This window comes from Ursus americanus, chromosome X (assembly GCF_024610735.1).
Source record: "Ursus americanus isolate L20-20 chromosome X, mUrsAme1.1.p, whole genome shotgun sequence".
Lineage (NCBI taxonomy): Eukaryota > Metazoa > Chordata > Mammalia > Carnivora > Ursidae > Ursus > Ursus americanus.
The window spans coordinates 42,365,852-42,437,940 of record NC_142164.1 but is presented as its reverse complement, the minus strand read 5'-3'; the positions used below and the strand labels follow the sequence as shown (position 1 = coordinate 42,437,940).

The following is a 72,089-nucleotide window of genomic DNA, read 5'->3' as shown; positions in this document are numbered from 1 at the left end:
GTAACCAAAATAAAACCCCTGAAAACACTCGTGGTTGTAATTCCTTAATTGCTCATGTTTTGCTTCTCTAACACTTATTTGTTACATATGTGGGGTACCACTCACATCTCCCTTCTAGCCTTCTGATGGTACATACACGCAAGGATCTGGTTTAATAATTTTAATGATAATAATGACAGATGTAATAATACTTAACAATAATTTTTAAAAAAGATTTTATTTATTTGACAGAGAGAGAGAGAGAGAGAGAGGGAGCACAAGCAGGGGAAGCGGCAGAGGGAGAGGGAGAGGGAGAGGGAGAAGCAGGCTCCCCACTGAGCAGGGAGCCTGACGTGGGGCTGGGCCTGAGCCAAAGGCAGATGCTGAACCAACTGAGCCACCCAGGGGCCCCAATACCTAACATTTAAACAGCATTTACTATTTACCAAGCACCATCCTAAGTGCTTTACCCATATTAACTCTGCAAATCCTCCTAAGAACCCTCTCCTCTATTTTACAGGTGAGGAAGCTGCAGCATAGATAGATTAAACAACTTGCCCTGGGTCATCAAAGCCTGTAGAGTATGGAGCTCAGATTCCAACACAGGAAGTCTTGCTCCAGAATCTGTGCTCTTAATCTGGGCAAGCCCCCTTAACTCCTCAGATGGAGTGGTTCTTATAAACCATGTGGCTTAGGACTAGACTGAGGCCAAAGTAGGATTCTTACTCCCACTCCCTCTGCCACATGTTTTATTTTTTAAACAGTATTTTATTATTTTTTAAGTAATCTCTCTGCCCAACATGGGGCTCAAATTCATGACTCTGAGATCAAGAGTCATGTAGTCTACCAACTGAGCCGGCTGGTCACCCCAGCCCTAGGTTTTAAATATTAGAAACTGTATCTTCAGGCACCACAGACAACAGAGGGGATCATTTTCCTATATAAATTTGTTTAAATCACTTCGGCCCTGGGGCACCGGCAGGAGTCAGAAAGAGGAAAGATTAGAGTAGAGCTAAGGAAAGAATATCTTCGTCTCAGCCCAGTAAGCAAAGGCAAGAATACTTTTTGTTATCAGAACACTAATGCAAGAGTTCAGTGGAAGCTGCCTCATGGGCCTCACAATTGCAATCCAGGGAAAGACAAGGGGGTACGAGAGAGCAGTGAAAAAATCCAAGCGCAGGAAAAGCTTGGGTTTTCTGGGTATGAGTTTCTCCTTTCTTTCTGCAACAAGGCAATGCAGGAGAAAAAACTTGTGATAAGTAAACAATACCCACACCCCTAAAGACTGTTGTTATCATCCGGGTACATGAATGCCTGCTTACATCCATCACTTATTATTTCAGTAAATACATATCGAGTGCCTATTATGTGCCAGGCACTGTTCCAGGCACTGGGGATGCAGCAGTGAACAAAACGGACACAAAGTTTTGCCCTCATGAAGCATACTACTTCCTCCTGCTTTTCTTCTTCCCCTTTTTGCTCCTTTTTCTCCTTCATCTAGTGGAGAACATCGGGCTGTGAATTCAGAGATCTGAGTTCTGGTACCTAGCTCTGCCACTAATGTGAAGATCATGTATCTTCACAAGCATCTCCAGGCTTAGGTGCCCTCTCTACAGATCCTGAAGATAAAAACACCCATTATGGAGATATGGTGAACCCACAGATCAATCAAATACAGATTCTGTTTTCCAAGAGTTCACAGACCAGCAGAAAGGCCAGACATGGACCCAGATAATGATTATGCAAAACTAAAGATTGAAGGTGACAGAAAAGAGAAACAGAGGAAGAGAATGAAGAGAGGAACAAGAGATTTAGGTTTCCAAAGAAGTGCTGCTGACTTTGGGTCTTGAGGGTTAGATAAGATTCAGGTACGTGTGAATGGACAGAAGTACTTTTCAAGGTAGAATGCACAGAGGGCATAAGCAGATCCAGTAGCAGGAAACGGACAATCAAGGCTCCCATGGGGGAGCGGAGAGTAGTCCAGCGTGTCTAGGACACACTGAAAGAGCCAAACACCAAGTTCACAAGCATTTTTACAATGAAACAAGAGGCTGCGATGTTTTGTATTTGGCCTATAACCATGAGGTCAGTTGATGACTGTATTCAACATTTATAACCGGTATCTTTGAGTGCTCACTGATTACATAATTCTAGTATAGTACTAGGACTTCTATTCTAACTTACAGATAGACTGACTTACCCAGCAAGAGCTATTCGTGTGTGTAGCATATAGACACATATGGAGGCTTTAAAAGTGAACCAGATTCTACCAGATTAAAAGAATAAAACTCCTATATATATCACTGGAAACAATATCGTGTTTTCATCTGACCTCACACAATGAGATAGAGAAGAGCAAATGTCCCTTACCCCTTGGTTACTACGTACTGTTACCAAGGAAGATTAAAGAGCTAACAGTCTTCATGGACAGTTTCAACATTAATGCCATCAAATTGTCTTACATAAATACCTCAAATAAAGTATACTGAGGCAAACCTTCATACAACCGCAGTCAAGTTGAAATTATTTTTATAAATAACTCATGACTGACTGAAAATGATTAGTAGGGTTTTCTCAAAGGATTGTTACCACGGGAAACTACAATACTAAATTTTGCTATTCATTGAATAACATTGCTAGTGTTAATATTACTGCTTTTAATTCCTTAGGGAAAAAACCCACACACACTTTGTTAATTTTAGTCAAAATTTTCGGTTAAATAAATAGTTCAAGATCTTTAAGGGATGCCTGGGTGGCTCAGTCAGTTAAGCATCTGCCTTCGGCTCAGGTCATGATCCCAGGGTCCTGGGATAAGTCCCGCATCGGGCTTGTTGCTCAGCGGGGAGCCTGCTTCTCCCTCTCCCTCTTCCTGCTGCTCCCTCTGCTTGCGTGCTCTCTGTCTCTCTCTGACAGATAAATAAATAAATAAATAAATAATCTTTTAAAAAAAAATCTTATTTTAAAAGAAGGTACAAATTATCTGCAGAAGTTTCTTTTAGCATACTGGATAACTTCTCTTTCCACGCTTCCTTCTGTCTACCTCTGTCCACTCCTGGTCTCCGGGACCAAAGAGCCCAGTAGCAGAAGCAAAGCTAAATGCTTTGTTACTAGCCTGGGTTTCCTCTACCAACTACCTTCTTTGCTCTTTTTACTCCATCCCTTTTGTTTTAACCAAATTTTCTACCTCTGATTGGATTACTATTGCTTTGCGATAAACCAATTCAAAACAGTGGCATTAAAACAATCTGCTCCATGATTCTGTGGTTCAGGAACTCAGACAGAGTGCAGCAGGCATAGCTTGATTCTGCTCCATGATGTCTGGGGCCTCAGCTGGGAGACTCAATTGCTGGGAGCTTTAATCATCTAGGGGTATCTTTATTCACAGGTCTCCTGGTGAATGTTGGCTATGAGGTGGAACATGAGCTGGGCCTGCTGACTGGGGGACCTACAGGTGGCCCCAACACGGGCCTGGACTTTCTCACAGCATGGCAGCCTCGGGGTAGTCAGACTTCTTCATCAAACCTAGCATAAAATACTTCGATCTGCTTCTTAGGGTCTTCATTTCCTAATAAAGGCTCCTGTGCCATGTAAAACTTATATTAAATACATTTGTATGCTTCTCTCCTGTTAATCTATCTGTATCAGTTTAATTTTAAGACCCAATCAGGAACCCTAAGAGGGTTGAGGAAAGTTTTTTCCTCCCATACAATGTCCAGCTGACTCCCTTAGGATACGGCTAGGACAGATCCTTAAATCTCGGAAACATCCAGAGAACTGATCATCCTAGCATCTTGCTGGTCCCTACAAAGATTCATAATAGACTCAGGCCAGTGTGTTTGGACGTTTTTTGTGTTTTATGTGTGCGTGTTTGGTTTCGCAGGTTTCATAACTGGCCTGGGGAGAGATTTGGGATCCAACATCGATAGGGGTCTAGAATGATTACTGTCATTCCTAAAAATGTGTCTTAGCCTTTTGTTAGGCTCGTGGGAGAGGTTTGGAGATTAGGTAGAAATGTGGACTCTCTCCCTCCAAGACACTGTCTAGGCCACTCCCTAAAAGAAAGTTTCAGATTAAGCTTTGGCACAGTAAGATTTCTGGTTCCACCGGTGCTCTACAGTGAATAAAGTGATTGTTTCTTCTGAGAATGGTGGGGTTTCATTGAGGATGAAAACAAAAAACTATTCATCATACCTCAATTCTAGCTCCTTATACTAATTGCTGTTGATTAGATTGTCACTTTTTTTACCTTTAAACTCAAACATAATTTATTATGAGAAATTAGGAATACCAGTTTTTTTGGGGGATGATACAAGTTGGGGTGTGAGTTCCATTGTAAATACCTAGCTACTTGAATATGACTGAGCAAGGCATCTGAAAAGGAAATAGCTACTTTGTTTTTTGAACAATTTATGGTACGAGGAAATCTGATACTTATTTGGGAAGAAAAAACTGGGAAGAAAATTTATTTGGGAAGAAAAAACAAAACCTTGCTTTGTTTAGTTCAGGAAGATTCATTTGTTCTTCTATTCAAAGTATACAAATGAACAAGAACAAATCCATTTCATATCTACTGTGAGTTAACTCAGACACGTCTAACCGTTAGGTATCTGGTTTTCCCTAGAGATGTCCTTTACAGTTTAATGGCTGTTCCGTTTAGACCACTAGTTCTTCAAGTGTGGTCCCAGAACTAGTAGCATCAGCATCTCCTGGGATTTTTGTTAGAAATGTAAATTTGGGGGCCCAACCCAAGACCCACTGAATCAGCAACTCTGTGGGTAGGACACAGCAATCTGTGTTTTAACAAGCCCTCCAGCTGATTCGGATGCACAGGGAAAGTTTGGGAACCATTGACTTAGACTGTCCGCTACACTTTTTGTTTCTCTGGTAAAAAAGCCGCAGGTTTAATGATTTGGAAGTCTTAAAACATTGCTTAGGATTGCAGGCAGATGCACAATTCTGTGAACTGAATTTGCTGGAAAACCAAAGAACTGGCACAGAGATGTTTCAAAGACTTAGGGCAGAGAGGTCTTGTGTCCTGCACTGTAGTTCTACCCAGAGCTTGCAGGCTACATGTGCAAAGGGAAGCCTTGTTCTCAGGTAAGACTGATTCTCCAGCAGGGGCCCTGGAAATGCCATTGTGATGGACAACTGCTTTCACCAGGAAGGAACTAGTTTGGGCCTTAAGTGCTCCTCAGTTCTCCAGGTAGCTACTGCTCCTGAACTAAACAGGCCTGGAAAATTTTATATTTTTGCCCTACCTATATTATCTTCCAAGTATATGTCAAATCATCACATCCAAGACTGTCCCAGATTGCTCCCTCAGGTAAGTTTGGTGGCCCCCAGTAGGTTTTCAAAACACTTGATGCATCTATCTCTGTCTTCTCATATTTTAATTGACCATCTCCAAATGCATGTCGTAACTAGCAGACTTTAAATGTCGAAAATAATGGCTAACTCCTTTCCTCATCCAGAGCCTTTATTTAGTACAGGACCCAGCACAGACTGGGTACTTGGTAATTTGTTAAAGGGAATCAACCCATCAAAAGTAGAATCTGAAATCAGGGATCCATTAAAATCACGCCATAAAATCATCCCGTATAGGTACGATTCATAGATGCTGGTGCCCAGCTTTTACGCTCCATTCCTCTGTTCGCCGCCTCCCCCTTCTCCAAGTAACCAGAATATTCACGCGTCTCAACAACAGCACCTACGCGACACATTACACTCCCCTCTGCGACAGCAACGCAATCAATTCTCGCCGCTGGTCCGTCAGTCTGTCAGTTCCCCTTACTCCTCATCCCCTCACTTCCGTTCCCATCTCCCTGCGCGGCTGGAGGCAGGATGTGCCTATGCCTTCAGCCCAAAAGAAATGCTTACAAACCTCCGCCTCATCCACTCTCCAGACAGCGGCCGACGGCCCCTGCCTTGCGGTTCCGGAGAGCAACTGCGGCGACATTGACCTGACCCCAGCTTGCCGTGGCCTTCACTAAGAGTCGGTCATAATAGAGAAACACACACAGGATATTTCCCAGGTGCCCACGGGGCGACGTAAAACGGGGTTCCCACAATCCTCTTCGCCTTCCTCCCCCATCATCCGCTCTTCCCCCTTCATTCGCCCCCCCGTGCGCAAAAAGGGACATTAACCCTTTCGTGTCTGAGCGCATTGTCCCATGGATGCCTTCTTGTGCGCGGATTGCTTTATTGGGAGATACAGGTAACTTATCAGGTAAAAGAAATAAAAGAACAGGCCTGTCCTCTTAGTCATAGTCATCTATTGAACGTTTTCTCAATTTGCTTGTAAATTGACCTGTAAGTTTACCAATCATTTTTAAATAGGAGCTTAACTTACTTGTTCACAACCTGAATAGTTAGTTCATAATGACTCCTTTAAGCTTCCGGACCAACCCAAACTGTAACCTTGTAGTTTATGATTGTTCACCTTGAATCTGTGCCCTTTCTAATCCTACATTCCCCATCGCCTTTTGGTTTGACTATTTAACTGCTTATCTCAATGGTTAAGAGCAGGTACTTTCTAAACCTGGCTTTCTTGGTTTGAATCTCTGCACTCTACCACTATACAACCGCAGAATCTTGGGCAAGCGATTTAAGCACGCTATTCCTTGGCTTCCGAATCTGTAGAATTGGTATAAGAGTAGTACCTACCTCTAGAGTTGTAGTGACAATTTTATTTTATTTTTTATTTTTTTAAAGATTTTATTTATTTATTTATTTGAGAGAGAGAGACAGCCAGCGAGACAGGGAACACAAGCAGGGGGAGTGGGAGAGGAAGAAGCAGGCTCCCAGCAGAGGAGCCTGATATGGGGCTCGATCGCAGAACCGGGGATCACGCCCTGAGCCGAAGGCAGACACTTAACGACTGAGCCACCCAGGCGCCCCTGTAGTGACAATTTTATAAGTTCACATGTGAGTAGCATCTAGAACATTGCCTGGCACAGAATTAAGCGTGTATTGGAATAGAAATGTTAATGATTGACTTTGAGGGTGATGTCTTCTCAGCTAAGGCCTTATAGCTAATAAATAAAAAATGATAATAATGGTTAACATGTGGGTATCTATGGACCAAGTACTATATTAATTGCTTTAAACCCATTTTGTTGGGGTTTTGTGTTGTTGTTGTTTAATCCTCAAAATTATTGGTGGTAGTTACACAAAATTATTGGTAGGTAGTTACACTTCCCTTTCCTCCTCTTTGTTTTTCTAAAGCAGCTAAGAAAATTCAGGTCAGTGAATTTTTGATAACTCTATAACTTTTTGATGGTCACAGAGTCGGTAACAAATAGAGCCAAGACTTAAACTCAGATAAACTCAAATATATCTTTGTCCCTCTCAAATATCACTGAGAAAATGGCAATAAATTATTTTTGAGTGCCCTTCCCCCCCCAAGAGTTGCCTCAATATGTGTGCAGGTGAGGAAGGCTATGTTCTCTTCAGAGATAGAAGGGCAGCAGGCAATAAAGCAAGGGTCTCGCTCTTGAAGGCTGGCAGCAAAGGAGATGAGCAAAATAGCAATGGTCATAATCAGCTCATTTATCGTGCCCCACTGTGCTACACAGGCCCCATTGCTGCCTAAGGCCACCAGAGATAAAGATGCAGGATCCCCACCTCACCTGATCATCCTGTAAAGCTTGGATATTATCAAAGTGGTAGTAATTTTCACATTTGCAGTTCATAGAATCAGGTATTTCTACCTCAGCCCAAGAGCACAGAGAAATTTCCTCCCCCCCCCAAGATTAAAACAAAAAAAGGAATTCGCCCTTTCTTTCAGAGCCTACAGTACTCAGGGTCTTGTTATTCTTGCTTCACACCCACCTACTACCACTTCCCAATGTATCTTCAGACAGTTTGTAATGGTTTTTCCAGCAGAAGGACTGGTGATGGTAAAGAGACTGGGGAAGGAGAAGGTAAATCCCCGATTTTGCTGAAGGTAAACCAAACACTGCCTTGTCCCCACCCTCTACCACCTCTGCAGATCCCCAACCTTCTTCACTCCCTCTTGGCGCTTTGGAATCCGTTATTCTGCACACCCAGAAAACGTCTGGGCTTGAATTGTAGAAGAATCAACTTTTTGGTTTTTTTTTCCCCCCAATGCCCATAATAGCATACATGATCAGGCTTGGTCTTCTACTTAAAGAGGCTAAATTTAAAAAGAAAAAGAAGAGAGCTAACAGGGGAAGGCATTTTACTTAATCTTCATTATTTCTAGCTATCAAACTATTAGAAAATGTCAGCGTATGGGTAAAGCTGCCAGAAGTTCAGTTCCAGAGGCTAGGAAAGGTAGACGTCTTTGTGCAAGGCAAAAGTGTTGACAGAAGACAGACAAGCAAACAAAGGTGTCTCTAGGGCCAGTAGCAATAAAGAAAGGGGAGATGTTGGGGTACAGATATCAGATACAGACAAGAGACTTTGCCTTTACAGCTCCTTTCACCCTAGACTCCATATCACCATTCCAGAGACTTCATCTGCATTAAATCCTAACCACCCTGGTGCTTTCACTGCTGGGCATCTTGCTCTGATCACTGAAGCCACCACCAGCTGCGACTGCTTAGCAAAGAGAATAGGTGAGGGGGGAGGATATTCCTAAACCCAGTACTAGAAAGGGAGATGTGTTCCCAGCATCCCTAGTTGTTCTCATAACATATTTTTAGAAACACCATCATACATAGTTTAAGTGTGCAAGTTCTGTAATGCTTTCCGTAGTATGTTTCGGTTACATGTTTCTTAAGGGCCAATCTGGGGTCCTAACACACAAATGACAGTGTTTCTGTATTGTAGTGCATGTACACTGCTGGTGACCAGTTCAGGCCCCCTTTATAGGGCAGGTGGACCCATCCCCTGCAGCTCTGCGTTTTAGCTGCTAACTCCAGCTGCTTCCTTCTCTGGAAAATTGCAGTCTGCAAAATAAGAGCTTCAGTACTCTGCAACACCTCCTCTCCTTACACACCCCTGCAACCTGCAGTCAATGACTGAATGACGATGAGGGTACATAATGCCAGCCACGTTGCCTCAAGGTAAACCAATTCTGTGGGGGCAAATCCTACTCCAGTGTTCCTTGTGGGGTTAGGCTAAAGCTAGTCTCCAGTTGGCTTAGTTGTTTTCCCCCTTGCCCTGTCCTGCTTCCTTTTTACCTGAGAGCACTTCCTCAATAAATGACTTGCATAAGAACCACCTCCTCTCAGGCTGTGCTTCAAACAACACTCCCTAAGATTCATTCTTATCTTAGGTTTATCAGAGGACTAAGTAAAGAAGGCCCTCTATAGTCTTCCCTTCCTTCCCCCATTATTGGCATCCGTCTCTGGGGAAGCCAGTGGTGAGTTAAGATGCAGGGCCTCTCAAATCAAACTTGGACCTATGACCTAATTCAGATGAAAACGAGGTCCAGCCTATTCCTAATATCTTTTTTAAAGATTTTATTTATTTGAGAGAGAGAAAGAACAGGAGAGAAGGAGAGGGGGGAGGGGCAGAGGGAGAGGGACAAGCAGACTCCGCGCTGAGCAGCGAGCACCAGGCGGGGTTGGATTCAAGGACCTGGAGATCGTGACCTAAGCGGAAATCAAGAGTTGGATGCTTAAACCACTGAGCCACCCAGGCGCCCCCCTTAATATCTTTTGTCTTGCTGACATGAACAGACCACATTCTATCAAATCAGAAATAAAGGTACATTCATTCATGCTTCATTGTAATTATTTCTCACTACAGAATATGAAAATTTCTTATAATTATTAGAGCTATATAGCATTGCTTAAAAATGTAGTTAGATTATAATTCTCTTGTGATAGATATTCTTGCTGTAATAGCGTGAATCTTAAATATATTTATCAGCTGTTGGCTGTTTTATTTCTGTTAACTATAAACTGTTATAGAAGATGGCCAAAGAATGAGCCCAAGCTTGGATACCAGATAAAGATGCGCTGATTAATGTAGAAGTGTTAAAAGACAAACCAGATTACCAGTTTGCAAATAATAAAGATATGTCCTAATTTAATAATTCTGCTGTGATTCAGAAGACATACCGGGTCATCATTATAAACCTCAATATTGTAGAAGTGTACAGGTATTACTTAAGAGTAATGTTCAGGTTGAAAAACTGTTCAGATCGAAAATGACCAGATTTTTAAAATTTGCATTTGCAAAGATACAAATTCTATAGCATCTGGCATCTTGTTCAGTTTTTTCCTCCAGTATATATATCCTATTATATATCCCTTGTCTAGCCGCCAATACCCATCTCAGTTGACTAAATCCACTCTACTGGCTTAAAACAAAAGTGCCAAGACAATAATTTTCACTGGGATTATCTTAATTAACTTCCACCTAAAATTAGGACCCAAATGTATCTGAAAACCTATTTCTGTGTATATTTGAATATATTCCTTTTGGTGTGACTTCTCATAATTAGTTTCCTTTTTATTTATTATTTTTATTTACATGTATCTATATATAATTTATTATTTTAATTCTTTTTCATTTGTTATTTAGCAAAATATATTGATCATCTCTCCTCTCTAAAAAATTTAAATTATGGAGGTTCTTTTAAATGGTTTCTTTTGATTTAGTAACTGAAATAAACATTCTCTATTTCATAAGAATAAAATATCATTAATTAAAAATTTCTGCTGATCTGAAAAATGTTTGTTGTTTCTGAAAAGCACTTTCTGCTTAGTCAAATAAATCTTGGTATTTATAGGTCTTGTATAGTATTTTAGTTTTGTGCAAGATTTGCAATATAGCATAGGAAAGAGTGCTATACTTGCTTAACACAGACATATACTGAAGAGATATGACTTTCCTAACTTATCTGTAACAGTGGTTAAATGAAGCCTTGGTAAGAGCAATTGAGGAATGGAGAATTATCCACTCATTAAAACTTTTAAAGTACTTGAACATTAGGATGGACAGAATTATATAGAAGATCATATCTTATTTCCTTTTCAAAAGTAAGGAGAAAATTATATGAGGGCAACTATGTAAATTTTATTATAATATTCCCCTTTGTTGGTATTTCTCAAAGTATTTCTAGCCAGCAACCCTTAAGGGTTTCCATGATTGTATATGATTAATATTACATCATCCATTTTTTTTAAGAATTATTTATTTGAGAGAGAGAGAGAGAGTGCGTGGGGAGTGGGAAGAGCCAGAGAATCTCAAGCAGACTCCTCGCTGAGCACAGAGCCCAATGTGGGGGCTTAATCTCACGACCCTGAGATCATGACCTGAGCGGAAACCAAGAGTTGGATGCTCAACCAACTGAGCCACCCAAGTGCCCCTTACATGATCCATTTTTAATAAAAAATGTTTTCTAAGTCTATGATCTATCTTTCAAATTCACCAGTTTCACCACAGAAATGATAGTGAATTTCATTGTCACACTGTTTTATCTAAAATGCCCACGTTGGGGTGTCTTGGTGGCTCGGTTGGGCATCTGACTCTTGGTTTCGGCTCAGGTCATGATCTCAGGGTCGTGGGATCGAGCCCCATGTCGGGCTCTGCTCTTAACACAGATTCTACCTGAGATTCTCTCTCTCTCCCTCTCCCTCTGCTCCTCTCCCTGCTTGCAGACTCTTTCTCTCTCTCTGAATGAATGAATGAATAAATAAATAAATAAAATCCTTTTTTTAAAAAAGTAAATGTCCATCTTTTGTAGCCTAGCGGACAGCTATTCATATTCTTTTTTTATTATTATGTTAAGTTAGCTGCCATACAGTACATCATTAGTTTTTGATGTAGTGTTCAAAGATTCATTAGTTGCATATAACACCCAGTGCTCATCACAACACACGCCCTCCTTAATACCCATCACCCGGCTACCCCATTTCCCCACTCCCCTCTCCTCTGAAACCCTCAGGTTTTTTTACTGAGTCCATAGTCTCTCATGGTTTGTCTCCTGCTCTGATTTCCTCCCCTTCAGTTTTCCCTTCCTTCCCCCTTTGTCCTCCTTGCAATTCCATATGTTACACATGTGAGTGAAACCATATGATAATTGTCTTTCTCTGCTTGACTTATTTCACTTAGCATAATCCCCTCCAGTTCCATCCAAACTACTCATATTCAAAAAGCCCAAGCCAAATGTTACTCCCTCTGCGAAGCCGTTCCCAATCTCCTTTCTCCCAGACAGAATTCATCCTTTCCTTAAATGTGCACTCATAGGTCTTTACAGATACAGACTTGCATCCCAAGGTATTATATATTGCATCAGTTAGGAATTGTGTTTGGCTGTCATTAAGAAACACATTATTTTTCTATCCCATAAAAGAAATCCAAAGATAGGCAGTTCAATATTGTTATGGTGGCTGCTTTCATCTTTCTGCTCTATTTTCCAAGCTCAAGGTTTGCTTTCATAGCTTGAGGTTTCCTCAATGTAACAAAATAATTGCTGTATCTCCAGCCATCACATCCATGTCCTAGGGAAGGATGAGTAAGAAAGTGATACAAAATGGCCTCCCACCTTAGCAGCCTCATAAGCACTATCTCTCTTCCTCCCCTACCCCAGTCCATGCATGCACACATACACATACACAAGGACAAAATTATGAATCTTTCTAGAATGCCCCAATAGACATCTTCAACCTCCATACCATTCTCCTATATATAGTCACCTGGCCATCCCTGTCTGAAAGGAAGGCTGAGAAATTACATTTTTCCCCATTTGAGTACATAGCCAGCCCCAACAAAATCAGGTTTTGTCACTTGGAATGAAGAGATAGGTTATGTGATAGACAACTAGCAATCTCTGCTACATTTCCCCACTTTTTTTAAAACCATATCTGTTTCTTTACCTAGATTGTAAAATCTTGGAATGTTTAGAATATGTCACATTCATTTTGTATTTCTAGAGCCTAGCACAGTACAAGACACTCAGTGGTTTACTGTTTATTTCCTTCACCTACAATATGAAGGGTTTTCTGTGTAATCTGCCAAGATAGAAAAGATTCCATTTTTTACCAGAATAATTTTTTGTTCTTTATATTGACTTTATGTCCTCAATTCTTTAAGAAAACAAATCTTTCTTATTTATGTAAGGGCCAAGATTCTTGACAATCATGTTACCTTCTATACTTACCTTTAAATATCTTATTGTTCCCTTCATATGAATAGCCAAATATTGTTTCTTAGTACCAACTATCCTATTTTAAGTGTTCAAATCTCCTGATAACTTTAGATTTTTTCCTTCCTAAAATTGAATCCTAAATGTAAAATGAAATAAAATTTAACTTTCAGGATATCTTTTGCACCTATAGTTATCTTCAACATTTTCAAGAGGGTCCCTGGACAATCAAAAACTTGTTCTTTCACCTTATAAAAAGAGAGACTCTAGAAACTGTTATGGTTATTCAATGGTACTATTGATGAGTTGCATGGGAAGAGTTTTCCAATCAAAAGAGATGCTCAGACTTCCCCAAGTTAAATTCGTATGGAGAAAATGTTATTAATATAAAAATTTCAGAAATTATATGCTATATGGGAAGTACCTAGAGATTTTTCAATGCCCTCAGTCTCCATGATGTTTCTATTTATCAGAGTCCTGGTAGTGCTTTGCCTGAGAATATTAGGTAACAGCAATGTAGTGTTATCAGTTATAATTTCAGTAATATTATACACTTTTACTTGGCCTCATCTTATGAATTTGAATCTAGCATCTCAAGGCGAGTGTTTTTTTAAAGATTTTATTTATTTATTTGAGAGAGAGAGTGTGAGACAGAGCACGAGTAGGGGGATGGGCACAGGGAGAGAGAGAAGCAGGCTCCCCGCTGAGCAGGGAACCCAACAACGTGAGGTCCCATCCCAGGACCCTGGAATCATGACCTGAGCTGAAGGCAGATGCTTCACCGACTGAGCCACTTAGGCACGTTTCAAGGCCAGTTGTTTTTAATTGGGCATGCACATTGGACTTAATTATGGAGTTCCATTAAAATATAGATTTTTGTACCTACTCCAGACTTACTGAAGCTCTTTATTTGATATTGTTCGTATTCTACCAATATGTATTCTCCTGTATGTTTGGTATATTCATAGTATAGAATGTACATTATATCTCTGTATTATTATATGTTGTATCTTAAGTTTTTTCTTTTTTAAAAAATATTTATTTATTTATTTTAATGAGAGAGAGCATGAGTGGGAGAGACAGAGGGAGAGGGAGAGAGAATTTGAAGCAAACTCTACGCTGAGTGTGGAGCCCAATGCAGGGGCTCAATCCCACAGCCCGGAGATTACAACCTGAGCCAAAACCAAGAGTCAGATCCTTAACCAACTGTGCCACCCAGGAGCCTCAAGTTTTTTCCTTTATAAAAGTTATTTTCATTAGTTTTTCGTAAGAGGTAATATTCACTATCTTTGCTGAAAATAGACTCAGTAATTATCCTTACAGATATTTTGTCTAAAACTTTGGGAATTGGCTTTATTATTGGGATTGTCTCTGATATCATACATTTGGGCCCATTGGTTTGTCCTCTAGCAAAAAGGATCAGCAGATAATTTAATTCAAGAAAGAAAGAAGTTAGGGGTCTCTGATTTGAGAACTGAAACCCTAACTAGAGGAATTCTGGATTTCTTTTTTCTCTCCTCAGCCCTCTTGATTTCATGTTTTTTAAAAGTGCAGAAAGTAGAGCAAATCTTACATGCTGTGATTCAGAGCGTAGCAAGCAGTTTAGACAATGCCACAGCAACAGGCTGAATGGCAGTCCCCTATTGATATTTCCACTTCCTCATCCCTGGAACATGTGACTATTACTTAACATGGCAAAGAGTGAGTGTTACTATATATGGCAAACAGAAAAATGTGAATAAATTAAGGATTTTGAGAGAAGGACCTTATCCTGGATTATCTGGGTGGGCCCTAAGTCCAAAGACAAGTATCCTTATAAATCAGAGACTGGGTAATTTGGAGAACAACCTCATACCTGGTCTGACAGACTCTTTGGATTAGGGCTGAGATCTATTCCCTTAATATGGGCACTTGGATCCTGGCTGAGAAGTGGACCACAAACTGTGATAAGTAATATACTCAAGCTTTGTTTTATCAGTAGGTTGTGTTGGTGATCTTTGGTGAGCTCAATATATATATATATATGTATGTATTTTATATATATCAGTAGGTTGGACATATTATATCAGTAGGTTGTGTTGGTGATCTGTATGTATTTTATATATATCAGTAGGTTGGACATATTATATCAGTAGGTTGTGTTGGTGATATGTATGTATTTTATATATATCAGTAGGTTGGACATATTATATCAGTAGGTTGTGTTGGTGATCTTTGGTGAGCTCAATATATATATATATATATATATATATATATGTATGTATTTTATATGTAAAATTTCATATATCTAGATGTAGATATAGACAGATATAGATACATACACACACATACACATACATATACATCAATCACATAAAAAATTAACAGGAGTTAGATCTTTGGGTCAAGTCTAATCTATTTCTATCCAATAGTAACCCACATGATAAAGACTGCTTGACAATTCTCAATCTTGTTCAGTCTCTCCACAACCCCCTTGCAGCCCATCAGCTCCCTGGGAGGTAAATTATACATCTGAAGAAGGCAGATCACCCCAGGGGTTCTTTCCAGGCCCAGACCCTCAGAGAAGGCAAGGAACTACTATATCCGTGTTTTCAGAGAAATAGAAATTAGGAAAGATCTTGGTGGAGAATGGAAGGGAGGGATGAACTGGCTAATGCATTCAGACTAGGTACACCCAAGGGACAAATCAAACAAATTAAAGTGGGGCAAGGAGGAAGGATGCACAGCAGTTATCAACTCCTAGTGGCTAAGAGCTTGGTAAAGATGTATTAGTATGTTATTACCTTATATTTAAGTAAACGTTCTACACACAGTGCACATACCCTGTTTCCTGCTCTCAGTATCTAATTAGTGTTTCTCAATTGAGGTATATATTGGAGGGACCTCTTTTTTTATAATAATTTTTATTATATTATGTTAGTCACCATACAGTACATCCCTAGTTTCTGATGTAATGTTCCATGATTCACTACTTGCGTATAATACCCAGTGCACGTGCAATATGTGCCCTCCTTAATACCCATCACTGGCCTATCCCAATCCCCCACCCCCTCCCCTCTGAAGCCCTCAGTTTGTTTCCCAGAAAGAGGGACCTCTTTTAAAGGAAAAACATTCTATTAGACTCAAGCATGTAAATTCTTTTTATAATAGTTCTTAAATGTAAATAAACATAAAACTAAATGGAAACCCTGCTGTTCATAAAGTTCTTATACAAATTTAACATCAAAGTAAATTTACCAATTGTGCACAAATAAAAAAATGTTAATTTAATGTGATATATGGTGTTTGCTGAGACAAAACTGCTCTTAGAAACCTGAACAAACTGCTCGGGGCACCTGGGTGGCTTAGTCGATAAGCGTCTGCCTTCAGCTCAGGGCGTGATCCTGGCGTTCTGGGATCGAGCCCCACGTCAGGCTCCTCCACTGGGAGCCTGCTTCTTCCTCTCCCACTCCCCCTGCTTGTGTTCCCTCTCTCGCTGGCTGTCTCTCTCTCTGTTGAATGAATAAATAAAATCTTTAAAAAAAAAAAGTAGAAACCTGAACAACCTACTGACTGGCCAGTGTGTGTTCTTGGCTTTCAACATGCTTGTATGTGAGTCTTGTGAGGACCCTGCTTTCCCATCACTTTCCTTTTCCAAACTACAAGACAATCTTCATCTGTATAGTAAGCCATGAAGTAGGAGGTACATCTAATTTATTTTCTTACTAGCTCATGACAATTAAAGTAGTATTGCTGCCAACTTGTCAAATACATATCCTAATTACGTGGCAGCTGTTAGTTACCACTGCCATCCAGATACTCCAGGATATGCTTAAAATTAAATGCTAAAGTAAAACATACTTGTAAAAAACTCACAGACTCTGAGTACCTACATTATTATGCAGCACTTGACTCTCGTTAGTGGGGACTAAGGCATTGCCCATTCAGGCTCACTGGGAATGGTGCATTGGGGACCACAAGTCAAACCATCATCACCCTCACAATCCATGATTTTTAAATTAAATGAAAGAAGCCAGGCACGCTCAACAGTCAGGTAACCAAATAACTGAAGCAAGACCATATATACATTTCAAAGAAGTGGTTGTGTTGTTTTCATTATAAGTTGCATTGGTAGGACATGGCACAGAGATTAAGACTGTTTGGGGCTTGTGTGTGACAACTACCCATTTCTCCCAGCCTCCTTTCTCCTTCCCTTCCTCCTGGGTTCTTTTATCTTTCCTCTTTTTTGCACCTACTTTAGTTTTATGTTTCTTTCAAAGTTCAGTGTAATGAGTTTTTCCATACAGCTAAAAATATTTAATGTCTTATTAAGAGATTATGCCCTTATTATTTTATATGAAAATGTGCTTCCTTTTATAAAGTAGTAGCAGTTTAAAAATTGTCTTCATTTGGCAAAATAAGAAATTGGAAATCTTGTGTTTTCCTCCAAATATTAAAATTTTTACACATCCAAGATCTGCAACCACTTGTCTGAAAAAGCAGAGAAAAGAGAGAAACAGGAGGATAGAATGGTATGTGACACCTAGTAAGTTGACTTAAGGTGAACAAGTTAAGCGCCATGATATACTTTCTACTGGAGCACTGGCAGGAATACGTAAGACTCGTTTGGGAGTCAGGGAAGGCTTCACAGAGGAGGTAACATTTGAGCTGGGGCTTTAAGGATTAGCAGGGAGGAACCGGCAGGGCATTCCAAGCGGAATGCATAATGTGAGCAAGAGCACAGAGCACAAAAGAGCACTACGTGTCCAGCAGCTCTGAGTAGCCTGGTGGCTGTTATGTAGAGTTCTCAGGGTTAGAAGATCAAGGGTGAGGCAGGGACTATTTTTTTTCTTACTTGGCCCGTTTCCCCCACAGCTCATTGCACAGTGCTGGGCACACACACTGCAGGGGCTCAATATAAATACTCAGTGAACTGGGACGGGGTGGTCGAGTACGCTGGGAACCAGGGCATCTGGATTCTTTCTCACGCACTCGCAGTGTGACCTTGGCCAAGTCCCTTTTCTCAGGGCTGCCTCTTGCTGCTTATTAATCAGCGGTGGGTAAAAAAACAGAGGTGGTTGGCCTGAAGCGCAGGGCCTTTGCAGCGCCAGGAATCCCAAATCCGACGCGTGGAGGGCGGGCGGGCGGAGGTTCAGTTCCTCCTCCGCTCCAGCAGGGGGCACAGGGAGCGGCTTCCCACTGCCTTTCTCCTCCCGGCGGGCGCCGGCGGATTGCAGCAGTCGCGAGTGGCGAGCGCGGTGGGCTGGCCGAGTGGCGAGCTCGGTGGGCGGGCCGGGCGGCGGCGGCGGCGGCGGCGGCGGCGGCGCTGCGGTGCGCCGACTGGGCTGGGCCGGGCAGCGGCGGCGACGGAGACGGCTGCGGAGGCCAGCGAGGCGCTGACCGGGTGGTCAGTCCGCTGCTGTGGCCTCTAGCAGCCTCTTGGCGCGGCCGGCATTCCCTGGGCGGAATCTGGCCGCGGCGCTCAGCCTGCTCGTGAGCTGCTGTGGGCACACCCCGGCTCAGCGGCGGCGGCGGCGGCGGACAGGTTAGAGTGGGGGAAGGGGCAGGCGCGGAAGCAGCCCGGGGCCAGAGAGGGAGCCCAAAGCCAGGCCGTCTCCAGCCATGTCCGACGAGACATCGGCCACCACTTCGTACGAGAAGTTTCTAACCCCCGAGGAGCCCTTCCCGCTTCTGGGACCCCCTCGCGGGGTGGGCACCTGCCCCAGCGAGGAGCCAGGCTGCCTGGACATCAGCGACTTCGGCTGCCAGCTGTCCTCTTGTCATCGCACGGATCCACTCCACCGCTTCCACACCAACAGGTATGAACCGCCGCTGAGGGCAGGGGCGAGCTGCCCACACCCCTGCCTCAAACGGGAGAACGCTGGGTCGCTCCCGAACCTGGCGCTCCGCCTCAGGTCTGCGCTTCCATTCGTCCCCTCCCCCACCTTCCTCCGACCAGCCCTCCTTCCCTGGCTCCTTCCCTGTCCCCCTCCCTGTTTTCACCCCTGCGTTCCGATTTTCTTTTCGGCCGGCATTTTACTTGCTCCCTTTTCCCCATTCATCTTCTGACCATAGCGACGCCTCCCTTTCCCCTCCTGCCTCATCTGTGCACGGAGAATCCCAGATCCTCACCCTCAATTTTAAGATGCATCCCTGTTTCCATCCACCCGAAAAAGTTTAACCCCTTCCATTTTCCATACGCTCTAGAGTAGATTTCGTATGACTCAAACCAATCTATGGTTCTTTTGAAAGATGGCACTTACAAAGCTAGAATCTGCCTTTCCCCATTTTCCATACGCTCTGAAGTAGATTTCGGATGACTCAAAACCAATGTATGGTTCTTTTGAAAGATGGCACTTTTAAAGCTAGAATCTATCTCCTTTTCCCCGATTTTTAATCTGCCTCACAATCCAATTTCCACTCCCACCGCAATTTTTTTTTTTTTTGGTGAAGCTCTAGGAAACCAAACGGTCCCTCCCCCTCCCCCCCCCCGCCCTTATGAACTCTTTGCTTTACTGCTTTAGGCCCTGCCAAAATGTATAAGCTTAGATCTGGAAGGTTCCTTCATGTAGCTTATCCCTTGGTTTGCTCCCCCAGTGGAGGGATGGAGCTAAGCTTAGGATGGGCTTGCTTATACAAATTTACTCAGAGGGTGCATCTCCTAACTGATTTTATTGGAAGCTAGAGTGTTCTGGAGAATTCTTTCATGCAAGTATTTGAGTGTTCTACCAAGTGCAGGGGATGTGAAGATGTTGTAGACATAGCCCCAACCTATAATATAGGTGGCTATTTGAGAGATATATATTAGGGCCTGGGAGGGTGTGTGGAGAACAAGGGAGGAGATGGGTTCAGCAATGGAAAATATTGGCATTGAATTAAGGAGTCTAGTTCTGATTTCTGGTCCACAATATGAGCATGAACAAATCCTTCCATATATTAATGTCTTTTGCATGCCCTCCCCTACCTCTTAAATCAGTCTATAGATTTACTGAGCTTCTACCAGTTACAAGGAGTGTATAAAACAGGATTTTTACCTAAAAGAAAAAGTCTGGAAAGGAGGTGTTATAGTTAAACAGACAGAACGTCAGTATAACACATTTGAAAAGGAAGCAGTAGTAAATTTGTTACGACTTTTCCAAATCTTCATTGCAAAAATGAGGAAACTGAGGCCTAGAGAGGAAAGACTAAGTTCAAGGTCATAAAACTGAGTTAGGCAAAGCCAAGATTACTTCTTTGGAACCAGTGATGAAACTTGGAACAGAACTAATGGCTCAAATGTTATAAATGGTTGTTATAGTTTCTTAGACTGACTCACAGAAGCTTACTTAACCCATGATGTGATTATAACATGAGTGTAATATATTTATGAAATCAAGTGTGCTTAGGATTGTTTGCATTGGAAAAGAATATAAAAGAATACTTTTGCACATGTTTGGTATTTAAGTTTTGCAGCATTGGAGCAAGTCCTATACACAGGAAAGTGAAATGATTTCAGAATTAGCCTGCTCTGATGATGAGGGCAAGGGAGTGGGGAAAGAGGCTAAGGGTAAGCACTGCCAGAACTGGTGAGGTGATGAAGAGTGAAGCAAAAGGAGAAGAATACATTTCTTACAGCTTGTTCTGTTCTTTTTTCTCCTTCCCATTTTTTTCTTGTGTTTTTCTATTCCTTTTCTTAGAGACTGAGGTAAGGCCAAGGTTGTTTTCCACAATGGGGCAGTTAAGATAGAGGAAGAAGTTCCTGTTCAGCTCCAGTTTTCCCAAGTCAAACATTTTGCCTGCTTTTTAAAAACCTCCATCTCCTACTCTAGTTTTCTGAAGGCTTGGAATGGCACTAGGAGGTCTAATGTATTTTGCTTTGTACCCTGTTTTCAACAGAGGTTAGGGCAAGCAGAAGTAGCAATATTTACATCAGATGATGTTTCTGTCCTAGGCTACCTTGCTTTTTAAATTTTTTCTCATTCTAGAATGTTCTTCCTACCCCTCCTCAAGATGGCATTTGAGAGGACCATATACTTCCAGTCAGTTCTTTTCAGGGAGAAGCAAACAGCAAAGTCATGTATGTGGTCAAAGTTTAGTTTACAGAATTCTCTTACTTTGGATTTACCTGTGTCACATCTTTTCTTCACATCACCAGTTCAAGCAGCAGTTCAAAAATCAGATCTCCATAGTTGAGTTTTGATGTTCTGCTTTGGGTTTAGTCATTATAAAACACATTTTATTGGAAATAAAAAGCTTGTAGTTGGTAGAGACTTGGTTTACCTTTATTTTGCTTCTTCCTTGTTGCCTGATAATATGAAAACTATGGAGATTATTTAATGCCATTGATAAGAGGCTTATGATGATGGCAGTTTTGTGCCTGCTCAATTACTGGACTCTGGGCTATATTTGTAATCTTCATTAAGCAAGGTCTTCAGGGCACTATTAATTTATGATCCCTAAGTTTGAATGTTTATAGTGTTCATATTAAAGTCACCCGTGACTTAGGTTGGCATGTTACTACTCTAGGTTCCGTGGAAAATTACATGAACACAGCCACTTTCCTAAGAATTCACACATTCCTAGGAGTATCTTTTAGGATTTTATGACCGAGTTCAGTTTGTCTGGAAGTTTGGTAGAATAAAATAAATTTCGATAAACCAAGAAACTTAATTATTTTTTTTAAAGATGTATTTATTTGAGAAAGCGCGTGCATGTGCGAGAGGGGGAAGGGGCAGAAGGAGAGAGAAGAGAGAGAATCTCAAGCAGACTGTGCGCTGAACCCTATGCGGGACTTGATCTCAACCTGAGATCATGATCTGAGCCAAAACCAAGAGTCGGACACTAAACTGACTGAGCCACCCAGGTGCCCCAATTATTTTTTAATTTAAATGTTAATACGGAATATATGTGGTGTTTAAGACATTTTTCTTTGATTTTGGGACAGGATGTTTCTGATGTAATTGTGGGTTTTCTTTTAGCATTTGTCCATGGCACCCTCCACCATTATCAAAAAGGGAAGTCATTTACCAAATTGAAAAAATTATAATGATATTGGTAAGTTCTGTAATTGTGAAATGAAGGAGGTTAATATGAACTACTTGATGTATTATTCTCTTCATCTTTTAGTAATGCATTAGTAATTTGACACTGAACAATTATGAAAAGTATGTGAGAGGAGAGTGCCTCACTTTTGTACACCCTATTGGCAGGATAGAAAATGAACTCTTGTATAAAGCAGTGACTTGGTTATGTGATTTTAGAACCCTATTTCAATCATTGTTAACTAGAAGAACCCTAAGACTATTGTGAAGAACCTCAAGACTACTGTGTACCTTTTGTACTACCCACAGTTTTCCTATCTCAGTATAGAATTAACAGTTGTAGCAGAGCTGTGAGTTGCAGGTGGGAGAACCATGCTCCAGGAAGTAACAGATTATAGAGGCAGGAGGAATTTGGTTTGGGGACTTGTTGAGACAAATTGAGAATGGGGATCAGGCTTGGGAGAGATATCCAGGCTAGAAATGTGGATTTGGGAGCATTCAGAATAGAAAGAACAGTAGAACAATAATGTGTTAGGAGTAGAACTGTGGGTTACAAGAGTTGAGAGAAGAAACTTTTCAATAAATTTAGCAGGGAAAGGAAGGAGGTAATAGTGTGGTAATAATTTGAAAAAAAAGGTGAAGGTTTTATTGTTGTTGTTTGTTTGTTTGCCTTGTTTAATTTTTCTTTTCCAAGAATATTTTTAGCTCCTTAGAAGCAGCCCACAGGAAAGGGAGAAATTGAAAATATGAGAGAGTGTGGGATGACAGGAGATAGCTGGGATGAACTCAGAGCACGAATGGAATATTTATTCTTAGAAATGAGATGGAATGTTTTTTACTTCCAAGACTATAGAGAGGGTAAGAAGGATAGATAATGATACCAAGAGAATTGAGATCGCTAGGAAGAGGTTTGGGAATTGGAGTAGAGTTGGGTGGGGGGTTGTGTCGTCTGCTCTAACTTGGGACCTTGATGGCCTGCTGTGCTCCAAAGTTGTAGCAGAGGTCAGGGGTGGCTATATGGGTGTTCTGGCAGATAAGCTTTGCAGATAAATGTTCTTGGCTTTACTTTTTTTTAATTAAAATTTGGGCAGCAAGCCTAGATATTGCATTAAACTCCATTTCATTAGGATTCTTTTCAACATTTTTCTTTTAAGGTAGAAAGTCTCTTTTGTGAATAATTTTATGGTTGTAGCTAGGATCTAACTTGGCATTAGGTAGCTTTCTCCTGCTGGAATAAGATGTAAGGGCTTCGCAGATTTGAATAGTTCAGTGCTGAGCACATGTACACAGTGGTCATTCATGACATATTTGAAACCAACAGAACAGTCTAAAAGAATCACACTCAAATTTTTTTTTTAAAGATTTTATTTATTTATTTATTTGACAGAGATAGAGACAGCCAGTGAGAGAGGGAACACAAGCAGGGGGAGTGGGAGAGGAAGAAGCAGGCTCATAGCGGAGGAGCCTGATGTGGGACTCGATCCCATAACGCCGGGATCACGCCCTGAGCCGAAGGCAGACGCTTAACCGCTGTGCCACCCAGGCGCCCCGTCACACTCAAATTTTTATTACAAAAGCTCATTTTAGAAAATTGGCATATACAAAACTGTAAAGATCGCTCGTGATCCCTTTTAGTAAAGATAACAACTGTCAGCATTTTGATGTTGTTACTGTTAATGTTCTTTTTATGTTCATATATATAATTTTAAAATTCAGGATCAGGTTATATATAATTTGTGACCAGGTTTTTACACTTACATTATGAGTGTTTCTGTTTTCAAAAAATAGTCTGAAAATAATTATTTTTTATTTTTTTTCATTTTTTAAAAAATTTTAAAGATTTTATTTATTTATTTGTAAGAGAAAGAGAGAGAATGAGTGGGGGTGGGAGAGAGGGAGAAGCAGGCTCCTCAACAAACAGGTCTCCTGATGCGGGGCTTGATCCCAGGACCCTGGGATCATGACCTGAGCTGAAGGCAGATACTTAACTGAGCCACCCAGGCGCCCCTGAAAATACAATTTTTTTAAAAAAAGATTTTATTTATGAGAGAGAGAGAGAGAATGTGAGAGATGCGCGAGTGGAGGGAGGGGCAGAGGGAGAGAGAGAAAATCTCAAGCAGATACCACAGGGAGTGACTGCACAGAGCCCCATGGGATCGGGGGGCATCCTCCATCTCACAACCCTGAGATCATGGCCTGAGCCGAAATCAAGAGTCAAGCGCCCAACCCACTGAGCCACGCAGGTGCCCCCTGAAAATATAATTTTTAATGATTAAAAAACACCATTATTTAGATATGTTATTTAATTATTCCCCATATTTGGGGGGCATTTCTTTGCCCTTTGTTGGCTATTATAAATGATGTTGTTTGGACATGCATCTTTTTCCCAATTTCTATTTGGGGAAGTGATGGATTCCTGAAAGGGCAATTATTGAGTCCAAAGGAATGAACTCTTTTGAAACTCTTACAGTACCAAATTACTTTTCAGGAAGATTATGCCAATTTAACACTCTCACCAGCAGTGGATAAAAGTACTGCCTACTTTGTTTTTGTTCACACTGCCTGAAAGTAATAATAATAATATTTGGAAATTAGAACATAATAGAATTTTAAAAAAAATCTCTAGTAGTAAAAATATTATTTTTCTATTTTGTAAATGATTGTTTTCAAGTATGAACCCAGTATTTTTACCACTGTTAATTTTTTAAAAAAGGAAAAAAGAGCAAAAGCTTCTAAGAATACCCAGAATCCTGTTAAATCTGTTATAAAGTCATGGACCTAGAAAACTGAGAAACATACTGATTTTGCCATACATTAAGAGCACAAAACCAAGCAAATTCATGTCTTGTCAGTGATCTAACCATTAGGTTATTACATCTAGCATAGTTTTTTGAAAAGGAAAGTCATTATTATTCACTGAAGGAAACACATTTCTACTGAATTTTTGCAAGCTCGGAAAAAAAATTCTCATTTAAAAAAAAATTACCTAACAGCTTTTCCTACCACTTAACACAGTACTTGGCCCATAGAAGATACTAACCAAATGTTTGTTGAGTGGGTGAATGAATAAAGATTGAAAAAGCTCACATGCAATTTGAAGACAGAAAAGAAAATTTTCCCAGAATACGCATAGATAATGGTTTACTAGGTCTAGGAGAGTGATTGCCATTTTTTTAGCTTTTATATTGTCTTATTGTACACCCTGAACAATTTGGCTAATTCTACTAGGTTTGTTGATTTTTTAAAAAATGAGGATACTGCCTGCCTAGGAAGCATGTGATGAAACTAGGTAGTATTACAAGGTATTCTAAGATGTTAGATGAATTTTACATTTTTGCCTATTTATAAAAGCTTGTTGACGTCCATATTGATAGTTACTGAATGATAATAGTTTAGAGGGTGTGTGTCTGTGTATGTTTTGACCCTTTAAAATATTCTGCATTTGCCTCAAAGAAAAAGTGCCATAAAATTGTCAGATTGCCCAAATTTTATAAATGTAGAACTTGGAAATTAAGATTAATAATACAAAATAAGGGGGGAGTTAAAAAATGAAAAACACAGTTCAAGAAACAAATGAATTTACTGAAGGATGAGAAACAACCTAATTAATAGGTAAGTAACAGGCTCTTCTTCAGGAATTCATTATTGCAGTATCTTATTAGTATCGGATATACTAAATCATTATTTGAAGGATTAATTCCCTAAGCTACTGCCTAAGCAATGAAGCTTATCTTGTTAATATTATGAAGCAAGTGGAAATTTACAAAAGAAAATAGATTTGTAGATAAAAGTAACCCTGCAACGAATACCACAGGCAAAATGTTAATAGTCTTAATGCATCAAGAACTCATAAAATCAGTAAGGAAAACATTAACACATAGAAAATCACTAGAGCAAAATAGCTAATACATATTTTAAAATTTGATCTTGCCAGTAATTGAAGAAATAAAAATTGATATAAAAATTTTTTTTTTCCAGACGCCTGGGTGGCTCAGTCGGTTAAGCATCTGCCTTCAGCTCAAGTCATGATCCAGGGTCCTGGGATCAAGTCCTGCCTTGGGCTCCTTGCTCAGCAGAGAGCCTGCTTCTCCCTCTGTCTGCCGCTCCCCCTGCTTGTGCTCACTCTCTCTCTGACAAAAAGATAAATCTTTTTTAAAAATGTGGTTTTTCCCCCATCAGATGGGTAAAACTTTAAAAATGAAAATTCCAGTGCTGTTAAGGTTGTGGTGAAATGAGCATGTTTTATAGACTGCTTTGGGGAGTGTAAATTGGTACAGCCTTTCAGAAAGGCATTTGACCAAGTATGATATGACCTTTAGAAGTGTTCATATTCTTTGACTCAGTACTTTCCTTTCAAGTAATCTATCCTGAAAGATTATATATTTTGATGAATAATTATAAACAAAAAGGTTCATCTCAGTATTATTTGTAATACCAAAAAAAAAATTGGAATCAGCCTAAGTATTATTGAAGGACTAAGGTTAAATAGATCATGAGACCTTTTAATTAGTATATTATTATATAGGCATCAAAATGTTTTCAAGTAATATTCATAGGGAAATGTTTAATATATAATGTTAAGTGAAGAAGGCAGGTTACTAACATGTATACATATGTGTGTGTGTGCATGTGCAGAATGCTGAGTCTGTAAAAAAATATATATGCATGTACCAAAATATTATGGATTAGTTATTGTTGGGTAATGGAATTATTGGTCATTTTAATGTTCTTTATCACACCTTTCTTATTCCAATATCTTTGCAATGATCTTGTATAGCATTGATAATAAAAGTTATTTAACACTTTTTGAACTTCTGTATACTTTTTGCTTTTCTCTGCCCTGCAATAGCTACCCTTTTCCTTTAATAATAATAATAATAATAATAGCTACCATGTATTGAGCACTTTTTATGTCTAAGAGTTCTATATGCATTCTTGTGTAATCTTCATAATAACTCCTTGAATATGAGAACACAGGCTTGAAGAGGGTGTGTTTTGCTTAAGATCAAGCAGCAGTCAAATGACAGAGCAAGAATTTGAAATCAGTCTGACTTCAGTGTATTCATAATCACTATGCTATATGATTTGTTTATAGATGAAGGTTTTAATTTATTCTTAATTTAGATACAATTTTCTTTTTTTAAGATTTTATTTATTTGTCAGAGAGAGAGAGCACAAGCAGGGGGGAGAGGCAGGCAGAGGGAGAAGCAGACTCCCCACTGAGCAGGGAGCCCGATGCGGGACTCGATCCTAGGATCCTGTGATCATGACCTGAGCCAAAGGCAGATGCTTAACCGACTGAGCCACCCAGGCATCCCTAGATACAATTTTCTTTTAAAATATTTTATTATAAAAATTTTCAGACAAATACAAGAGTAAAGGGAATGGTGTAATGAACCTCATATATCCATCACGCAGCTTCAACAATTATTCACATATGGCAATGTGTTTTATAGCACTAATGATTCCTCAAACCCTTATTGTTTTGTGAAAAACCCAAATGTATTTCATTCATAAATGTTTTAGTATACATCTTTATGAAAATAATCAAAATATCAATTGTCATACCTAAAAATATATTTACATTCTTCATAAGTGTCTTGAATGTATCTCCTATTAATATCTTAAAATTGTGTGGATTCTGGAGTTCCTGTTGTGATTTCTTTTGTGTTGTATTTTTAAGGTGGAATTTAACGTCTTGTGGAACAAGTGTTGCCAGCTCAGAATGCAGTGAGGAGCTATTTTCATCAGTTTCTGTTGGAGATCAAGATGATTGCTATTCACTGTTAGATGATCAAGACTTCACTTCTTTTGATTTATTCCCTGAGGGGAGTGTCTGCAGTGATGTCTCTTCTTCTATTAGCACATACTGGGATTGGTCAGATAGTGAGTTTGAATGGCAGGTAGGTTTGTTTTTTTTCCCTTTGTATTACCATCATTACTCCATAAATAGAATAATGAATTTCTATTTTGATATTTTCATCTCTGACAATATTAAGAATTAGATAGAATATGTCTCTTTATTTTTGCTAATGTAGCATTTAGGCTTCTGATGCTACAGATACCCTTTTGTGGATTTTCACGTAATTTAATACTTGTGTAATGTTCCCATTATTATATATCATCGGTACTTTTCTACGCATGAATCCAAGCAAATGTATTCTTCCTACATTATAGTAAATAGCTTTTGTGTCCTTATAGGCCCAATATCCTTACATCAGGGTTATGTTCTATATATTTAAGATCACAAACCACTGTTATAAAAACATAATTGTTGGTTCTGTTGTCAGAAATACAATTTCTCATTTTGTAATCTCTTTATATGTAGAGATGTTGTTTGCCCTACAGTGGTTTTGTGTGTGTGTGTGTGTGTGTGGCATATATACCATGTAAAATGGTTTTGTGGCAAATTGTTTGGAAATTCTGCCTTATAATGAGTGCAGTCTATCAGAAAATGTAAATCATGTTATTGCAACATCCATTTTCTGATTGTAAAAGATAGTAACATTTGAGGAAGCTTTCTTTGCATATAGCAAATGTTAATATTCAACAGATACTTGAATGCCTGCTATGTTTGAAAGCCATCCAAAGCTTTGAAGTTATATTCCAAAAGAGGAATCAAATATTATTTTATTTCAAACATTTTCTTATTAAAATAAGAAAACAGACTGGCATGAAGTTAAAAATAATTCTCCAAGTCCCACTCTGCTGTGATTACCACTGTTATGAGCTTGTGCAGATACAAGTATGTTTGCACAGTGTTAAAAACACACAAATGGGATCGTACTTCAGCCACTATTTGGTCCTTTTTTTTTTTTTCAACTAATATCTCATTCTTTTTGATAGCTGTATCATAATTTATTTAATCTATTCCCTAATACTGGATATTTAGATTGGTTTCAGTTTTTTCTTGTTATAAAAATGTGACACTGAAAATTAAGAGTTTTTAAAGAGGAAAAAATCTAAAACCCCTCTATTTTTATATTTTATATTATTTCAGATGTTTCTATTTTATGTGCAGTTATAAATATGATTGCATAAAATTATAAAATATTTTTAGCTTTTAAAAAATTGAGATTAAATTCACCATTTTAATAATTTTTAAGTGTATAATTCAGTGATTTTTAATATATTCGCAGTGTCGTACAGCCATCACAACTATCTAATTCAGGGACATTCCCATCACTAAAAAGAAATCCATACCTGTTAGCAGATACTCCCAATTCCTCCCTGCCCCCATCACCTGGCATCCACTAATCTACTTTCTGTATGGATGTGCCTTCCTGGACATTTCATATATGTGTACTCCTATAATATGTGGCCTTTGTATCTGGCTTCTTTAACTTGGAATGTTTTCAAGGTTCATCCATGTTGTGGTGTGTGACAGTACTTTATTCCTATCTTAGCTCAAATTGCTGTAACAGATACCATAGACAGGGTGGCTTAAACAACAAACATTTATTTCTCACAGTTCTGGAGGCTGAAAGTCCCAAGGTCAGAATGCCATCATGGTCGGGTTCTGGTGAGGATCCTCTTCGTGGTTTGCATATTGTTGCCTTTTGCTTTATCTTCACATGGGGAGGGGAGAGAGAGCGAGCTGTGGTCTCTTCATCCCCTTAGAATTATGGTCACCAGTCCCATCATGGGGGCTCTACCCTCATGTAAATGTAATTATCACCCAAAGCCCTACCTCCAAATATCACACTGGGGATTAGGGCTTCAAGATAAGGATTTGGTGGTGGTGGTGAAGGGAGGGTGCACACATTTAGTCCACACCAATTCCTTTTTGTTGCTGAATAGATATGGACACCTCACATTTTGTTTATCCATTCATCTGCTTATGGGTGGTTTCCAGTTTGGGGCTATTATGAATATACTGCTGTGAACATTCAGATGTAAGTTTTTATATAGATGTATCTTTTCTATTATTGAAATATAGTTGACATACTATGGATGTATATTTGTAATTCTCTTGGACATACACTTAGGAGTGGAATTGCTGGGTCATGTGATAACTTTGTGTTTAACTTTTTGAGGAACTGCCAAAATGTTTTCCAAAGTGGGTGTACCATTTTACATTTCCACCAGCAATATATGAAACTTCTAATTTCTCCTTATCCTTGCCAAAACTTGGTATTGTCTGTCTTTTTGATTACAACCATCCTCCTGTGTGTAAAGGGGTATTTCATTTTGGTTGTAATTTGCATTTCCCTAATGACTAATGATGTTGAACGTCTTTTCATGTGCTTACTTTTCATGTGCTTACTGGCGATTGGTATTCTTGTTTGGAAAAATGTCTGTTCAAATCCTTTGCCCATTTTTAAATTGTGTTGTCTTTTATTGTTGAATTGTAAGAGTTCTTTATATGTTATGGCTACTAGACCTTTATAGATGATTTACCAAAGATCTTTCCCTTCCTGTGGGTTGTCTTTTTATTTGATACTGTCCTTTGACACACAAAAGGTTTTAATTTTAGTAAAGTTCTATTTATTTTTTCTTTGAATTCTGTGCTTATGATGTCATATTTTAAAAAACCATTGCTTAATCCAAGGTCATACAGATTTTCACCTGTTTCCTTCTTAGAGTTTTACAGTTTTAGTTTTTACATCTAGGTCTTTGATCCATTTAGAGTTACTTTTGTATATGGGATAAGATAGGGGTACAGATTCATTCTTTTGCATGTAGATAGATATTCAGTTGTCCCAACACCATTTGTTGAGAAGACTATATTCTTTGCTTATCGTATGGCCTTGGTACGCTCGGGGAAATGAATTGGTCATAGGTGTGTAGGTTTATTTCTGGACTGTCGATTCTATTGCATTAATATGTATGTCTATCCTTATGCCAGTAACACACTGTTTTAATTGCTCTAGCTTTGTAGTAAAGTTTGAAATCAGGAAGCTTGAGGTTCTTTGTTCTTCTTTTTAAGGTTGTTTTGGCTATTGGGGATCCCTTCTGCAATTCGACATGAATTTTAGGATCAGGTTGTCCATTTCTGCAAAAAGGGCAGTTGGAATTTTGGTAGGGATTGCATTGAATCTGTTATTTTTAGTGTCCAAACCTTGTACTTCCTTGGTTCAGTTTATTCCTACATATTTTATTCCTTTGATCCTGTTGTAAATGGAATTGTTTTCTTAATTTTCTTAATTTCATTTGTGCATTGTTCGTTGCTAGTGTATAGAAATAAAACTGATTTTTTATATTGATTTTGTATCCTACCACTTTGCTGAACTCATTTGTTAGGTTAAATGATTTTTTTTCTCTGTGTGGATTCTTTTGAGTTTCTATGTTTAAAATCTTGTCATCTGTGAATGGAGATATGTTTTCTTCTTCCTTTCTAGTCTGGGTAGCTCTTTTTATTCTTCTTAATTGCCCTGGCTAGATCACCAGTGCAATGTTGAAGAGAAGTTGCAAAAATGGGCATCCTTGTCTTTCACCATTGAGTATAATGATAGCTGTAGGTTTTTCATAAATGCCCTTTATCATATTGAGGAATTTCTCTCCTATTCCTAGTTTGTTCAGTGTTTTTTTCTGAAAGAACGATTTAGATTTTGTCAAAATGCTTTTTCTGCATTTATTGAGATGATAATGCAGTTTTTTTCGCCTTCATTCTATGAGTATGATGTACTAAATTCATTTTTGTGTGTTGACCCACCCTTGCGTTCCTGGAATAAATCTGAATTGGTCATGGTATATATTCCTTTTAATATGCTGCTGGATTTAATTTGTTAGTATTTTGTTGAGAATTTTTGCATCTGCATTCATAAGGGATATTGGTCTGTAGTTTTCTTGTGATATCTTTGTATTGCTTTGGCCTCATAGAATGGGTTAGGAAGTATTCCCTTCTCTTCTGGAATACGTACTGTGATGCAATTTTCTCATTTAACATACAAACTTTTTGATGATCTTTAATACTATATAATATTCCTTTTTTTTTTTTTAATTTGGCAGAGAGAGAGACAGCCAGTGAGAGAGGGAACACAAGCAGGGGGAGTGGGAGAGGAAGAAGCAGGCTCCCAGCAGAGCAGGGAGCCTGATGCGGGGCTTGATCCCAGGACCCTGGGATCACGCCCTGAGCTGAAGGCAGACGCTTAACGACTGAGCCACCCAGGTGCCCCTATAATATTTCTGGTACTATTGCTGGTACTATAATATTCCTGGTGCCAGTACTTGTGAGACCATTCCCCTTTTACATCTGTTTCAAAATTTTGTCTACTATTGGTAGCACAGCAGTAAACATCTTTGTGTGGGTACCTTTTTATTCTGTGCCTCATTTTTTACATGCACACTGTGTATTTAAAATCAGACTATTACAAGGATTCTTAAGGTATAATTGGGTGGAGTTCTGATAGTTCTGGGAATTATTTTTTTCTGGTTATTTTATTTGATTTAGAGTTCTTATCATAATGTTGCAAAGTGGAAGGCATTTTTTAATTTTAATTGCTGACTTCTTTACTCATTTCATGAGTAGAGTGGAGAACTATCCACAGCCACTCACTATTAATGTACATGGCTGACTAGAACACTGGAACAAAAATAAGGCCTGCCTTAGTAATGTGTTTCCCCACTTCTGAAATAGGAGTGTGAGTACTCTGTTACCATGGATATTTGCTATTTAAATATTCTGAAAGGTTTAAAATTCTCTCTTTTCTTTGTGGGACCTTATAATGAGCAGTAAGCTATCCAAGAAGATAATTACAAATTATGTGTTAGGATTAATATAGATTAAAATCGTTAACTATAACTTAAAAATTCCTATTACCTCTGTTGTTATTAAAAACTATATCTAAACTATATCTGTTTAAATCTTTTTAACAGATGTTTCAGTTACTACTGAAGTAAATGTAAAGGATTCATAGATTCTCTGGGAAGAGAAATACTAACTACTTGATAAGGCAGGGTTTTAACCTGATAATGAAGTAGCATCAAAGCATTTTGCTTTTCTCATAGTCATCTTTGCTTGCAGTCCTTTTATTATTAAAGCTATATTTGATTAGTGTTAGGGCTTGAGAAATTATTTTACTGTTGAGCAGGGAACCATGGAAGATTTAAAGAGTGAGTAATTCAGCTGTCACACTTGAAACCTAAAGGTGCAATTTGAAATTACACATCAGTTGTTAACAGAAATGAGCTTACTCATAAAATTTTGCTGCATCCTGCAGAAAATATGGCAGAGGTTTGATTTAATTCTCCCTTCTTGTCACAATTACTGATTATAATATAAATATACTAAATATTGTTGTCTATGAAAAACATGGACTAAGAATTATTAAGCATTTTTAGCTTGAGATATAAAACGGAAAATTGCTCATCTAATAAATATACAGGAGCTCATACAGTTAATCCTGATGTACATCTGTAGCTCTAATTCCATATCTCCAATTGACTACTTGATATTTCCACTTGGATGACCTTATTATTTAATGTACCTATTATCTGATGCCGAGTCCTTGATCAGTAATGTAACTTCCAATTACAGTGTTTCCATGGAAAAAAAAATAGACTCCACTTTGTGACATGCCTTATAGTGTAGTGAAAAATGACATTTGTCATTCGAAGGACATTTGTACTTGCTTCTTTCATTGTCACTACAAACTTTACATTTTCCACATTGCATTCTTCTCTCATTCCTGACTACCTGCAAGGCAAGACATCCCAGCATAGTTGAAAGCACTGGACTTATGTCCCACTTTGGATACTGGCACTAGCCATATGACCCTCCCTAGACATCATTTTTCCTTATTTGTAAAATGAGGGTGTTGGACTAGAAGATCTATAACATTGCCTCAGATCTCTTGCTCTAAAAATTGACGTCTTTTAAGTGCATTACCCTGGATGGTTTGTATGACTGTGAAATGCGGCCAGTTTTCTTCTGGTTTCAACAAATGGTCATCTGACTATCATCCATGCAGTTATCAAACCGCCTTGTAGGGGCATCTGGCTGTCTCAGTCAGAAGAGCATGAGACTCTTTTTTTTTTTTTAAAAAGATTTTATTTATTTATTCGACAGAGACAGAGACAGCCAGCGAGAGAGGCAACACAAGCAGGGGGAGTGGGAGAGGAAGAAGCAGGCTCATAGCGGAGGAGCCTGATGTGGGGCTTGATCCCATAACGCCGGGATCACGCCCTGAGCCGAAGGCAGATGCTTAACCGCTGTGCCACCCAGGCGCCCCAGAAGAGCATGAGACTCTTGATCTCAGGGTTGTGAGTTTGAGCACCATGTTGTGTGTAGAGATAACTTAAAAATAAAATCTTTAAAAAAAAGCCTTGTAAATTGTTTTTACTTGAAATTCTCCCTATTTATTCCTATTTTTCTTTGCATTTTTATCTTAGTCCAAGCCTAGATCAAGTAAGAACTTCCTGTCTGATTCCAGTCTTTCCTCACTCTATTTTGTCTTTTTTTTTAAAGATTTATTTATTTATTTGACGGAAAGAGAGACAGCCAGCGAGAGAGGGAACACAAGCAGGGGGAGTGGGAGAGGAAGAAGCAGGCTTCCAGTGGAGGAGCCTGATGTGGGGCTCGATCCCAGAACGCCGGGATCACGCCTTGAGCCAAAGGCAGACACCTAATGACTGAGCCACCCAGGCGCCCCATGGATTCAACTTTTCTATACATTATGCTGCACTCACCGCAAGTGTAGCTACCGTCTGTCACCAGATAATACTTAACAACTGCGCCACCCAGGCACCCCTATTTTGTCCTTTTTAAGGCATCTTCCCTCAAGACTAGTTTCATCAAGTTCTACTTAGAAAATGTTACTCGCCTACTTCTGCATATAACAGCTTGTTCATCCATTGAGCTTTCAAATCCCTAGCACTGATTTTCTGTTTTAATTATATTTGGTCTCCTTATCCTCATCCTGTTTTTTTAAAATCTTTAGTTTTACCAAGTTCCTCTCCTTACTTGAATGCCTTCCCCTTTTCCCCATTCTGTGATTCTGAGAGTACCTTGTGAAACTTTACCCACTTTAGCAACATGTGGCGTTCTCTGATGACTTATGCTACCTTTTATAAGGGTACAAAACCATGGAAAGAGATGGAAAAAGGAAGACACATATGTTTATTGAGTGTTGCCTTGTGCCAGGCCTATCATCTCATTTAAATTTCTCAACAGTCCTTTGAGATGGGTGGCATTAACCATAACTCTGGGGCTCAAAGAAGCAAACTAACCTCCACAAGATCACATGGCTAGTGATCAGCAGAACTGGGATTTGAACTCTGACATCTTTTTACTTCTCCCTGAAAAAAAATAGCCAGAGAACCACTAGTTGACTTCTTTACTCCACCCCCCACCCTCAGCAAACACATAAACAGATCCAGAGGTACAGATTTAAGCGCTTAACATATAGTCTGTTACCTAGCAGATGTTCACTAAAGATTTAGATGGAAATTGTTCTTAAATTTTGAGAGTATATGTATTTTGATAGTTCCTTTACCTAATATATATCAAAGGAGCTTGAAGTAGGTGAGGCCTTTCATCTGGTAAGGGCTGTTTCATTTTGTTTTAGGAACCCCAGGGAGATCTTTAATGTAGTAGTGTTGTGATTTGAAGTCTTTCAAAGGGAAAATAGCAAAACATTTTATTTTTTGATGTTAAAAACAGAAAGATGGCCTTCATCTGTGCATTCAGCGATCATTCTTTCATGACACTGACTAGATAACATCAAGGCTAAGGGTGAATGAACAATTCAAGTTGCGTTAGTTAATGAGGTTTTAATGGAAATCATACAATTGTTGGTAGTCATTCATGTACTTGGATTCATCAGTGACTGTTAAAATGAAAATGTGGTTTTTAACCAGTTAAAGTTAAGCTAACTTAGACAATTTCATTCTAAGCATCATGGTCACCTTGCATGGTGATTAACCCCATTTTTGTATCTTCATTAGTCTCTTCTATGCAATTGATTCCCCATTGCCTGTTCACTTGTAGCTCTCCTAAGCTTTAATCCTGAAGCTTTAACTCACTGCTAGATATTTCTATCGATGACCTGTCGTTTCACACCTAGCATTTGTCATTTGCTATTTTGTATAATTGTATGTTTGTATTATAGTATTATCTTCCTCAGTAGAGTATAAAGTTTTTGTATAAGGACCAGGACTTAAAATCCTTTGAATCCTCTGTACCTATTAGAGTGCTGCAGGTATAGTAGGAGGCCAGATGTGTGTGATTACAGTAATCTTCATGGCTAAAGTAGCTTTTCTCTTTTGGTAACTTGACAAGCCTAGTAATCATCCAGAGTTCATATGCAATTGCAAAGGACAACAACAACAAAAAGGTGGTATTTTGTACCTTGTAAAAATGAAAGCATTATCTTTGAAAATTATGTATTCCTTGTAGAAGAAATTATCTTTCTCATGAATGACTTAAACTTATTTATTTTTAAAAGTTTATTTATTTAAAAGTTTATTTATTTACTCTACACCCAGTGTGGGGCTCAGACTCACGACCCCTAGATCAAGTATTGCATGTTCCTCCAACTGAGACATCCAGGTGTCCCTAAACACATTTATTTAAAATTAAATCCATTCTGACTTTTGGAGGTGATAGATACGTTTATTACCCTGATTGTGGTGATGATTTCATGGGTACATGCATATGTCCAAAGTCCTCAGATTATATACATTAGATATGTACTATTTTTTGTAACACATATGACTCAAGATAGCTGTTAAAAAATGAAATCCATTCTAACTGATTTTTATTAGACAATATAAAATTATAGCACATTTTTTGGTGTGCGTCTCACTTTAAATTGATTTTCTGTGTATTAGGCTTGCTTTTCTCCTTTGTACATTGTCTCGGCGTTTTTCTAATTTTTATAATACTTCTGATGTCTAAAGTGTTTTGCTCTGTGGTAACACTGTATTTTAAATTATTTTAATTCCTTGAGGTTAATACTGACTTGAGCACAAGGACTGTGGCTTATTTGTCTTTATATTGACATATGTCCAGCATAGTGTTGGGCAAAGAGCCAGGTCATGGTAGATCACTCCCGTCTCCTGAGATGGAGACCAGTGTTCCTTATTCTGTGTGAGCCCTAGCCTACATTCACACTGTGAATTAAAAACCCATGATGATTGACTCTTAAGTTAGCATTTTATTAACAAGTCTTGATTATGATTTTCAGCTTTTGAAACGTATCTCATTCAATAAGTAACTGTATACAAGGAATATGTTGATGTTGCTGCTTTGTCTAAAACAGGAGTGAATCAATTCATGTCTTCTCATTCTGTATTTGTCATTAAAAAGTAATTTTCAATATGAAATATGTTGTGGTATTTAAAATGTATTTTTGAAAAAATTTGCTTTTCCTACCCCCTTCTTATTTTTATAAAGTTACCAGGCAGTGACATTGCCAGTGGGAGTGATGTGCTTTCTGATGTCATACCCAGTATTCCGAGTTCACCGTGCCTGCTTCCTAAAAAGAAAAATAAGCACCGGAATTTAGATGAACTTCCTTGGAGTGCAATGACAAACGATGAACAGGTAGGGATCTTGACGTTCTTAATTGAAAGCACATGTAGAGACTATGTAAAGCTCAGTGTATTACCTATTTAAGGCTACTGGGTAAATGTGGATTGCTTAGTAAAATCTGAGTGGGGGCTTTAACTTTTGCAGGGAACAAATATGTTAAGTGCTTTTGATATTTGAGACGTATTATAAATGACACACTAAAATATCAGAGGTTTTGGCATTGATCTTGTTTATTATAATTTTTCATCACATAGGTAGAATATATTGAGTATCTGAGTCGTAAAGTCAGTACGGAGATGGGTCTTCGGGAGCAACTTGATATTATAAAAATAATTGATCCTTCTGCTCAAATTTCCCCGACAGACAGTGAGTTTATTATTGAACTTAACTGTCTCACAGATGAAAAACTGAAGCAGGTATGTAAAGAAAATACAGATTGTACAGCTATTAAGAAAACCATTATTTTATAATATGTAGACTTGAATAATCATGTTTTAAAATACACAGGTAATTAAGGTCCAAATCAGTGCTGTGAAATGTAATATTAGAAAAAATGATGGCAGGGGCGCCTGGGTGGCACAGCGGTTAAGCGTCTGCCTTCGGCTCAGGGCGTGATCCCGGCGTTATGGGATCGAGCCCCACATCAGGCTCCTATGCTATGGGCCTGCTTCTTCCTCTCCCACTCCCCCTGCTTGTGTTCCCTCTCTCACTGACTGTCTCTATCTCTGTCAAATAAATAAATAAAATCTTAAAAAAAAAAAGAAAAAATGATGGCAGTATTTGAGAGCACATGGTTGTAAGGTTTTAGGTGCGTCTCACCTGGCACTGCCTTTCTGGGATCATGTGGATCTAGAACCTCCTGCTTAGTTGTGTAGGCTTTGCAACTTTATTTTACCACTTAAGGGGTGGTTATGCTGTTTATTTATTCTAACCCACCTTAAAAAAGAATGATCGACAGAATCAAAATAATGATTATTGAGGGCTATCTATATTTGAGTGAACATCTGAATTGGGGGATTTGAGTAGTCTTGTGGAGTAATTGAGCCTGGCTAGGGTAAAATGTAATTTTCCTTCTATTCTGAAATACACATTTCTAGTACCTTTTAAAGAGTCCATACTGCTCTTTTTTTGGGGTACATATTTGAATGAATACTTATGTTCTCTTTTCATTTTTTAAAAGTTTTTTTTGCATTTATCATCTCTTATAAAATTTTTTTAATTTCAGTATTTCTCTCAACAGACATACTATAATTTTCTACATTCCAGCTCATTTTTCATTAGTAATGAAATTGTACCTTGCATTTGAAAACAGGTACCATGGGTCCCTAGCTAAGATTTAAGAAACACCCTAATCTTAGATAGAATCAGCAATTTACTTAAATCCTATGGAGACCTTTAAAAAATGCCTATCTGATTTATTTTATTGTTAATTTCTCTGAGTGTTTTCTTTTTTATTTAAGATTTATTTATTTGTTTGAGAGAGAGAGAGAGCAATCAGTGGGAGGGGCAGTGGAAGAAGGAGAAAGAGAAACCAGCAGACTGCACACTCAGTGCAGAGCCCAGCTTGGGGCTCGATCTCATGACCCTGAGATTGATACGAACTGAGCTGAAACCAAGAGTTGGACATTTAACTGACTATGCCACCCAGGCGCCCTTGAGTGTTATTTTCTTATAATCCTAAATTCTGGAGGCCTGTAGCTTTCCACACATGATCTTAGCCAAAAGGCCAAGAAGCGATTGGAGGCCTGTAGCTTTCCATTTGCTGATTATATTTTATATGTTTTTAAAATATAGCTCCATAATATATATTCTAGAATTTTGAACATTGTCAATTTTTCTGGTACTTGTTTCTACATTTAGAGTTTTCTTTCATCCTTGTAGTCTACTTACATACATCTGTAGCACTTTCTTATTTTATTTATTTATTTAACAATATTAAGTGTTTATTAACCATTAAGATACAAAACAGTTTAAAAATGATCCTTGTCTTCACAAAGCCTACAACTCAAGAAAGAGCCAAACAAATCAACCTAGATTATAATCCAAGTTCACAAATATGTATTCAGTAAATGTTATTTTTATTTCTTTATAATTACTGTCTTTTATTCTCACTATTTGTTAAGCATCTATTACAGTCCCAAGTTCTTTTTTTGGTACATTCATCAAAAGCAAGAAATTAACATAGATACAGTACTATTAAATAATCTACAGACTGTATTCAGGTTACACCAGTTTTTCAACTAATGTCTTGTTTTATCCCGGGATCCAATACAACCTTTTTTTAAAGTTTTTATTTAAATTCTAGTTAGTTAACATATAGTGTAATATTAGTTTCAGGTATACGATTTAGTGATTCAGCACTTAGGTACAATGCCTGGTGCTTCTCACAAGTGTCCTCCTTAATCTCTGTCACCTGTTTAACCCATCCCCTCACCCTCCTCCCCTCTGGTAACCATCAGTGTATTCTCTGTAGATAAGGGTCTGTTTCTTGGTTTGTCTCTCTCACTCTTTTATTCCCTGTGCTCATTTGTTTTGTTTCTTAAAGTCCACATATGAGTGAAATCATGTGGTGTTTGTCTTCCTCTGACTGGGTGACTTATTTAGCTTAGCATAATACTCTCTAGCTCCATCCACATCATTGCAAATGGCAAGATTTCATTCTTTTTTATGACTGAATAATATTCTATTATATATATACATACCCCATCTTCTTTATCTGTTCGTCAGTTGATGGACATCTGGGCTCTTTCCATAATTTGGCTGTTGTTGATAATGCTGCTATAAACATGAGGGGAGCATGTATCTCTTCGAATTAGTATTTTTCTATCTTTGGGTAAATACCTAGTAGCGCCGTTGCTGAATTGTGGGGTAGCTCTATTTTCAGCTTTTTGCGGAGCCTCTGTAGTGTTTTCCAGAGTGGCTGCATCAGTTTGCATTCCCACCAACAGTGCAGGAGGGTTCCCCTTCCTTCCCATCCTTGCCAACACTTGGTGTTTCTTGTGTTGTTGCTTTTAGCCATTCTGACAGGTGTGAGGTGGTACCTCATTGTAGTTTTTTTTAAGATTTTTATTTATTTGAGGGAGAGACTGAGCAAAGGAGAGAGAACATGAGCATGGGGGAGGAGCAGAGGGAGAAGCAGACTCCCCGCTGAGCAGAGAGCCCAACGTGGGGCTCAATCCCAAGACTCCAGGATCATGACCTGAGCCGAAGGCAGACACTTAATTGACTAAGCCACCCAGGCACCCCTCATTGTAGTTTTGATTTGCATTTCCCTGATGACAAGTATATCTGTAGCACTTTTGATAATGTCTTACATTATGTACAATATTCTTTTTGCCAGTGTTTTGAGGAAGAATGTCAAGGAACAACACTGAGCGGTTTTTGTCTGTGTGTTCCAAGGTCAGAAACTATATCAAGGAGCATAGCCCTCGCCAACGGCCCGCAAGAGAGGCCTGGAAGAGAAGCAACTTTAGTTGTGCAAGCACCAGTGGAGTGAGCGGGGCCAGTGCCAGTGCCAGCAGCAGCAGTGCCAGCATGGTCAGTTCTGCAAGCAGCAGTGGGTCCAGTGTTGGAAACTCTGCTTCAAACTCCAGTGCCAACATGAGTCGAGCACACAGTGACAGCAACTTGTCTGCAAGTGCAGCAGAGCGGATTCGGGATTCAAAAGTAAAATGTCTAATCAATACAAAACTTACCTTTCAATATTAACATTAGTACTCCTTCATATAAATTTCTTGAAGAGTTAAAATTATCTTGCTCTCTAGATGCCTGTGGGTTTTGGCTTTAATTGAACAAGCAGGACATTCTGCTGTTGAGTAAAGCCCTTTAGGCTGAGTGCTTTGAAATACCGTTTTGACCCACAGCCATATCACATTCAATTTTATCTGATTTTTGTGTCTGTTTTAAGTAAGATAAATTGATGGAAATAGTGAGTCTCAAGATTGCAGTATTGACTGCAGCTGAGCGGATCTCACTATGTTGCTGATGTTGCTGTCTATTAGCTCCTGAGAATATTCTGCATGTCTTTTCTGTGTGTTTGTGTGTGTGTGTGTGTGTATTAAATGTTTTCTTAATGTTTTGATCTTGAATGTTCTTAGATCTTTTAAAAATGTAATAACACCTTCTCTAATTTCTGTCTATTCACAGTTGAAGAATTCTTTGTAATACTTTTGGGCACATAAAAAAATAGGGAGGTGGAAGTGTTTTTAGAATGGTTTTGTGATGCTTAGGTAAGTTCGGTTCCTTGCGGTGGTGACAGTTTGGAGCCAACTTAAGGATGAAAAGGGTATCTCTATAACTCTTTGGGAACCCAGTGGGTGACTAGAAGATACACAGTGATTCCTTCCCTGGCTCTTAACAAAGTAGCAGAAACATAGCCAGCTTTCTTGGTTGCCAGGGGATTCCTCTGGATATGTGGTCATTCCTTTTTTGCATCAGTTCACCAGTGACAAGGAATGGAGTACCCACTGGGTTTCTAATGGGCTTGTAAGATGGTATTTGCCTAATATGGAAAAGACATGATTCTTTCCCAGCCATTGTAAAATTGCTAGTGCTTTTGGATGAAAGACACCTTAAAAGCATAAGCATTAGAGATTTTGGCCATGTTCTCTACATTGGTATTCAGTATTATTATGTGTTCACTCCGCAATGACACCAATGTACCTTAATTTGGTTAAAAAAAAAGCTTTGAAATGATTGATTATCCATAATCAATGGATATTGATTAGTCAAAATGATCAGGTTTCAGTTCTTCCTAAGAGTCACTGGTCAAATACCATAAAAATAGAATCTTGAAGAATCATTTTCAAGTCTAAGCCAGTGGCTCACTTACTGGAACCAGGATCATACTGCAGAGGAATTTGAACATCTCCAAAAACTCTGAAAATACAGAACTTGATCCATAAAATATTCTGGGGTGGATATACCAGAACTGAACCTTACTGATTTAGAAATTTTTATTTTGACAGAAGCGATCCAAGCAGCGGAAGTTACAACAAAAGGCTTTACGCAAGAGGCAGCTGAAAGAGCAAAGGCAGGCTCGGAAGGAGAGGCTCAGTGGGCTCTTCCTTAATGAAGAAGTGCTATCCTTGAAAGTGACTGAGGAAGACCACGAAGCAGATGTAGATGTTTTGATGTAATAAGGGTGAATTTATCAGCGTTCTTTCTAAGCTTTTAAGTATTCTATCCTTTTATTTGTTTACATGCATCTTGACCAAACTTTTGGTTAGGGCTGTGCTGATGTATCATTAATAATTTAGGCCAGTGGTTCTCAGCAGGTGGTCCCCAGACCAGCAGCTTCAGCATCACCTGAGAAGTTGTTAGAAATGCATACTATCAGGCCCCGTTCCAGATGCAGTGAATCAGAAACCCTGGGGGAGGGGCCCAGCATTGTGTTTTAACAAGCACCAGGTTATTCTGCTGCACACAGCTCGCGTTTTAAGAACCACTGATTTAGTAAATGTTTTGACTGTTTAGACTTTACGGTGGTTTAAGTGGGCTTTTTCAGGAACTAGTACTTTTACAGTTTAGAGGATTTCAAGGTACTGCTGACAAGTAGTTTATTATGTCAGTATAGGTACATACGTAGTGATCATAATTCAGTTTCCTTTTTAATGTTACAGTTCCTTAGTTTGCTTTTTCTAAAGGGCCATAGTATCATTCTCAATTCCTAGTGAAAATCTTTTTTTTGAGGTTGTGGGGGTGGGTTGTGGATTGCTGTTTACAATAGTGCCTTCATTAGGTTTAGTTTTGTTTTCATTTGTTATTAACTTAAAGGTGTGATAACAGGCCCTAATGTCTTTCCTGTTAGGTTTGTTTTTTACTTTATGTAAATTCAGAATCCTTTGTAAGTGATGACTACTGAGGAAATAATGGTACTAGTAGCTGAACTTTAGACTTGATGCTATATTGATTAATATTCAAATGGAGAAAGCAATTAAGCAAAACAACCAATTCTGCTTTTCCACTGCTTTTTGAAATTTTAGGCTGTGAAACTGTTTCAAAGGCAGAAACTGTGTCTTAAGTTCTTTTTGTAGGTCATTTTTTTTCCAGCACAGCTCTAATTTTTAAATATTTGGTATAGCAGCTTCTGGCATGTGAACAGGTTAATGTTCAAAGTTAACTAAAGAAAACCCTTACAGTTCTCCTAAACTTCTCTATAAATCACTAGAAATATGCAGAGCAGTGAGATATAGGAAAAATCCGTAGCTTGTTGGCTATTAATAGAAATCTAATTTTAGATGTGAAATCATGGAGTTTCTTTAAATGTTTTCATGGAGAGTTTGTTATCATGAACATTAGATGTAGTGTGATTCCTCTTCTTCTACCCCACGTCTTTAAACATTCATATGGGTTAAAGAAGATGGGAACTGATACTACTGACAATCAAGCTGCTTTCTGACTTTCGTAATTTTGTTTTTATTGTGGATAACTTGGGAGGTAATCATGATTCTGTAGAAGGAGTTGTAATCAATATTTTTTTAAACTCTAGAGTCAGAGGTTGATAGGATTTTTACTTTTTTTAACTTTATCATATCAAGTGACTCATTAAGAAAGAGATGGACTTAAATTCTTAATTCTCAGTTGATACAAAGGCTTTTAACCTTTGCTTACAATCATGTGTTTTGAAAACTTGATTTTACTTTAGTTCCTTGAAGGTTAAAGAATTGAAACTGAAGATAAAAATTGATGTATTGCAGCTTTGCTGAGGTCTGTGGTATGGTAGATTTTGAAGACTACTAAATTCATACTTAAAAATTTTACTAAAATGAAAGTATGTGTATATAGTTAGCAGTCGGAGTACTCCCTCTGACTTTCCTCTTACCCTTTCTTTGATGCTCCTAACCAGCCTTAGAAGACCCAAAGAGAGCTTGGGGTTAGACCCCAGAATACTTTGAGGAAGGTGGAAAGGGTCAACCTCATTGTGTTTTCCCTTCCAAGTATAGGAGCAGTAAAAGGAGAGAAGAGCAAATACAGCCGAATTTTCTGCCTGCTCTTAGCAAAAGCAAAATCTCAGAGAATGACTTGTCTGTTCTCTTTACCTACTCTTCCAGGGAAACAGGCCACTTTTGGAGACCATAGAGCAGCATTTATCTGTTAAATACTTGGAAACAATTGACAATGACCAGTAAAAGGATCATGATATAACAGGGTCATGATATACTAAGACCAATTTTTCCATTCTCCCAACAGTCACATAGTTTTATTACCTTAGATTTAACTTAAGTCACTATTAAAACAAGTTTACCAAAGCACCACAAAGCCAATTTTAAAAGTTTATAAAGATTTGAGTGTTTATAGTAAAGTATGCCATGAAATTTTGTGTAAATCTGGATGCACTGTCTTTACAGTACTATAAATTAGAGATTGACCATAAAGTTGTTTTAGAGGAGATTGAAAGTAATTCCTCTGATTAAAAGAAAAAAATTAAAACAACTTGGGTTTGCTTGTGATGTGGAAGAGGGAGATTTCAAAGTCTTTCTCCATCTCTCCCCCCGTTAAAAAAAAAAACAAACCCAGCAGTAAAAGACAAAAAGTTCTCTTGTTTTTGTTAATGTGCTGCACTGTGTTTTTTCTGCTTTAATATCTCATGTAGATAATTCAAGTTGAAATTCTTTCTTTCTTGGAATAAGTAATAATTTATTCAGTCTGGTATATCTCTGAGTTTAAGACAAATCCAACTCAATATTTTTTCTTTTTAAATATAAATCTAAACTAACCAATTAATAAAAATGTGAGACTTATTTGCTCCAGTGTCAGTTGTCATCTGTAGAGAATTGACACTGGAGCAAATAAGTTTCTGCCCCCCCTTTAAGCATAAGCTTCATTAACTTCAGGCATGATAACGTTCCCTCAGATTTTTCGAAAAACATTTTATTAGAGATCTTGTATGTATGTTTAATTGTATCTCAATAAAACTGGAAAAAAAGAGCTCCTGTAGAAGTCTGTCAGTCCTCACCACAGGTATGAACTTGGAGTTAAACAAAATGGAATGTTTTTTCTACAGTTTTATAATGAATTAAAGTAAGGCAATATAGTATAATGTTTAGTGGACTATAAAGGGCTAATTCATTCTGCCCTAACAAGAACGTAGAATAAAATAACACTTTTTTCATGAGAGAGACTTGTCTCATTTTTTCTTAGGCTGGGGCAGTTTTGTCCATTTCCTTAGCCCTTTGGGTTAACTGTAGATAGATATTGCTGAATTAATCCCAAAAACTGACTTGTAATTTAATGACTATGGATTGGGTGGACATCTCATTTTATTTAGCTCCTAAAAGTGCTAATTCCCTCTTAAAGGAAAAATTCCTAGAGACTACTGTATAAAGGTATCCAGATTCTGATGAGCTTTAAAAATTGTGAAATTTATCAAATATCTTCATATTTAAGCCAAAAATGTTAGTACATGACAAATATAGAAATTTTGTTTCCAGATTCTCTAGCAGAGATTTTTGTTCATGGCTTACTTTATAGCCTCATGTGCCTTAAAGGTGAACTCTGTACTTTTTCTCAATATCAGGCTTTTTCAAACTCAAAAATAATATTGTAATTTGTTTTATAAAATCCCCATGCTGCTGGATATCAGTAAGCAAAAACATTAAATTGAACCAATCAGTGGTAATAGTATATAACAAAACAATGACCTTTCAGATCTTAAATTTCATTACATAACTTTATTTTTGGCCCAGCTAGGTCATTGAAGAACACTGAAAGTTATTGAACGTAGAGCTTAAGGTATTCTCTCATTTTTCCCCTGAAAAAGGTCATAAGCCAGAATGCTTTTTTAAAGCCAGGTAATTCTTAGTATCTGGAAAGATAATTTTCAAGACAAAAGTACTTCAAGAACAGAGATTATATAGCAGCTTGATTCTCTTGCTATAATTTTAGGGATTCTTTGCATTCATTTGTGTAATAGGTAGAACACTCCCCTCCCCTTTAACAAATTACCTTTTAGCTCTTCTGTCTTCAAGAAATACTTGCTTAGAATTGGGAGGGGGTTACTTAAAGTCAGTTTATATTTTGAGACCGTTGATAGGAAAATTCCCAGTTGTATTCAAATATGGTATTGATGTTGAGCACACTGACATTCAACATATCTAAACTTAGAGGTAACTCTAATCCTTAAAAGGACTATTAGTTAGAAAATAAGTATTTGTATACACATGTATTGTGGTAACTTTGGATTCATTTTAAGTCTGACAAAGTAAGATAAATTCTATCTTTACAATGAAATTATGCTAAATGGGTGAGAAACATCTGAGAGATATTTAGACGTAGGCATCTCTGTATCTGGAACAGAGCTCCTTAGAATTCTAGCTTAATTCTCATTTGGAAAATAATTTACTTATTCCAAAGGCTTAGAAGGAACTCTGAAAATTTTTCTAATTTACTGGCTATTAATAGAGTGCAGAAGTTGCATGCTATAGCTGCAGATCTGAGTTGACTCACTAAAATTTTATTTTCATATTTTTCTAATATTGAAATTATTTATTTTAAGCCCCCCTCACAATTTTATTTTAAATTAAAGTTATTCATGTTTTAATCTAGACCACACGATGGTAAGTTAATTTTTAATTTGACATTCCTACTGAACTCTGAAAAACTGGTTTAGTCTTCTCTGATTTCAATATAGTATTTTTTCTTTATTGTCAAGTTTATTACATCTTTGTGGTCATCTGTGGAAATCTGTGTTCTTTTTGTGGTGAGGGATAGGGGTAGAAAAGAGAATTGCTCTAATTATACATATGCATTTTGACTATATAAAGGTAGTTGTAGAATTAATATGTATAAATGACAAGTTAACATTACCTACTCTGACTTGTTCTAAGGAACAGTGGCCTGAAGCCATGGCTTGTTTTCTGGAGCTGCTTGCTCTTCGGTAGTAGCTGACCAATTGGATTTAAGTTTGGACTTTGGGGTTAGGTTATCTAGCTGAGGCTTTTAGGAATGGATAAGACTATGTCTGTTCCTGTAGGGGATCAATTTAATTTCCTCCTTGAGTATTCTGCTTTAGGTATAGTTCTCATCCACTCTAAATCTTTGTGTTGGGAGTTTAATAGGACTATTGTCAAAAGCTATTAAAGATAAACACAAGTATATGTAAAACATTTCATTTCACGGTTGGTTAAAAATTTCACTTTTTTTCAAACGTTAGTTATGTAGCATCAATATCATAACCAAAGCAAGTAGGAAGTTGACTGACTGGTTTGGAGAATCTTCAAGTAGTCTTAAATACTGTAACGTATCAGATTGTTAACCAGGATTTTTTTCCTGTATTTCTGCTAAATGTATTGCTATATTAATGCACTTTTGTATATATAACTGTCTTCTGTACATTCTGTACTTACTACAGTGTATATAAAAGCTGTTTTTCCTGAAAGCTGTAAGGAAAAGACAATGGCTGTAACACAAGTCGTTTCTATTTTGAGTTCCTTCTTGTACTTGAAAGTAGTAGTTCTGTAGTTAAATCTAAATGTGTATGTATGGTTGTAATTAAAACTGGCAATGTGGCAGAGCTGTCTTTTGAAGCTGACTATCAGACGGAACAGTGTTGTTTTGCATATTAAAATCTCTTGTAATATTTTTGTTTCTTTTGATGTATGGTGAGTTTTTACAAACCCCACTGCTGCTTACTACTTTATACTTCAGAATTCACTCCTTTACATGTTCCATCCCAGAACGTTTATCAACAGAGAAGAATTAGGTCTCCTCTGTTTTGCTCACAGTTTGGGTAAGGCTCCATAAACTTTTGTTTTGTTGAAAGCTGCAATTTCCCAAATGTCGTTGGCAAATCATTTTTTCTGGAGAGATCAGATTCTTAGAGATTAGCATTCATAGTAAGTGAAAATTAGGTCTAACTTTTGTTTACAAAAAATTATGTCTGTTTTCCTTATATATTAATCTAGATTCTTTTTAGGTTATATAAAAGAAATGTCTGTGAGCAGTTTTATATAGTTTCAAAAGCAATTCAACTTTCAACAGAAACTTTATCTCTTGCCACTAGAGGGAGGTCTGTGGTTGCTCTTCTGAAAATGTCTTGGCTGCTTTTCTTTTGTTTTTAATTTCAGAGGTTGAAATCAACCTCATTTTCAAAATTCCTTTTGTGATATTAAATACTTTCATTGATTAGTGGAAGGTAAGTTAATTGAGCTTGTTTAATAAAGCAAATCTTATTCATGCTTTTCTGTGATCTTCAATTTTTAATAAATTTGAGTTAGCTATTAAGTGAAACTTGTGTGTTTTTCTTCTCTTAGGTACTTTATTTTTTTTTTAAGATTTTATTTATTTATTTGACAGAGAGACAGCCAGCGAGAGAGGGAACACAAGCAGGGAGAGTGGGGGAGGAAGAAGCAAACTCCCAGTGGAGCAGGGAGCCCGATGTGGGGCTTGATCCCAGGACTCCGGGATCATGCCCTGAGCCGAAGGCAAACACTCAACGACTGAGCCACCCAGGTGCCCCTCTCTTAGGTACTTTAAAATTGTACTATCTGCTGTGGTAGCCACTAGCCACATGTGGCTATTTAAATGAATTAAATAAAATTTAAAATTTAGTTCCTTGGTCCCATTAGCAATACATCAAGTGTCCAGTAGCTGCATATGGCAAAAGGCTACTATATTGGAAACCCTGGGATACAGAACACCTCCACCATCACAGGACGTTCTGGACAGTACAATCTAGAGATTTGATGGTTTATGTAGTGACCACTGTCATCATCTTACCAGTGAACAGTAATCAGTGATTCAAAACTGCTGCCCACAGTTAACTGTTGTAGGTGATTGGTGTGAGAGGGGGGAGCAAGCTGGGTTTCATTTTTCTACTTTATTAAAGCCACTATCAAAGTTGGGACTTGGTGGTTTAATGGAGAAATTTCTCCAATACTGAGTATTTCACTTGACTGTGAATAAGATTTCTTAAAAGAAATCTTTTCAAAACTGCTTGGAGTGTTTCTTTATTCTTGTGATGTGAGAGCCTTAATAGGGGCACTGTTACCTGGGACTGACAATCCTCTGCCCTCTCCCAATAAGTTTGAATCTCATGGTTAAGTGGTATTTTTTATATTACATTATCTGTGTTTCCTAGTAATAGGTTGATGGATACTAGATTTAGGTGCAATGTTATTTCCTTTTGTAATGGGTAAATAACATTTTTAACATTTCAGTTCATTCAGTTGCCAGGATTTCATTATATGCTTTTTTCTTTTAAAAACAACAGATAACTGAATTTATATATTTTCAGGTTTGTCTTATAAAGATTGTCAAGTAACACAGTAAAATGAATCCCCTCATATCCATATCTACTTCCACTCTTCTCTCGTGGCCTATCTTGTTTCTTTAACCTCCACCCCCAGACACCTTACCTGAACTCCCAATGATACTCAGGCTAACCCTAGGTGATATTTCATTTTTAAATGTTTCAGTATCAGATTTTTAAAATAACACTGCTATTTTATATATAAATATGACCATATACCTCCATAAATAAAAATAATTCCTTAATATCAAATACCTGATTTACTTGCTTGAAATCAAAACCATAACCATTAGTCTTTTTAATTTCAAAATAATTCTGCATTTTATTAGTACTAAGGTATAAGAATAATTTTTATTATTGTTTGGGTAAGTCCTGATAGTATGTCTTGAGCACATTTTTATTGAAAGTGAGATATCTATTGCTTTTAGATAAAAAGAAAATCCAGCTGTTTTCCTTACTATTTTGTTAAGCCGTGAAATAATTTGGGTAGCAGGAAGGAAGGGAAAATAACTGTTAAAGATGAGTTGAACACTTATTTTCTGTCTCACCTACCTTTGAGTTCAAGAATGCTCTTTGTTAGCCAAAATTGGCACACATGGTAAGGATCTAAATACCCACTATTTTTTATTTTTTTAATTAAAAATTTTTTTAATTTAATAAATCTTATTTTTTATTTAAATTCAATTAGCCAACATATAGTACATTATTAGTTTCAGATGTAGAGTTCAGTAGTTCATCAGTTGCATATATAACCCAGTGCTCATCATATCACGTACCCTCCTTGATGCCCATCACACAATTACTCCATCCCTCCACCCACCTCCCATCCAGCAACCCTCGGTTTGTTTCCCAAGAGTCTCTCGTGGTTTGTCTCCCTCTCTGATTTCTTCCCATTCAGTTTTCCTTCCCTTCCCCTATGATCCTCTGCACTGTTTCTTATATTCCACTTATGAGTGAAACCATATAATTGTCTTTATCTGATTGACTTACTTCGCTTAGCATAATACCCTCCAGTAACATCTATGTCGATGTAAATAGTAAGTATTCATTCTTTCTAATGTTCGAGTAATATTCCATCATATATATATATGTATATATATATATCTCACACCTTTTTATTTTATTTTTGAAAGAGCACAAGCTGGGGGGTGGGGGCAGAAGGAGAAGCAGGGAGCCTGATGTGGGACTCGATCCCAGGACCTGGGATCATGAACTGAGCTGAAGGCAGATGCTTAACTGACTGAAACACCCAGACACCCATACCACATCTTTATCCATTCATCTGTTGATGGACGTCTTGGCTCTTTGATAGTTTGGCTATTGTGGACATTGCTGCTATAAACATTGGGGTACATGTGCCCCTTCGTATCACTGCATTTGTATCTGGGATAAATACCTGGTAGTGCAGTTGTTCGATTGTAGGGAAGCTCTATTTTTAACTTTTTGAGGAAACTCCATCCTGTTTTCCAGAGTGGCTGTACCAGTTTTCATTCCCACCAGCAGTGTAAGAGGGTTTCTCTTTCTCCACATCTTTGCCAACATCTGTTGTTTCCTGAGTTGTTAATTGTTGCCACTCTGACTGATGTGAGGTGGTATCTTACTGTGGTTTTGATTTGTATTTTCCTGATGACAAGTGGTGTTGAGCATTTTTCATGTGTCTGTTGGCCATTTGTACGTCTTTGGAGAGATGTCTGTATATGTCTTCTGCCCATTTCTTGACTGGATTTTTGTTTTTTTGGGTGTTGAGTTTGATAAGTTCTTTATAGATCTTGGATACTAGCCCTTTATCTGATATGTCATTTGCAAATATCTTCTCCCATTCTGTAGGTTGTCTTTTAGTTTGTTGATTATTTCCTTTGCTGTGCAGAAGCCTTTTATCTTGCTGAAGTCCCAATAGTTCATTTTTGCTTTTGTTTCCCTTGCCTTTGGAGACGTGTCTAGCAAGAAGTTGCTGCAGCCAAGATTAAAGAGGTTGCTGCCTCTGTTCTCTTCTAGAATTTTGATAGATTCCTGTCTCACATTTAGGACTTTCATCCATATTGAATTTATCTTTGTGTATGGTATAAGACAATGGTCCAGTTTCATTCTTCTACATGTGGCTGTTCAATTTTCCCAACACCATTTGTTGAAGAGACTGTCTTTTTTCCATTGGGTAGTCCTTCCTGCTTTGTTGAAGATCAGTTGACCATAGAGTTGAGGGTCCATTTCTGGGTTCTCTATTCTGTTCCATTGATTTATGTGTCTGTTTTTGTGCCAGTACCATACTGTCTTGATGATTATAGCTTTGTAATAATAGCTTGAAGTTTGACATTGTGATGCCCCCAGCTTTGGTTGTCTTTTTTAACATTCCTCTGGCTATTTGGGGTCTTCTGGTTCCCTGAAAAGTTTAGGATTATTTGTTCCAGCTCTGTGAAAAATATTGATGGTATTTTGATAGGGATTTCATTGAATGTGTAGATTGCTCTGGGTAGCGTAGATGTTTTAACAATATTTAGTCTTCCAATCCAAGAACATGGGATGTTTTTCCATTTCTTTGTGTCTTCCTCAATTTCCTTCATGAGTGTTCTGTAGTTTTTAGAGTACAGATCCTTTACCTCTTTGGTTATGTTTATATCTAGGTATCTTCTGTTTTTTTTTTTTTTGTGCAGTTGTAAATGGGATCAGTTCCTTAATTTCTCTTTCTTCTATCTCATTGTTAATGTATAGAAGTGCAGCCAATTTCTGTGCATTGATTATAACCTGCCATGTGGCTGAATTCCTGTGTGAGTTCTAGTGATTTTAGGGTGGAGTCTTGGGTTTTCCACAGGGTATCATGTCATCTGTGAAGAATGAGAGTTTGACTTCTTTGCCAATTTGAATGCCTTTTATTTCTTTTTGTTGTCTGATTGCTGAGGCTAGGACTTCTACTACTATGTTGAACAACAGTGGTGAGAGTGGACATCCCTGTCATGTTCTTGATCTTAGGGGGAAAGCTCTCAGTTTTTCCCCATTAAGAATCATATTCCCTGTGGGCTTTTCATATGTGGCTTTTATGATATTGAGGTATGTTCTCTCTATCCCTACACTGTGAAGAGTTTTAATCAAGAAAGGATGCTGTACTTTGTCAAATGCTTTCTCTGCATCAATCAAGAGAATCATATGGTTCTTGTCCTTTCTTTTGTTAATGTGATGTATCACGTTGATTGATTTGTGGATGTTGAACCACCCTTACAGCCCAGGAATAAATCTCACCTGGTCATGGTGAATAATCCTTTCAATGTACTGTTGGGTCCTATTGGATAGTATCTTGGTGAGAATTTTGGCATCCATGTTCATCAGGGATATTGGTCTGTAATTCTCCTTTTTGGTGGGATCTTTGTCTGGTTTTGGGATCAAGGTAATGCTGGCCTCATGGAATGAGTTTGGAAGTGTTCCTTCCATTTCTATTTTCTGAAACAGCTTCAGAAGAATAGATATTAGTTCTTCTTTAAATGTTTGGTAGGATTCTTCTGGGAAGCCATCCGGCCCTGCACTCTTGTTTGTTGGAAGGTTTTTGACTACTGCTTCAATTTCCTTGCTGGTTATGGGTCTGTTCAGGTTTTCTATTTCTCCCTGTTTCAGTTTTGGTAGTTTGTAAGTTTCAAGGAATGCATCCATTCCTTCCAGGTCGCTTAATTTGTTGGCATATAGTTGCTCATAATATGTTCTTAAAATTGTATTTCCTTGGTGTCAGTCATAATCTCTCCCTTTTCATTCATGATTTTATTAATTTGGGTCCTTTCTCATTTCTTTTTGATAAGCCTGGCTAGGGGTTTATCGATCTTATTAATTCTTTCAGAGAACCAGCTTCTAGTTTCATTGATCTGTTCTAGTGTTCTTTGGTTTCCATTTCATTGATTTCTGCTCTAATCTTTATTAGTTCTCATCTCCTGTTTAGTTTAGGCTCTATTTGCTGTTCTTTCTCCAGCTCCTTTAAGTGTAAGGTTCGCTTGTGTATTTGAGACTTTTCTAGTTTCTTGAGAAAAGCTTGTATTGCTCTGTACTTCCCTCTTAGGACCACCTTTGCTGCATCCCAAACGTTTTGAACAGTTGTGTTTTCATTTTCATTTGTTTTCATGAATTTTTAAAAATTCTTCAATTTCATGGTTGACCCATTCATTCTTTAGTAGGATGCTGTTTAGCCTCCAAGTATTTGAATTCCTTCCAAATTTCCTCTTATGATTGAGTTCCAATTTCAAAGCATTGTGGTCTGAAAATACGCAGGGAATAATCCCAGTCTTTTGGTACTGGTTGAGACCTGATTTGTGACCCAGTAAGCGATCTATTCTGGAATGCATTCCATATGCACTCAAGAAGAATGTGTAGTCTGTTGCTTTAGGATGGAATGCTCTGTATATATCTATGAAGTCCATCTGGTCCAGTGTGTCATTCAAAGCCCTTGTTCCCTTGTTGATCTTCTGCTTAGATGGTCTGTCCATTGCTGTGGGTGGGGTGTTAAAGTCCCCTCCTATTATTGTAATATTATCAATGTGTCTCTTAAATTTTGTTATTAATTGGTTTATATAACTGGCTGCTCCCAAGTTAGGAGCATAAATATTTACAATTGTTAGATCTTGTTGGATAAGCCCTTTAAGTATTATATAATGTCCCTCTTCATCTCTTACTACAGTCCTTGGTTTAAAATCTAATTTGTCAGATATAAGGATTGCTACTCTAGCTTTTTTTTGATGTCCCTTAACATGATACATGGTTCTCCATCCCTCACTTTCAATCTGGAGGTGTCTTTGGGTCTAAAATGAGTCTCTTGTAGACAGCATATGGATGGGTCTTGCTTTTTTATCCAGTCTGATACCCTGTGTCTTTTGATTAGATCATTTAAGCCCATTTACATTCAGAGTAACTAATGAAACATATGAATTTAGTGCCATTGTATTACCTGTAAAGTCACTGTTTCTGTATATTGTCTCTGTTCCTTTCTGGTCTATGTTACTTTTGGGGTCTCTCTTCGCTTCCCGGGTCCCCTTTAATATTTCTTGCAGGGCTGGTTTAGTGATCACAAATTCCTTAAGTTTCTGTTTGTCCTGGAATCTCTTTATCTCTCCTTCCATTTTGAATAACATCCTAGCTGGAAAAAATATTCTTCGCTGCATGTTTTTCTCATTTACTATGCTGAATATATCATGCCAGCCATTTCTGGCTTGCCATGTTTCTGTGGATAGGTCTGCTGCCAGTATAATGTTTCTACCCTTTTAGGTTAAGGACTTCTTGTCTTGAGCTGCTTTTAGGATTTTCTCTTTATCTCTGAATTTGCAAGCTTCACTATTATATGTCAGGGTGTTGATCTTGTTGATTTTGATGGGGGTTCTCTGTGCCTCGTGCTCTTGAATGCTTGTTTCCTTCCACAGATTAGTGCAGTTCTCAGCTATGATTTGCTCAAATATACCTTCTGTCCCTCTCTCTCTTTCCTCTTCCTCTGGGATCCTAGTCAATCTAATATTATTTCACATCATGGTATCGCTGATTTCTTAAAGCCTCCCATCATGATCCCTTAGTTGTTTTTCTCTCTTCCTCAGCTTCTTTACTTTCCAACATTTTATCTTCTATGTCACTGACTCTCTTCTGCCTCATTTACCCTAGCTTTTAGAGTACTCATTTTAGACTGCATCTCAGTTAATGCATTTTTAATTTTGGCCTGATTAGATTTTAGTTCTTTTATTTTTACTAAGGGATTCTCTAGTGTCTTTTATGCTTTTTGCAAGCCCAGCTAGTATATTTATTTTCTGAATTCCAGGTCCGACATTTTACTTATATCCATATTGATTAAATCTATGGCAGAATATTACCTCTGGTTCTTTCCTCTGTGGTGAATTCCTCTTTCTAGTCATTTTTTCCAGAAAAGAATAAACAATAGAATAAAAAAAGAAATAAAACATAAAACTATCAACCACGACCCCAGTGAAATATACACTAGACAAATAGAAGAGATCAGAAACCAAAAAAGAAAAAAAGTGGCACATGTACCCCAATATTCGTAGCAGCAATGTCCACAATAGCCAAACTATGGAAGGAGCTGAGATGCCCTTCAACTGATGAATGGATAAAGAAGATGTGGTATATATGTACAACGGACTATTACTCAGCCATCAGAAAGGATGAATACTCAACATTTGCTTTGACATGGATGCAACTGGAGGGGATTATGCTAAGTGAAATAAGTCAATCAGAGAAAGATAATTATCATATGGTTTCACTTACATGTGGAACATAAGCAATAGAGTGGAGGACCCCAGGGGAAGGGAGGGAAAACTGAAGGGGAAGAAATCAGAGGGGGAGACAAACCATGAGACACCCTGGGCTCTAGGAACCAAACTGAGTGTTACAGAAGGGAGGGGGATGGGAGGAAATGGTAGCCAGGTATGAAGGAGGGCACACGTGGTGATGGGCAGTGGGTATTATACACAACTAATGAATTGTTGAACACTACATCAAAAACTAATGATGTATTATATGTTGGCTAGTTGGACATAACAAAAGAAAATTAAAAAAATAAAACCTGCCACCTACAGAAAAAAAATGGAAAAAAGAATATAATCAAACTGGTAGAACAGGGTGATTCACTTGGTCCTGGGTGTATTTTGGTCTGTTTGTTAGAAGACACTTGATCCCACAATTGTAAAGAAAGAAAAACTTATATATATACAAAAATACAATTGAATACAGTGAAAGGAAGCCAAAAATGAAGAATATATCTATAAAATGTAAAAGTAAAAATGAAAGTTAAAAAAAGACTTAAAGAGTTGATAAAATAAGAAACTAGTTGAAAAGGAAAAAAAGAAAAAAAGAAGAGGAAGATTTTCAACCGAAAGATAAAAGAATCATGAAAAGAAGTTTGATTTTTATATACTATTTTCCCCTAGCACTGGAGTTTTGCAGTTCTGTGTGCTTGGTAAACGTGGTATTCCCCTTGTGTTCCTGCTGGTCTTCTGGGGAAGGGGCCTGCTGCCCTGATTGTCAGGGGTCTTTGCCTGGGCAGAGTTACACTGCCCTTTGCCAGGGGGCCGGACTCAGTGTAAGCTGCTTGGGATTGCTCTATGTGGCTTTTGTTCCCTGAAGGCTTTCTGCACCACATCAGAGGATGAAAATAAAAATGGTGGCACCCCCATTTCCAGCCCCAGAGCTGAAAGATCACAGGCCCCCTCTCTTCGGTAAACCCTCAGGGAAAAGCAATCTTCACTTGTGTGTGAGCCAAACTCTGAAGACTTCTGTGGTGTGCAACCGCGGGGCCCCTCCTGGGGGAGGGAGGAGGGTTGCCATGTTTCTGCCCTTTGTGGGGCCCCCACATGGAGAACAGTCACCCATTGTGCCAGGATTCCTGGTTTATGGCAAACCAAGATGAGAGCCCCTCCCAGCTCACTTACTATAGTCGGTTCCCCCTCTCCAATGCTTGGGAACTCTGCCATCTCAGGCACCCCCTTTTTTCTGTGACCCTGGGGATCCTGAGACCACACTGTCCCACCTAAGATTCTGCCCTGCTTTGCCACCGGAGCACCTTTCAGGAAGGGACATTCTCACTGGAGCAGACTTGTAAAAGTTCTGATTTTGCCCTCCGGGGCTATATCATTTTCCAGTAGCTAGCTTAGGCAAACCCCCCCCCCCCCCGTTTATCTTCCAATATATCCCCTTAGATTCACTTCTCTGCACCTCCTACCTTGCAAAAAGTGGTCATCGATTTTCTTTTTTCTTTTTCTTTTTTTTCTATTTGTAGAATTCCAGCAATTCTTTTCTTACATCTCTCGTTGAAATCACAGGTGTTCAGAATGATTTGATAGATATCTAGCTAAATTCGAGGGACCAGATGAAACAAGGTCCCCTACTCTTCCTCCATCTCCCCCCCCCCCCACTATTTATTTATTAAGAGTTTTGCAAGGATGCTCTGGGGGACATAAGGAAAAATAGAGATTCTTATTTTACCCCTTAGATATATTCTTATTTTACCCCTTAGATATTAAAAATATCTTTTTTAATCGCTGTGACTGAGGCTATTGGTTTTGGTTTTCCATTTTAATTTACTGAAGTTTAGACTTTCCAAATTGTAGAATTTCAGAGCTTGAAGGGACTTTGGAGATCATTTAGCTTGGTGGTTCTTAAACTTGAGTGCTCATCCGAATCCCCTGGAAGGCTTGTTAAAACACAGATTGCCAGGCCCCATTCCCAGAGTTTCTGATTCAGTAAGTCTCAAGTGGGCCTGAGAATTTGCATTTTTAATGAGTTCCTAGGTGATGCTAATGCTTCTGGTCCGATGAACACACGGAAAACCATTGATGTAGCTCAATCCCTTTTTCTCTTATCTCTTTTTTTGCAAATGAGGAAATTTACACCAAATAGAAAGTGACTTCTTTGTCCAAAACTGGTTAGTGACATGCCCAAATCAGAATTCAAATCTTGATGTGCCTTATTCATACTGGAAAAGTCCAGTGCTTTTCCTATTGTGTATTTGTTTCCTTCATAGTAATTGCCTCCAAATGTTTCCTTCCAAGTCTTTTCTGAACATTTGGCTTTTCTTGATACTGGTAAATCTTTATCTCCCTAGATCAGGAGTTTCTCATTTGGTGTCAGGATTAAAATTGTTGGAAATTCTGGGGCACCTGGGTGGCTCTGTCTGCCTTCGGCTGGGGTCATGATCCTAGGGTCCTGGGATTGAGACCCGCATCGGGCTCCCTGCTCCACTGGAGCCTGCTTCTTCCTCTCCCACTCCCCCTGCTTGTGTTCCCTCCCTCACTGGCTGTCTCTCTCTCTAGCAAATAAAATCTTTTAAAAAAATTGTTGGCAATTCTTTTTTACATGCCAATGCATTTTTCTGAGGAGGGCTCCATATCTTTTATCAAGTTCTCAAATGAGTTTTCTTCCCTTTAATGGCTAAGATTCTGTCCTTTTAAGGCAATTTTGGTTTTTGGAAATAACCAAGAGTCATTTGGGACACTATCTGGTGGTTTATTGTGTGTGAAAAACCTGGAAATTGCTCCATTTGGTCAATGAGGTATGATTTTAAAAGTAAGGACTGGTTTTTCTCATGTGGCCTAAAAACTAGGGCTTTGATGTATATTAAAGAAAAGAGTTCTAGAAATATTTTGGGCAATGACAGCATCATTGGATTAGGTGTATGGTGATAACATGGAATGGGGATGTTATTAATTTGGATGTATTAGCTCTGGCTTGTTGATTAAAATAGTCATTTTCTCATAATCATAATTTGCATTCTAGAGAAAAATCTTCCACTGATGTTTTAGAAATATCAGGTTAGATTTCATAGACTTGTTCATCAAATCTTAGATAACAGAATTAGATGGTAATCTGAAAACTTGAAAGAGGTATAGACTTTTTGACAGAATGGTCATTAAACCGGTCTCTTTATTTTGCAAGTGAGAAGCTTGAGGCCAAGAGAAGTGAAGTGATTCATTCAGGTCCTATAGCTGAATGATGACACATTAAGGACTAGAATCCAAATCTCTTGAGCTGTAGACTAGTGCTTTTCCCACTATATCTATACTGCTTCATATCATGCTATTTTTTCACAGTGTTTAAGGAAAAACACCTTAAGATTTTGGTATAGAGCAGTGGGTTAAAGTGTGGACCCCACACCAGCAAAATCAGCATCACCTGAGAACTTGTAAGAGGTGCAAATTTCAAGGCCCCACCCCAGACCTATGGGATCAGAAACTCCGGGGGTGAAGCCTGGCAATCTGTGTTTTAACAAGCTCCCCCAGAGGATTCTGATACACACTTAAGTTTGAGAACCACTAGTATAGAGTAATGATTCTGTACTCTGGCTGAACATCAGAATTATCTGGGGGAACTTCTAGAAAATAATGGCCCTTAACCATTTCTACCTTCCTTACCCACCCAGACAAATCAATCTCAGAGGTGAGGCCAGGGCATCTATTGTTTTGTAATAAACAATGAATTTTGAAATAATGCTAGGTTTATAGAAAAATTGTAAAGATAGTATAGAGAGTTCCAGTGTACTTGTTACTTAGTCCTCTAATGTTATGTCTTTCATAACTATGGTACATTTGTCAAACCTAAGAAATTAATATTGTCACATTACTATTAACTGCAGATTTATTCGGATTTCCTAACTTATTCTTTATTCAGATTTCACTAATTTTACCACTAATGCCCTTTTTTCTATTCCAGAATCCAGTCCAAGATTCCTTATTGTATTTCATCATCATGTCTCCTTAGCCTCCTCTGGTCTGTGACAGTTTCTCAGTCTCTCCTTGTTTTTCATCTTTGATTCATTCCTCCTCCTTTTCTTTCCATGTCCAATCTTTTCACCAAAGCGGTTGTCTCCTCAGCAACCAGAGCAGCACTTTTTAAACTTTAATGTACATAGGGTCTTGTTTAAATGCAGATTCTGATTCAACTGGTCTGGGGTAGAGGCTCAAGTTTTTGTATTTCTAGCAGGTCCCCAGGTGATATGAACACTGCTGATCCATGAACTACATTTTGAGTAGTGAGTGTCAGAACAAAATGCAGAAAACTTAGGACGTTTCAAGAGCCCCCACGGTCTGCCTGACCCCAGTCTACTTTTCAGCTTAATCTTCCGTGCATTTTTCCATTTGCCTTACACTCAAACCAACCAGTCTACTCAGCATTTGTGGTAGTCATCTTCTGATGTGGCCTCCAAAGGTTGTGGTGATTCACTTCTTTAATTCCTTTCCCTTGGGTGCAGGATGGACCTAGAGACTTGTTTCTGATCGAATAGAGCGAAAGTGATGGGATGTCACTCCTGTGATTACATTACAAAAGACTGTGACGTCTGTCTCGAACTCTTGTCCTCTCGGTTGCTCACTCTGATGAAGCAAGATGCCAGGCTGTGACATGCTCTGTGAAGAGGCCCACAGGCAAGGAACAGAGGGACTGAGGCCTTTGTATAACAGCCCATGGGGAACTGAATTCTGTCAACAACTGTGAGTGAGCTGGGAAGGGGTTCCTTCCCAGTGGAGCCTTGAGATGACTGCAGCCTTGTGACAGATCCAAGGCTGAGCTCAAGCATCCAGCTAAGTCATGCCCAGATTACTGCCCACAGAAATGGGGAGATAATAAACGTGTTGTTTTCAGCGGATAAATTTTGGGGTAATTTGTTAAGCAGCAATAGATAACTAATACATTACTTACTTAATGTGCAATGATATAACTTCCTGTTGCATCCTTCTCATCCTCAGACACTCCTTCCTCATTCATTTATTCAATAATATTTGCTGGATGCCTACTATATGCTATGCTCTGTGTTAAGCACTAAAGGATAAGTGGTAAATAAGCAGGCACAGTCTCTGCCCTTACATCGCTTGCATTCTTTTGCTTTGATTTTCAAAGTCTCACAAAAGAGGAGACCAAGGGGTGCCTGGGTGGCTCAGTCAGTTAAACGTCTGCCTTTGGCTCAGGTCATGATCTCAGGGTCCTGGGATGGAGCCCCATGTGGGTTCCCTGCTCAGCAGGGAGCCTGCTTCTCCCTCTCCCTCTGCCCCTCCCCAATTCATACTTTCTCTCTCTCCCACATAAATAAATAAATAAATAAATAAATAAATAAATAAATAAATAAAATCTTTTTTTAAAAAAGAGAACAAGATGCATTTCATTAAAGGAAATCTATTATTTTTTTAATGGAAAGCCATTATTTTTTTTTAATGTAGGCTCCAGGCCCAGGATGGAGCCTAATGCAGGGCTTGAACTCACGACCCGGAGATCAAGACATGAGCTGAGATCAAGAGCCGGCCGTCTGACTGACTGAGCCACCCAGGTGCCCCAAAGGAAAGCTATTTTTAATGCCAAGAAAGTAGGAAGGAAATATCTAAAGAAGCTTTATTAAAACCTTTTCTACATTGTCATTTTGCTATAGACTGGTTAAAACTTCATTATGGGCTAGTATAGGTCACATTCAGGCATTTCTGAAGTCCTAGTTCTAGTGCATTTTAAGTCAACCATAATTCCTCCCAAGTAGGGTGTATTGCTTTTTCTAAGCACTACTAAAATGTTTATTGTAACTTCATTTTGCTTGTATGCTATTCTGCCTTACAATTAGGGAGGTTTATTTGTTTTCCCCACTGGTTCTCATCTTCATTTTTACAACTCCATGTTTTCTTGCACATGTGTGAAGAACTTTGTTAATTTCATATTAATAATAGCTTTGTTAATCTGAGATTAATGGAGATTTCATTCAAACAGAGTTATTTTAAAAATCTAAGCACCAGTATTCTTCATTTTCTCCTGTTTTAAGAGAGTATTTATCGACAGCACAAATACTGTTTGTTTCTTCGTAAATCCTTGTTCCTTTCAAAATGATTTAGATTGTGATAATGCTACTTATTAAGGTTACAAGTTCTAGTCATTGTAAAATAAAGCAAAGCCATGTACAAGCTGATGAAATGAAGATGATTCATGACTAATTCTCTTGGTATTATATTAACCAAAATTCACCTGTAATTGATTTCATTTTATATATTTGTACAATACCCTGAGTGGTAAAAAAAAAAAAGCCAAAATATAAGGTAGTTATTGTTTTAGGTAATTTCACACAAATTTTCTGAATACTCAGATGCTTGTGTCTGCTGATAGCCAGAATAAAAATATTAGCTAATAAATTTAGAGCTTCTAACTGCCTTGTGGGGGAATAATAGTCACTCAGAGAGCCTAGTAACATTGATTTGTCATTAATCATTTTACTTGATGACTCATCTATGATCACAGTACAACAAGAATGTCATGTTTGCTTAGTGGTATTAACTCCATTTATCTCGTGTACATTCAGAAAATTGCCTTGTCATCAGTGTACTATGAGTATATCTAAATAAGACAGTTATTGAAAAAGATTTATTTCCACAGGGAGTATGACCAGTTAAAAACCTACCAAAATAATTTGGATTGAGTAAATACATTATTATAAAATTTAAAACATCATCATTTGTAACAAAGGAGTTTGACACCTAACTTTTCCTAAATTTTTGAAAGAAATATGTTTTTCAGTGAACAGTTTCAAATTCTTGGGGATGCCTGGGTGGCTCAGTTGGTTAAGCATCTGCCTTCAGCTCAGGTCATGATCCTAGGGTCTTGGGATCAAGCCCCACATTGGGCTCCCTGCTCAGCAGGGAGTCTGCTTCTCCCTCTCCCTCTGCCCCTACCCCTGCTTGTGCTCTCTCTCTCATTCTATCAAATAAATAAATAAAATCTTCAAAAAAATTTAAATTCTCCATCTATCCTTCCACATGTTAATGCTATGTATCAAGACTCATGGTATGGGGGGCGCCTGGGTGGCACAGCGGTTAAGCGTCTGCCTTCGGCTCAGGGCGTGATCCCTGCGTTATGGGACCGAGCCCCACATCAGGCTCCTCCACTAGGAGCCTGCTTCTTCCTCTCCCACTCCCCCTGCTTGTGTTCCCTCTCTCGCTGGCTGTCTCTAAAAAAAAAAAAAAAAAGACTCATGGTATGAAGGTAATTATTACTCATGGGAAATTTATAGCTTTTAATGGTTATATTAAAAAAGAAGAAACACTTAAAACTTAATTCATTAAGTGTACAAAAATTCACAGACAGAATCTTTTTATCTCTTTTTTCATTGTTTTGTTTCTTAAATTCCACATGAGTGAAATCATATGGTATTTCTCTTTCTCTTACTTAAGCATTATACCCTCTAGGTCCATCCGTGTTCTTGCAAATGGCAAGATCTCATTCATTTTTTACGGTGGAGTAATATTCCATTATATATATATGCCAATTCTTATTTATCCATTCCTCTATCAATGGATGCTTGGGTTGCTTCAATATCTTGATTATTTTATATAATGCTGCAATAAACATAGGGCTGCATATGTCTTCTGGAATTAGTGTATTTGTTTCCTTTGGATAAATACCCAGTAGTGGAATTACTGAGTCATATGGTAATTCAATTTTTAATTTTTAGAGGAACTGCCATACTATTTTCCACAGTGGCTGCACCATTTGCATTCCTACCAACAGTGCATCAGAGTTCCTTTTTCTCAACATCCTTGTCAACACCTGTTATTTCTTGTTTTTGATTTTAGCCATTCTGACAGGTGTTTGGGTGATTATTTCATTGTGGTTTTGATTTGCATTTCCCTGATGATTAGTGATGTTGAGCATCTTTCATGGGTCTTAGGCCATCTATTATGTCTTTGGAAAAACATCTATTCAGGTTCTCTGCCCATTTTTAATTAGATTATTTTTTGGTGTTAAGTTGTATAAATTCTTTATATATTTTGGGGATTAACCCCTCATTGGAGATACCATTTGAAAATATCTTCTACCATTCATTAGTTGCCTTTTTATTTTGTTGATTGTTTCCTTCAATGTGCAAGAGGTTCCAGGGAGGTGGGCAGGGGAATGGGTGAAATAGATAAAGGGGATAAAGAGTACACTTATCCTGATGAACACTGAGTAATGTATAGAATTGTTGAATCATTATATTGTACACCTGAAACTAATGTATGTTAATTTTACTTCAGTAAAAAAGAGAAAAAGACAAAAAAGAATTCAGAGACAGAGCTACAGAATAACACTAAAGAGCATAGTAGGCAAGTAATAATAAAATAACAGAAATAGATGAACTAGAAAACAAAGATATACTGGACAGAATCATCTATGACATCATCCCTGAGAGCTTTCTTTAGCTCACAACTTACAACTCAATCTATCTGTGAACTCTGTTGGCTCTACCTGCAAAATTTGTCCAGACAAATCTGACCACTTCTCACCACCGCCATTGCTACTACTGAGGTGCACGCTGCTGTCACATCACTTATCTAAACTAGGATGCAGGTCTGACATCTGTGAAAGAACAGAGGGAAGGAAGGAAGATTGGGGAGGAAGAGTCTCAGATTGCAGTGCAGCTTTGAAAAAATCTTGGCCAGCTGAATGGGGAGTTCTGCAAAGATTATCCTGTGCTGGCCATAACGTGCTCAGTCATAGGCTGAAAGCTGCCTGGGACGCACATAGCCTCAATTCAAAAACAGCAGGCTCTAAAGGATCCTGCAACTGGAGCCTGTCAGATAATTGCAGTCCTTGAAGCAGATTCTCTCTGAAAGGGAGATTTGAGTGGTGTGCTTTCATGTCTACCACAGTATCCATTTCTCTTTGATGGTGTCAGGATGAGATTTAGGACACAGTACAAGGCTCAGCAAACCATGCCCCACAGGCCAAATTGAGTCTGTCACCTGCTTTTGTAAATAAAGTTTTATTGGAACTTAATCACATACATTTATTTCTTGTTCATGGCTGCTTTTATACTAGTGGCAAAGATGAGTAGTTATGATAAGACTATATTGGCTATAAAGCCCAACAAATAGCCCTTTACAGAAAATGTTCGCAGACCCCTGACTTAGTATATATTTAGTAATATGCAAGGCACAATGGAGTCTTTGAAGTTTTATAAGTTAGCCATCTTTCAGGAAGAGTAAGACAAATATGCACAAATACTTTTGCTAGGGATGTCTTACAATTTCTATTCCTCATACTACATGTAAACACTTTGTGTGTGTAGAAGGAGGAGGGATTTAAGAAGGGCAGTTCTATGTTGTTATTTAGGCTTTTAAAGGTTTATTCTGGTTGTTCTGTGTAGACTGTATTATAGAAACGTAAAGATAAAAGCAGGGATACCTGCCAGAAAGCAACTGGTATAGTCTAGGTGAGAAATGATGGTAGTTTGGGCTAGAATGATAGTGGTAGAAAGGGAAAGATGACATTTTCTGAGATGAAAACTGGAGAGGAATCGAGTAGTGTAACAATCAAAAGTTTTGCTTTTGGGGTGCCTGGGTGGCTCAGTTGGTTAAGAGTCTGCTCAGTTCAGGTCATGATCCCAGGGTCCTGGGATCGAGCCCTACATCGGGCTCCCTGCTTGGCGGGAAGTCTACTTCTCCCTCTCCCTCTGTTGCTCCCCCTGCTTGTACTCTCTCTCTCTGTCAAATAAATAAATAAAATCTTTAAAAAATTATCAAATGTCTATTTAAAAAAAGTTTTGCTTTTGACATGTTGAATTTGAGGTATCTAAGTGGAAATATCAAGTAAAATGTTAGATAAATGAAGCTAAAGTTCAGAAATGGTCTGGTTGATGACGGGAATTTGGGAAATAATATTTAGGTAGTATTTCAAGCTAGGACTAGATGGAATCATATAGGGAAAGAATATAGAGAGCTGTTTCTTACAACCAAGGCTTGAGAAACTAACATTTAGATGTTGGGGAGAGGAAGAGAAGTCAGAAGAGGACTCTAGTATAGTGTTTCTACAAACAGACAGTGGACGACCATGTGGAATGTTGCTGAGACCAAGATGAGGTAGGAAAATGGACCATTGAATTTGGCAACATGGAGATCACTGGTGGCCTAAAATATAAGTAGGATTTTTTTTAATGTTCAGGAGCAGAAACTAGAACAAAATGGGTATAAAGAAAGGGGGGTAATCAGAAGGGGGAATGAAGCATGAGAGACTATGGACTCTGAGAAACAAACTGAGGGCTTCAGAGGGGAGAGGGGTGGGGGAATGGGATAGACTGGTGATGGGTAGTAAGGAGGGCACGTATTGCATGGTGCACTGGGTGTTATACGCAACTAATGAATCATTGAACTTTACATCAGAAACCAGGGATGTACTGTATGGTGACTAACATAATATAATAAAAAAATTAAAAAAAGAAAAGAGAGAGAATGGGAAGTAAAGAAATAAAGATAGCCAGTGTAGAGACAACTGTTTTGAGACACTTAACTGTGAAAGGGAGCAGAGAAATGGGGGTTAGTTGGAGGAGATGTGGGGGTCAAAGGAAATACTAGAGCCTGTTTGAAGGTTCTTAAGCAGGGTGGTGATCCCATTAGTGCTTTAAAGAGACGGATCATCCTTATCTTCTGCTGCAAAATAGAACTTACAGGGAGAGATCCAGGTAAGTGACAATTACAGTCTCAACTAAGGTAATGGTAATGAGAACAGAAAGGGGGGACAAATGCATTCTTTACTGTGTAGAATTGTTACCTTGACTTATTTCTTCCGAGATTTATATATATATTAGCCACCCTTATCTTGATGGATTTCTTTCTCAAATATATAACTCATTTAGAGATTTTCATCTTTTCCTATGATACTTGAATTAGCACCAAATGTTTAGGGATGGAATGAAACTAATAAAACTAGTCAGTTCTAATCGTGTACCATGCAGGCTGCTACATTGCCCTTTGTTTTGTTATTTATACCCTGGAATCAGAGAGACTGGGTTAGTATTGTTGTTTCTCCTACTTTTTAGCTGTGTGATGCTGAGAAAATCATCTGATTATTGTGGGGGACTATTTGAGATAATATTTTTTAAAAAGTTTTAAGCAGGATTTCTGCTCTGGCAATGAGGAACTAGAACAATCCTTCCACTGAGGAAAATTATGAAAAGTGTGTATGTGTATGCGTGTGCACGCGCGTGTGTGTAATATTCTTGCTTCAAAGCAATGAAGAATTTTGGAAGTCAAGATCTAAAGGGCCAAGAAAGGGCAGAAACTCAGAGAGGTAAGTCTGGCATTTGGGGGCAGTTTTTCCTATAAGGCTTCTGTTGATTCCAGAAAATACTGCCGAATGACTGAGAAGCCAAGCAGTGCTTTAATAACTTCAAGGGACAAGGGGGTACAAAAGTTGCAGTCCAGGGCTCACCAAGCAGAAGAGGGCCTGGCAACTCCACCCAAAACTCTTACCAAAACAGGCACTTCAAAAGGCTACATCCTACGAATAACAGAAAACTAGAAATAGACTGACCTTTGCCCGATTTGAAGCACAGGTTCCAATAATCTCAGTCCCTGAAATTGGATTAAGATAGTACCAGGTGGCTAGAGACTCTAGCCACTTGCAAGAAGGCTCTCTTGGTAGGACAACTTCTAGGTCTCAAATTTTCTTTTGTAATTGTTCATATGGTGTTTACCATTCATTGAAAAATAACCACGTATAAGAGAAAACAAAATATTGTGAACATAAACCAAGAAAAGCAACAGACAATAGAAACAGCCTCACAAATACTCAAAAATGGAATTACCAAGCACAGACTTTAAAATAACTATCCTTGGGGCACCTGTCTGGCTCAGTCGTGGAACATGAGACTCTTGATCTAGGGGTTGTGAGTTCAAGCCCCACTCTGGGTATAGAGATTACTTAAAAATAAAATCTTTTAAAAAATAACCGTCCTTAATATGTTAAAGGAGATGAGTGGCAAAACTCAGAATTTAGAAAGAAGACTTTAGAAATTGAGCAAGAGGCTTGAACAGGTGCTTCACAAGATCTCCACATGGTCCATGAGCATATGAAAAGGTGCTCTACTTCATCTGTAATTAGGAAAGTGTAAATTAAAATGATGAGATACAGTATGTACACTTCCAAATAGGTAAAACTAAAAAACTGACAAAACTAAGTGTTGGTGAAGGATGTGGAGCAAAAGGAACTCCCACACACTGCTTGTGAAAGGGTATTTTGGTGCCACTATTTTAGAGAAGAGCTTGGCATTATCTATTTAGGGTGAACATATACATGCCCTGTGATACAGCAACTTTACCTGTAGGTATATACCAACAGATATATTTGCATATGTGCACCAAGAATATTCAGAGCCACATTATTTGCAACATCCCCAATTGAACACAGTCTAAATCTTCATTAACAGCAGAATGGAAAAATTACAAATGTGTTATCTTCAGATAATAGTATACTATAGCATGTCATAGGCACATAACTACATGGATCAATCTCACATTTACAATGTGGAACAAAAGAATTAGACACAAAAAGAGCACCTATTGTATGGTTCTGTTTACATGAAGTTCAAAAACAGGCAAAAAGAATCTGCTGTTAAAAGAGAAGGTGATGGGGGGCACCTGGGTGGCTCAGTGGGTTAAGCGTCTGCCTTCAGCTCAGGTCGTGATCCCAGGGTCCTGGGATGGAGCCCTGCATTGGGTTCTCTTCTCAGGGGGAACCTGCTTCTCCCTCTCCCTCTGCCTGACACTCCCCTTGCTTGTGCTCTCTCTGTCAAATAAGTATATCAAATCTTTATTTAAAAAAAAGTGAAGGTGATGGTAGCCTTTGGAGAAGGAGGAAGTAGTAATAGGGAGAGGGCATGGAGGAGCGTCCGGGTACTATTTCTTGACCTGTGTGGTATTTTTACGTTTATAGTGGCTTTGTGAAAATACATTGAGCTGTACATTTACTTCCTGTGTGCTTTTCTGTATGTGTTATACCTCATAATAAAAAATTAAATCTCTATACATCATTTTCCATTTCTAACCTACTCACATTCATTGTTCATTTTGATGCTGTAGAACATATCTTATTCAACTCTCACAACTTGCTCATCTCCTCTATGAAGTCTTTCCTAACTCCTCCACATAGAATTGTAGACTCCTTTATTTGGGTCCTTACTGTAACATAATACTTATAATAATATATTATTCTTATGTGTTTTTTTTAAAGATTTTATTTATTTATTCGACAGAGATAGAGACAGCCAGCGAGAGAGGGAACACAAGCAGGGGGAGTGGGAGAGGAAGAAGCAGGCTCATAGTGAAAAAGCCTGATGTGGGGCTCGATCCCAGAATGCCGGGATCATGCCCTGAGCTGAAGGCAGACGCTTAACTGTTGTGCCACCCAGGCGCCCCTCTTATGTGTTTTTTGTCTCTTATTACAAAGTTGTAAGCCCCTTAAGGGCAAATATTATTGATTTTTTGATGTTCAGACTGAGTGGAGCAACTAGTACCACAGGCATTTAATACATATTTGTTGAAGTGTGCCTGGGTGGCACAGTTGGTTAAGCACCCAACTCTTGGTTTCAGCTCAGGTCGTGATCTCATGGGTCATGAGATCAAGCCCTGCGTGGGACTCTGTGCTCCGCACTGAGTCTGCTTGAGTTCCTCTCTCCCTCTGCTCCTTGCCTCGCATCCCCGCCCCCGCTTGTGTGCTCGATCTCTCTGAAATAAAGAAATAAAAATCTTTAAAAAATACATATTTGTTGAAAGAATGAGTGGTAAATATTATCTTTCCCATTTTACACATACGAAAACCACTACTTAGAAAGGTGAAGTATCCTGCCAAAGGTCACACAGCTAGTAGATTGATGGGCTAGTTTTGCACCCAGATCTATCTTATTCTAAAGCTGGTATTTTTGTTCTCTGCAGTGACAGATTACCTTTGTTGGCTTGCTTAATCTTTACTACATCATCATTACCTCAGTGCTAATGCCATCCTCATTTTATAGATGAGGCAGCTGAAGCTCAGAGGGGTGCAGTAACCTGTTCAAGATCATACCCCAGGGAGGTACTCAAGCTGTGATTCAAATTTAGGTGTCTCCAATTCTTAAAGCCCTTGCTCTTAACACTACATCATAATACACTTGTGATGCACCTCATAATACATTTAGAGTACAGAGTATTTCCTAATCCTTTAGATTGCTTCATGTCAGAGCAGAGTACAAATACAGCATTGCCAATTCAGGGTTTGGTATCCAGTAGATCCTATTCTTTTTTTTTATTAATAATAATTTTTTATTATGTTATGTTAGTTACCATACAGTATATCCTTACTTTTTGATGTAGTGTTCCATGATTCACTACTTGCGTATAACACCCAGTGCACCATGCAATACGTGCTCTCCTTTATACCCATCACCGGCCTATCCCAATCCCCCACTTCCATCCCCTCTGAACCCCTCAGTTTGATTCCCAAAGTCCACAGTCTCTCATGGTTCATTCCTCCTTCTGTTTACCCCACCTTCAATCTTCCCTTCCTTCTCCTACTGATCTTCCTGCTATTTCTTATATTCCATAAATGAGTGAAACCATATGAGAATTGTCTTTCTCTGCTTGACTTATTTCACTTAGCATAATGTCCTCCAGTCCTGTCCATGTTGCTGCAAATGTTGGGTAATCGTTCTTTCCGATGGCTAATATTCCATTGTATGTATGGACCACATCTTATTAATCCAGTAGTCTGTTGAAGGGCATCTTGGCTCCTTCCACAATGTAGCTATTGTGGACAATGCTGCTATGAACAATGCCGTGCATATGGCCCTTCTCTTCACTATGTCTGTATCTTAGGGGTAATACCCAGTAGTGCAATTGCTGGATCATAGGCTAGCTCTATTTGTAACTTTTTAAGTGACCTCCACACTGTTTTCCAAAGTGGCTGTTCCAACTTGCATTCCCACCAACAATGTAGGAGGGATCCCCTTTCTCCACATCCTCTCCAACATTTGTTGTTTCTTGCCTTCTCAATTTTTGCCATTCTAACTGGCATAAGGTGGTATCTCAATGTGGTTTTGATTTGAATTTCCCTGATGGCTAATGATTTTGAACATTTTTCATGTGTCTGTTAGCCATCTGTATGTCTTCCTTGGAAAAGTGTCTGTTCATATCTTCTGCCCATTTTTTTCATTTGTTTATTTGTTTCTTGTGTATTGAGTTTGAGAAGTTCTTTGTAGATCTTGGATACTAGTCTTTTATCTGTACTGTCATTTGCAAATATCTTCTCCCATTCTGTGGACTGCCTCTTAGTTTTTTTGACTGTTTCCTTGGCTGTGCAGAAGCTTTTTATCTTGATGAAGTCCCACAAGTTCATTTTTTCTTTTGTTTCTCTCGCCTTTGGAGATGTGTCATGAAAAATTTGCTGTGGCCAATGTCAAAGAGGTTGATGCCTATGTTCTCCTCTAGGATTTTGATGGATTCCTATCTCACATTGAGGTCTTTCATCCATGTAGAGTTGATCTTTGTGTATGGTGTGAGAGAGTGGTCAAGTTTCATTCTTTGCATGTAGCTGTCCAATTTTCCCAGCACCATATATTGAAGAGACTGTCTTTTTTCCACTGGATGTTTTTTCCTGCTTTGTCAAAGAGTAGTTGCCCAAAGAGCCGAGGGTCCATTTCTGGGTTCTCTATTCTGTTCCATTGGTCTATGTGTCTGTTTTTGTGCCAGTACCATGCTGTCTCTGTGATCCCAGCTTTGTCGTATAGCTTGAAATCCGGCAATGTGATGCCCCCAGCTTTGTTTTTCCTCTTCAACAATTCCTTGGGAATTCGGAGCCTTTTCTGGTTCCACACAAATTGAAGGGCTGTGTGTTCCACTTCTATGAAAAATGTCATTGGTATTTTGATCGGGATGGCATTGAAAGTGTAGATTGCTCTTGGTAGCATAGACATTTTAACTATGTTTATTCTTCCGATCCATGAGCATGGAATATTTTTCCATTTTTTGTGTCTTCTTGAATGTCTTTCAAGAGTGATTTGTAGTTTCTAGAATATAGATCATTTACGTCTCTGGTTAAGTCCGAGATAAC

At 38.4% G+C, this 72,089-nt stretch overlaps 1 protein-coding gene across 2 annotated transcripts; it reads left to right on the top strand.

Moving 5' to 3' along the window:
- The first annotated feature begins 18,325 nt into the window (after positions 1-18,325).
- On the top strand, positions 18,326-48,739 carry FAM199X (family with sequence similarity 199, X-linked). 2 transcript variants are annotated; one of them, XM_045779392.2, is made up of 6 exons: positions 18,326-18,840; positions 27,725-27,944; positions 37,379-37,528; positions 37,771-37,932; positions 40,916-41,053; positions 42,484-48,739. In XM_045779392.2, the coding sequence occupies exons 1-6, from the start codon at positions 18,644-18,646 to the stop codon at positions 42,652-42,654; spliced, it is 1,038 nt and encodes a 345-aa protein (XP_045635348.1). In that variant the 5' UTR covers positions 18,326-18,643; the 3' UTR covers positions 42,655-48,739. The 2 variants fall into 2 exon arrangements, with proteins under 2 accessions (XP_045635348.1, XP_045635347.1); XM_045779391.2 differs by having other exon boundaries at positions 18,328-18,840; positions 40,916-41,182.
- Positions 48,740-72,089: the final 23,350 nt, after the last annotated feature.

Excerpts from the sequence above, each read along its gene's own strand:
- FAM199X (XM_045779391.2), top strand. The coding sequence starts at position 18,644 with ATGTCCGACGAGACATCGGCCACCACTTCGTACGAGAAGTTTCTAACC. Across the intron at positions 18,841-27,724 it reads CACCGCTTCCACACCAACAG|GTGGAATTTAACGTCTTGTG; the intron begins GTATGAACCGCC and ends TGTATTTTTAAG. Across the intron at positions 27,945-37,378 it reads ATAGTGAGTTTGAATGGCAG|TTACCAGGCAGTGACATTGC; the intron begins GTAGGTTTGTTT and ends ATTTTTATAAAG.